The 72,089-nt window shown below is 41.3% G+C and overlaps 2 protein-coding genes and 1 long non-coding RNA gene across 4 annotated transcripts; 1 reads left to right on the top strand and 2 right to left on the bottom strand.

Annotated features, from left to right (window-relative positions):
• Positions 1-7,766: 7,766 nt before the first annotated feature.
• LOC108707397 (cell surface glycoprotein CD200 receptor 1-A) lies at positions 7,767-31,442 on the bottom strand. The gene is made up of 6 exons (XM_041581439.1): positions 31,368-31,442; positions 29,852-30,170; positions 16,573-16,890; positions 9,874-10,149; positions 9,517-9,612; positions 7,767-8,547 (listed from the first exon to the last, which is right to left on the bottom strand). Exons 2-6 carry the CDS (start codon positions 29,856-29,858, stop codon positions 8,477-8,479), a joined length of 768 nt encoding a protein of 255 aa, XP_041437373.1. The 5' UTR covers positions 29,859-30,170; positions 31,368-31,442; the 3' UTR covers positions 7,767-8,476.
• Positions 31,443-31,525: 83 nt separating this feature from the next.
• Positions 31,526-50,655, top strand: LOC108707835 (OX-2 membrane glycoprotein). 2 transcript variants are annotated; one of them, XM_018245860.2, is made up of 5 exons: positions 31,526-32,066; positions 34,965-35,324; positions 40,651-40,929; positions 41,686-41,813; positions 48,623-50,655. In XM_018245860.2, the coding sequence occupies exons 1-5, from the start codon at positions 31,874-31,876 to the stop codon at positions 48,656-48,658; spliced, it is 996 nt and encodes a 331-aa protein (XP_018101349.1). In that variant the 5' UTR covers positions 31,526-31,873; the 3' UTR covers positions 48,659-50,655. The 2 variants fall into 2 exon arrangements, with proteins under 2 accessions (XP_018101349.1, XP_018101348.1); XM_018245859.2 differs by having other exon boundaries at positions 31,530-32,066; positions 40,648-40,929.
• A 10,891-nt stretch (positions 50,656-61,546) lies between these two features.
• LOC121399627 lies at positions 61,547-70,077 on the bottom strand. Its single transcript, XR_005965223.1, has 3 exons — positions 69,888-70,077; positions 68,807-69,074; positions 61,547-61,996 (listed from the first exon to the last, which is right to left on the bottom strand). It is a non-coding gene; the product is annotated as an uncharacterized LOC121399627 (long non-coding RNA).
• Between the last annotated feature and the right edge of the window lie 2,012 nt (positions 70,078-72,089).

The following is a 72,089-nucleotide window of genomic DNA, read 5'->3' on the forward strand; positions in this document are numbered from 1 at the left end:
CTGGCACCTCTGCCCCTGGAATGTTGATGAGTTCCTGAAGTGACATCACCCTTAAAAGCATTGTACAACATGTTTTGCAGGCTGGTTTGTAAATGCCGCATCTTTTCGGACTTGTGGTATGTTGGTAACATTTCTGACACTTTATGCTTGTACCGAGGGTCTAGTAGCGTTGCGACCCAGTACAGGTCCTTCTCCTTAAGCCTCTTGATACGGGGGTCCTTCAACAGGCATGACAGCATGAAAGACCCCATTCTCACAAGGTTGGATGCAGAGCTAACCATCTCCGCTTCCTCATTATCAAGGACTGCATCATCCACGGTCTCCTCCCCCCAGCCACGTACAAGACCAGGGGTCCCCAAAAGGTCACCACTAGCCCCCTGGGAAGCCTGCTCCTGTTGGTCCTCCTCCTCCTCCTCCACAAAGCCACCTTCCTCCTCTGACTCCACTTCTGGCACCTCTCCCTGCGTTGCAGCAGGTGCCTGGGTTCGTTCTGGTGATTCCGACCAGAAATCGCGCGCTTCCAGCTCCTCGTCACGCTGGTCTACAGCCTCATCTGTCACTCGTCGCACGGCACGCTCCAGGAAGAAAGCGAAGGGTATTAGGTCGCTGATGGTGCCTTCGGTGCGACTGACCATATTTGTCACCTCTTCAAAAGGTCGCATGAGCCTGCAGGCATCGCGCATAAGCACCCAGTAACGGGGGAAAAAAATCCCCAGCTCTGCAGATCCAGTCCTACCACCCAGTTCAAAAAGGTACTCGTTGACGGCCCTTTGTTGTTGCAGCAGACGTTCCAACATAAGGAGCGTTGAATTCCAGCGAGTCTGGCTGTCAGAAATCAAACGCCTGACTGGCATGTTGTAGCGCTGCTGAATGTCAGCAAGGCGTGCCATGGCTGTGTAGGAACGTCTGAAATGGGCCGACACCTTTCTGGACTGGGTGAGAACGTCCTGGAATCCTGGGTACTTGGAGACAAAACGTTGGACTATTAAATTTAACACGTGCCATGCAGGGCACATGTGTTAAATTGCCCAGTCTCAACGCTGCCAACAGATTGCTTCCATTGTCACACACCACTTTTCCGATCTGCAGTTGGTGTGGGGTCAGCCACCGATCGGCCTGTGACTGCAGAGATGACAGGAGTACAGATCCGGTATGGTTTTTGCTTTCCAGGCACGTCATCCCCAAGACAGCGTGACAACGGCGTACCTGGCACGTCGAATAGCCTAGGGGGAGCTGGGGGTGCACAGGTGTGGAGGAGGAGAAGGAGGACCCAGCAGCAGAGTAAGAAGAAGAAGAGGAAGAAGACGAGGTAGAGAGCGATGGAGGAGTAGAGGTGGTGGCAGAACCGCGTGCAATCCGTGGCGGTGACACCAACTCCACTGTTGTTGTTGAGCTACCCATTCCCTGCTTCCCAGCCATTACCAAGTTCACCCAGTGGGCAGTGTAGGTGACATACCTGCCCTGACCATGCTTGGAGGACCATGCGTCAGTAGTCATATGGACCTTTGGCCCAACACTAAGTGACAGAGATGCGGTAACTTGGCTCTGCACATGTTGGTACAGGTGTGGTATTCCCTTTTTAGAAAAAAAATTGCGGCTGGGTACCTTCCACTGCGGTGTCCCAATTGCTACAAATTTGCGGAAGGCCTCAGAGTCCACCAGCTGGTATGGTAAAAGCTGGCGGGCTAAGAGTGCAGACAAGCCAGCTGTCAGACGCCGGGCAAGGGGGTGACAGTCAGACATTGGCTTCTTACGCTCAAACATGGCCTTCACAGAAACTTGGCTGGTGGCAGATGACTGGGAATGGGAACAGGTGGTCAAGGTGGAAGGCGGAGTGGAGGGTGGTTCAGACGGGTCAAGGAGAGCAGAGGTAGAGCAGTAAGATGCTGGACCAGAAGGAGTGTGGCTTTTAGTTTGCCTGTTGCCTTTGAGGTGTTGCTCCCAAAGTGCTTTGTGCTTGCCGCTCATGTGCCTTCGCATAGAAGTTGTACCTATGTGGCTGTTGGGCTTACCAAGGCTCAGTTTCTGACTGCACTCATTGCAAATTACAATGCTTTTGTCAGAGGCACACACATTAAAAAAATCCCACACTGCTGACTTTTTGGAAGTGTGCGATCTGGCGGTAACAGTAGAAGTTGGCGGCATTGGCGGCAATGGCGGGTGCGTTGGCCGGCTGAACACAGGTGCCGATACATGTTGTTGCCCTACTGATCCCTGCGGGCTGTCCTCCCTGCTTCTTCTAAGTCTTATTCTCCTACTGCCTCTCTGACTCTCCGTCTCTCCATCTGAACTACCCTCCTCTTGCTCTCTTCTACTAGGCACCCACAAAACATCAATCTCCTCATCATCATTCTCCTCAGATGCATCAATTTCTTCTGACACATCACAGAAGGAAGCAGCAGCGGGGACCTCCTCCTCATCACTCATTATGTCCATCTCTATCGTGTTCTCTGCCAGAATTAAATCTGGTGTAACGTCCTCATCTCCTTCATCTTCTTCTGGCAATAATGGTTGCGCATTACTCAGTTCAAGAAACTCATGGGAAAATAACTCCTCTGACTCCAGTGAAGAAGGGGCACCGGTGGTGGAGGAAGTGTTACGTGGGGTGGCCATAGCAGTGGAGGATGAGGAGGATGTTGTGGTAAAGTTAGAAACGGTAGAGGATGGGGTGTGCTGTGTAAGCCAGTCAACTACCTCTTCAGCATTTTGGGAGTTCAGGGTCATTGGCTTTTTAAAACTGGGCAATTTGCTAGGGCCACAGGATTGCATAGCAGCACGGCCCCTAGCACGGCCTGCCTTTGCCTGGCATTATTTTTAAAAAAACAACAACAACAAAAACTCAGTTGGTTTTTCTGGAAACGATAATACACACAGCTAGATGGCAGTTTGAAGAAAACAGTGTGCAAATAATGCCTACAAGATCAACGTATACACTACTACAGCGGTGGATACGGATTATGTAAAATATATGAATGCTGCTTGAAAAAAAGTAACTCAAGTGGTTTTTCTAGAGACGATAATATTATCAATATTTAGACAAAATGTGAACAAGCTCACACAGCTAGATGGCGGTTTGAAGAAAACACTGTGCAAATAATGCCTACAAGGTCAACGTATACACTACTACAGCGGTGGATACGGATTACGTAAAATATATGAATGCTGCTTGAAAAAAAGTAACTCAAGTGGTTTTTCTAGAGACGATAATATTATCAATATTTAGACAAAATGTGAACAAGCTCACACAGCTAGATGGCGGTTTGAAGAAAACACTGTGCAAATAATGCCTACAAGGTCAACGTATACACTACTACAGCGGTGGATACGGATTACGTAAAATATATGAATGCTGCTTGAAAAAAAGTAACTCAAGTGGTTTTTCTAGAGACGATAATATTATCAATATTTAGACAAAATGTGAACAAGCTCACACAGCTAGATGGCGGTTTGAAGAAAACACTGTGCAAATAATGCCTACAAGGTCAACGTATACACTACTACAGCGGTGGATACGGATTACGTAAAATATATGAATGCTGCTTGAAAAAAAGTAACTCAAGTGGTTTTTCTAGAGACGATAATATTATCAATATTTAGACAAAATGTGAACAAGCTCACACAGCTAGATGGCGGTTTGAAGAAAACACTGTGCAAATAATGCCTACAAGGTCAACGTATACACTACTACAGCGGTGGATACGGATTACGTAAAATATATGAATGCTGCTTGAAAAAAAGTAACTCAAGTGGTTTTTCTAGAGACGATAATATTATCAATATTTAGACAAAATGTGAACAAGCTCACACAGCTAGATGGCGGTTTGAAGAAAACACTGTGCAAATACTGCCCACAAGATCAACGTATACACTACTACAGCGGTGGATACGGATTACGTAAAATATATGAATGCTGCTTGAAAAAAGTCACTCCGGTGTTTTTTCTGGAGACGGTAATATTATGGATATTTAGACAGAATGTGAACAAGGTCACACAGCTAGATGGCAGTTGGTTGAATAACACACAGGGCAAAAAATGCCTACAGGGCAAATAATGCCTAAAAGGTCAATTTATACACTAATACAGCGATGGATACGGATTACGTAAAATATATTATGGCTGCTTGAAAAAAGTCACTCCGGTGTTTTTTCTGGAGACGGTAATATTATGGATATTTAGACAGAATGTGAACAAGGTCACACAGCTAGATGGCAGTTGGTTGAATAACACACTGGGCAAAAAATGCCTACAGGGCAAATAATGCCTAAAAGGTCAATTTATACACTAATACAGCGATGGATACGGATTACGTAAAATATATTATGGCTGCTTGAAAAAAGTCACTCCGGTGTTTTTTCTGGAGACGGTAATATTATGGATATTTAGACAGAATGTGAACAAGGTCACACAGCTAGATGGCAGTTGGTTGAATAACACACTGGGCAAAAAATGCCTACAGGGCAAATAATGCCTAAAAGGTCAATTTATACACTAATACAGCGATGGATACGGATTACGTAAAATATATTATGGCTGCTTGAAAAAAGTCACTCCGGTGTTTTTTCTGGAGACGGTAATATTATGGATATTTAGACAGAATGTGAACAAGGTCACACAGCTAGATGGCAGTTGGTTGAATAACACACTGGGCAAAAAATGCCTACAGGGCAAATAATGCCTAAAAGGTCAATTTATACACTAATACAGCGATGGATACGGATTACGTAAAATATATTATGGCTGCTTGAAAAAAGTCACTCCGGTGTTTTTTCTGGAGACGGTAATATTATGGATATTTAGACAGAATGTGAACAAGGTCACACAGCTAGATGGCAGTTGGTTGAATAACACACTGGGCAAAAAATGCCTACAGGGCAAATAATGCCTAAAAGGTCAATTTATACACTAATACAGCGATGGATACGGATTACGTAAAATATATTATGGCTGCTTGAAAAAAGTCACTCCGGTGTTTTTTCTGGAGACGGTAATATTATGGATATTTAGACAGAATGTGAACAAGGTCACACAGCTAGATGGCAGTTGGTTGAATAACACACTGGGCAAAAAATGCCTACAGGGCAAATAATGCCTAAAAGGTCAACTTATACACTACTACAGCGATGGATACGGATTACGTAAAATATATTATGGCTGTTTGAAAAAAGTCACTCCGGTGTTTTTTCTGGAGACGGTAATATTATGGATATTTAGACAGAATGTGAACAAGGTCACACAGCTAGATGGCAGTTGGTTGAATAACACACTGGGCAAAAAATGCCTACAGGGCAAATAATGCCTAAAAGGTCAACTTATACACTACTACAGCGGTAGTAAAATAAAAAAAAGTAAAATAAAAAAAAATGAATATTAAAAAAAAAAATTAAAGTTGGTGCTGCTGAACTACTAGGAGCAGCAGATTAGCACACCAGTCCCACTCCCCAACACTGCTAGACTAATAGCACTGGGCTCTTATAGTAGTAGTAGTAGTAGTAGTAAAACAACAAAAAAATAAATAAAAGCAGTCCTTACAAGGACTACTGTTATTGCAGCAGTCAGCAGATGAGATCAGAAGCAGGACAGCTGCCCACTGCAGCTACATACAGAGCACTGCAGTAGAAGGTAGATTACTAGCCAGCAAAGCTACCTAAGCTTAAATGTCCCTCAAACCCCTGCAGACTTCTGTCCCTCCAATAACAGAGCAGTATCAAAACGATTACTAGCCAGCAAACTTTCAACTGTCCCTGAAATCACTAACAGGCAGCAGCTCTCTCCCTACACTATCTCTTCAGCACACACAGGCAGAGTGAAAAAACGCTGCAGGGCTTCGGTTTTTATAGGGAAGGGGAGTGGTCCAGGGGAGAGCTTCCTGATTGGCTGCCATGTACCTGCTGGTCTGGGGTGAGAGGGCAAAAAAAAGCGCCAACAATGGCGAACCCAAAATGGCGAACGTCGCGCGACGTTCGCGAACTTCCGGCGAGCGCGAACACCCGATGTTCGCGCGAACAAGTTCGCCGGCGAACAGTTCGCGCCATCTCTAATGAATAGAAGGATGAGCAATAAAAAGTAGCAATAACAATATATATGTAGCCTTACAGAGCATTTTTTTTTTAGATGGGTCAGTGACCCCCCATTTGAAAGCTGGAAAGAATCAGAAGAAGAAGGCAAATAACTCAAAAGCTATAAAAAAATGAAGACCAATTGAAAAGTTGCTTAAAATTGGCCATTCTATAACATACTAAAAGTTAACTTAAAGGTAAACCACCCCTTTAAGATTTTTGACAAGAAAACCTACATAAAATAAGGCAAATTATAAATTACTTTTTCCGTAATGAATCGGACTGTAATAAAATGTTGTCGTTTTCTGGAGATTTAACAAAATTTGTTTTTTAAAGAATAAAGTATTTTATTTTATTTTTTTTAAAAAAGTGGAATAAAGTATTGTATTTTGTGTTTTTCTTACATTTACTGACAAAAGTTTTACTGTTTCTAAAAGCGCTAATTATGCTGAATCCAACAATACCAGATATGTATTGGTACCCAGCCAAATAATAAAACAGCATTTTATACAATTTTACATTGAGACACAACAGATAATCTCCAGGGTAACGTGGCATATCTAATGATAGACATAAAATACCCCCATAAGTTAAATATTTTCAGAAAGCGCATACCTCTAGGTTATTAGCTGTGGTGTGGTTTTTGCTCGTCCCCCTGATGACGGCCCTGATGTCACTGCATGTGGGAGACCATCGCAGATCTGTGTTAGAGGCAAGTATGCTTGTTGCCTAGGGGGTTCGGCTGCCTGGAGCCCCTCTCTGCACTTCAATTCCTAACATTTCAAAGCCAACGGACGCAGCCTCTCAACTAGAAACTTGTCTTTTCTGGATGGAGATCAGTTTTATTTACCATAAAGTCAGAAGCATAAAAGCCCATCCAGCTCCCACCTCTTAAAAGGGAATAATGAGGATGTGAATAGTGATGGGCGAATAAATTTGCCAGGTGTGAATTTGCAGCGAATTTTGGTGTTTCGCCTCCGTTCTGCCGCACATCGGAAAATGTCACTCACATCAAAACATTATTCGGACACCCATTAACTTTAACGCCAGCGGCAAAATTGACGTGGGCATCAAAATTCACATTTTACAAATTTTTCGTTGTTTCTCGAATTTTGGGAATTTTTCAGCGAGACGGGACAAATTCACCCATCACTAGATGTGAAATTGTCCACAAAAAAAAGATTTGACTCTGATTGAAATGTACATCTCTTCTCCTCAGCTTCAAAGGAAAATGTTATTCTGCGAGTAGAATTAATCTGATTCAGGTATAAGACCTGTTATCCAGAATGCTTGGGGCCCGGGGATTTCCAGATAATCAATCATTCTAGAAAATCTACTAGAAAATCATATAAACATGAAATAAACCCAATAGGCTGGTTTTGCTTCCAATAAGGATTAATTATATCTTAGTTGGGATCGAGTACAAGTTAAGCTGGCCATAGATGTTGAGATTTTTAAAAGATCAGAGATCGTTCGAATCCCACTAACCGCACGATAATTTCGAAGGATTGGTCGGACTTCACTAAAATCGGTCGTTCGGCAAGAGAAATCTTTGCGTCTATGGGGACCTTTACTGTTTTATTACTACAGAGAAAAAGGAAATCATTTTTAATAATTCAGATTATTTGGATAAAATTGAGTCTATGGGAGATGGACTATCTGTAATACCTGTACAATCAATGCTCGAATAAAAAAAAAAATAATATTTAAAATATTTGACTGTTATACTTTTTTATTTTAGGTTCATGGTTTATTCTTCGCTGGCTAAAAAATGCCCAAACCTGGTGAGGGATTAATGTATTTCTGTGACATAGTAAAATGCAGATGGAGGATATATTCCTTGTGCCAATGAGCATGAAGTCTGATTCTGATCTGGAGAAGTCCATAGAGACAATTTGTTCCACTGTTTGGTCCATCCACCCAATATTTGAAGAATTGAGTGTCAAAAAGATCTGCCACACACATTTTGTGGCCACGCCCCTAGTAACCATCTCCATTTTACAAAATTTAGCAGGTTATGGAAAGTTTGAACACATTTCTGGGAGGTGTAGGGCCATGTTTTATGTGTTATTACAGTTTTGCTAATGGAGCTGAAATCGCCCTTTAACCTGCACATCATCACAGTTTCCCCAAGAGACCTGCTTATTTTATTAGTTACAATTGTATCTCTGCTTATCTTGAATTGTTACAAATTTATCTAAGTGCAGGCACAGAATATTCTGGTCTCTCTACCAAAAGCCAATTAAGTTAGAAACGTTGTATCTTTTTCTGGCTGTTCAGTGCAGGAAATCAAAGAGAAACTCAGGACATTTCAATAACAACCCTAGACTGAGGGCTGAGCTGTCAAAATTGGATTTTCCTGTGAAAAACAGGACAGTTTGGAGGTGTGTGTTTATCTAGAAGGGAATGATAAGACTCCTCAAAGAGCTGGAATCAATTCATTTGCAGGAATGCCAAGTGTTCTCCGTGTGCTCCACCTAGTGGCAGAATCTGTCAATAAATATAAATACGTATAAGTCTATGTTGTATTAAAAAAAAGTTACACATATATAAAAGTTACAAAGTAGTTTTTACAAATGTGAGAAATACAGTAGGAATGTGGTACATAGTTATGTCAGGGATATAAATGTTTATTTGACATGTGGATTCTCAATCAAGAGTCAGAACACTGAAGAAATGACAATTTAATGGGCACACATCTGTCTATGGAGATATTCTACATAGTTAATTTAGGTTTTATTATTATCATGTATTTATTAAGTGCCAACATATTCCACGGCACTGTACAATAAATAAGTAAATACATCGAAAACATAGATTTACATACAAAGCAATGAATAACTGGTACAAGAGATAAAGGAGGCTAAAAAAATATAAAGTTCAGCCCCTCCAAACAAACCCCAGTGCACATATATATCTATACTTATACAGGCCTATCTATACACTCACATATATAAAATATATTTACTGAATACGTCTGCAAACTGCTTTTTCAGCACCCAGAAAATTCTAACGAAACTGCATCAAAAATTCGACATGCAGCTCATTTGGCTTTGAGTGACAAAACAAAAAAGACATTCTACAAAAAAGAAGCGTGAAAAACGCATACGTCATTTTATCTTTCCATATCAACCAAAGGCATCTGAGCCATTATGTGAGATGTGAGAAAGGATTCTATTGTTTTCCCTAAGCAGAAGAACATCAGCCTCTTTCTTTCTCCTGACAACTTCCTTGACTACTTGCTGGTCAGACTGGTCAGAAACTGACCAGCAGGTGGCGCTGTTGGAACAAAACTCATTCATATTAACAGCACATGTATCCCTTAATATCTTGGATAAATAATGAATGTACATTGCAAAAGTGCTTAGAATAGCGTCCTCATCAATTTAACATTCATTTATATTTAAGGTTTACTTATCCTTTAAGACTACAATATTATAATAGAGTCATTGAACTTACAAGGTGCACAATAAGCCTTGAACAGTCTCCAAATAAGCAGCGAACCCACAATAATGACAATGATGGAGACTGTGAGTCTCACCAACACTGCATGGCCTAAATGAGAAGAGAATTTATATCAGACAGTTAATTTTTTCAGTCTCTGTAAAATATTTAGCCATAAAAAACGAAGCCCCTCCTTGAGATGCTCTTCAGGTTCAATGTATAAATACAGGCTATTTTTAAAGGAGGGGGTAACAATAGCAGCTGCTCCTGAAAAAATACAAGTGCGTGTTCCGAGCTGGTGGGGCCCATCAGATTTTTTCCTGGTGTCCTGCCAGCTCAGTCCGACCCCGTCTACAAAGAAAATTTACATACCCAAGCCGGCTGTACTGCTGGATATTCTGATGGATGAGACGTGAGGTTGTACAAATGTGGGATGAGACACAAGACAAGTGACTTGGGTGACATTGTTGCTGGTTACAGTGTATGTGCTGGTAACTGTCCAGCTCCTATCTGGCTGCATTGCTGTGTTTGTACTGATGGAACCAACTGCTTCTGGCGTCCACCACATATTTGCTGCTGGATTCCCCCCATGTGCCCGGCACTCAGGAACCCCAAGTTTGTTTAGCTCCAACGTCACTGAAGGTTGAACTGAAAATGACAACAAGAAGAATTTTTTTGAGTCTGAAAAAAGAAATACAATTCATGGACACGATAATACTCATAGGGGCAGATTTATCAAGGGTCTCCCTTGAATTCGACCCTCGAAGTAAAATCCTTCAAATTCGAACATTGAATCTGAAGGATTTAAGCGCAAAAGCGAATAAAAATCGTTAGAAGGATCGAAGGATTTTTACTCGACCAACAAAAACTTAGAAAAGTGCTGGGGAAGGTCCCCATAGGCTAACATTGAACCTCGGTAGGTTTAAAGTGGCGAAGTATGAAGTCAAAGTATTTTTTAAACAGACAGTACTTCGATTATCGAATGGTCAAGCGATTTTTGCTTTGAATCATTTGATTTGATTGAATTTGACCAATTCGATGGTCGAAGTACCCAAAAAATGTATTCAAAATTCTGATATTTTTTCATTCTAATTATTCACTCGAGCTTATTAAATCTGCCCCATAGTGTAGTGTCATTATAAAGATTGCAATGGTTTTTCAACAGGAATGTATTGCGCATTTCTACTAAAGCTCAATATAGCATATAGAGTCCAGGTTAAGGCCAGTCCCAGCTAACATACCTCCACCTGCATTTTAACCTGCAAAGCTGTGCATTTTGAGGGGCTTAAAGAATTGAGAAAACATAGGTGTGACCCTTTCTTCACACACTCATTTTACCTTAAGCACAGTTCCTCTGACAATAGGCAGCCTTGAACCCCTAGTAAGCACTGAGGAGAACACTTCAGGGAAATTCCACCAGGAGAAATAAACACACAGTTTAACAGTAACAAAGATAATCTTATATAATAAAAATAGGGATGCACCGAATCCAGGATTCGGTTCGGGATTCGGCCAGGATTTGGCCTTTTTCAGCAGGATTCGGATTCGGCCGAATCCTTCTGCCTGGCCGAACCGAATCCGAATCCTAATTTGCATATGCAAATTAGGGGCAGGGAGGGAAATCGCGTGACTTTTTGTAACAAAACAAGGAAGTAAAAAAATTTTTCCCCTTCCCACCCCTAATTTGCATATGCAAATTAGGGTTCGGATTTGGTTCGGTATTCGGCCGAATCTTTCGCGAAGGATTCGGGGGTTTGGCCGAATCCAAAATAGTGGATTCGGTGCATCCCTAAATAAAAAAGAAAAAAATAATAAATGTTAAAAGCCAGGATTTGGCCTTTTCCAGCAGCATTCGGATTCGGCCGAATCCTTCTGCCAGACCGAACCGAATCTAATTTGCATATTCAAATTAGGGATGGGAAGGGGGAAACATTTTTTACTTCCTTGTTTTGTTACAGATTTTGTGACAGATTTGTGACAATTTCCCTCCACACCCCTAATTTGCATATGCAAATTAGGATTTGGATTCAGTTCGGCCTGGCAGAAGGATTAGGCCGAATCCGAATCCTGCTGAAAAAGGCCGAATCCTGGCCGAATCCCGAACTGAATCCTGGATTCGGTGCATCCCTAATCATTATATACATGTATCCCACACAAGGAAGGGGTGCATTACACAAAAGAAATGTTACTTTCAGAACCCATTTTACATCAAAAATTATATTTCCTATTAGACTTTATGACATTGGTTTAGAAAACTGATTATTTCAGATTTGATGAGCAATGCTACATAAAAACACAGGGCGCAGCAATGGGGCAATGGAGCAATTCTCATGTCTGCACTGGAAAAAGAATGATTTTGGTAAATGGTAAAATAGTGTGTTATTATAGAGTCGTGGACGATGTGTTTATTATCTGGAATTCCACTGAAACTGACTGCATTTTTTTTTCAAATCTCTTTTATTTTAACATTTCAGTGAAATAGGTACAGTCAGGAGTCGCATAGTCTTGATATGATGGTACATATGCTTAAGATGACCATTTGACACTTTAACATTGCAATAAAACTAAAAAAAAAAAAAGGAAAGAAGACACCCGGTACATTTCTTTTATGCTTGAGCATTTAAAGGACAAGGAAAGGAAAAAAAATTAAAATCCCATTTTTACTTTCTTTAATGAAAAATAAACCTATCTCCAATATACTTTAATTAAAAAATGTGTACTGTTTTTATAAGAAACCTGACTGAATGCAGTGAAATTCTCTCTTCATTTACTGCTGTGGATAGGAATTGTCAGACGGTCCCTAACTGCTCTGCAGGGAAACAATCATACTTATGAACAGCAGGGGGAGCCCCCGCCTTACTTCCCAGCCAAGCAGAACTCAAGCAGCTTGACGATCCCTAAGCAGCCCAGACCACACTGAGCATGTGCAGGGTCAGAGTCAGGCCAAGATGTATAACAAAGTTACAAGATGGTGACCCCCTGTGGCCAACTTTGAAAGCATAAATCATTTGTTTGATTAGGCTTGTGGTGCAGTAAGTTCATGCTTATGTTTAGTATACAAAATACAGCATTTCTAGCCTTATTCTATTTTAGACTTTCCTTGTCCTTTAAATACAATACATTTTGTTTAGTGTTAATTCTTCCCTCTAACTCACGAGTCGCAATAAGGTTTTGTAGCCATTGTTTTGCTAGGTTAATCCTAGTTGCTACTAAGATCTGAGACAAGAGTTTATTGTGGAATGTATTTAGCCCCTTGGCAGGGAGTGTAAGAAAGGGTAAGTGAATATCTTTCTGTATTGGTTTCTGGAATAATGTTTGTATTAGTCTAAAAATATATTCACAGTATGCGACTGCCACTGGGCTTGTCCACCAAGTGTGTATAAAATTGCCTGTTTCGCCACATTGAAAGCACGTTAATTTTCTGCTTCCTTTCAGGAGTAATGTACCACCGTGTCAATACCTTGTAGGCTGATTCTTTTATGGCCGTATTGGGGGAGATCTTTGTAATGGAGTTCCATATTGAATTCCACACCTTTTGTGAGATCTCTTGTCCCAGATCTCTTTCCCAGTCCATCATATATTTTAGAGGGGTATCAGAATTTCTAAATAGAAGTAATATATATATAAAAGCGAAAGCGAACCCTTGAGTTTTCCTGCCCGTTGGGAGCAAGTTTCTAATAGGGAGAGGGGTCATTCCTGAAAGAGGGTTTATTGTTTTGATAAAGTGATGTAATTGGGTATATCTAAAGGTTTCTCTTTCTGGCATGTCCTGTGCAAACTGAATATGGGACACTAAGGGCAGATTTATCAAGGGTCGAATTTCGAGGGTTAAAAAACCCTCGAATTCGACCCTCGAAGTAAAATCCTTCAAATTCGAAGGATTTTAGCGCAAAAGCTTCGATTGTTCGATCGAATAAAAATCGTTCGATTGAACGATAAAACCCTTCGAATCGAACGATTCGAAGATTTTAAGCGATCAATCGAATGATTTTTATTCGATCAAAAAAAACATTGCACTTCAGTTTAATCTGGCGAAGGATGACGTTGTAATGACGAGTTTAGTAAATCTGCCCCTAAATCTGCCCCTAAGTAAACAAATTGAGAAGGTAGTCAGGAGACATTGGTCTGTCCTAGGGCAGGACCATACATTTGGTAAACTCTTCAAAAAAAACCCCACTCTTTTCTTATAAAATGAGTAAGAACATTTTTAATTATTTGGTCAAAACAGATATTTGCACACAAAAAAATACAACCAGATTTCGGAGCACCCCAAAACATGGCACCTTTCCCTGTCTCAATTGCAGTAGCTGTAATTCTATAATAAAATGTGAATAAATCACACCCCCCCCAGAGTGGTCTTAAGATCCCCATAAAAAATACTTCACCTGTAATTCAGATTGGCTATGTTATGCCTTGAAATGCCCATGTGGAATGGTTTATATTTGGAATGTGAGGATAAGAATTGGGGAACATAAAAGATCTGTTGGTGCCTTTAATCCCACTAAAAAAAAAAAGAAAACCCACACCCGTGTAGGGAGACATTTCCACTCATACTACAAACATAATATCACTAGTTTGAAATGGGAGGTCTTGGAACAGATACAGTAGAAAAGCCATTGCGAGGTGGAGACAGAAAGAAAATGTTATTGAAATGTGAAGCAAAGTGGATAGACAGGTTGAATTCTATAGAACCACAAGGGATGAGCGAGGTTTGGAGCATAAAATGTTTTTTTGTGAAATGTTAAAAAAGGTTCTGGTTAAAATCTAACAACATACATGTCTGTTACAGCATGAAAATGTGTTGCCCGTGTTAATGTAATTTGTCTTCTGGCCACTAGATGGAGCTGAGGAAACACTTGGGGCTGATGGGAGGATAATTGGTTTAAAAAGATCTCTGTAATCAGAGTGTTTGTAACTTGCACCTGAGGAAGGACCCCTGTGGTCTGAGACATGTAGAGCTTCAATAAACTACCAATGACGGTATTAAAATCTATGATACAAAGTGGAGGTGGCTTCTTCATTAACTATTGAAGAGCTTAAAAACCATAACAAACTTACAGATGAGTGGAAGATCAGAGATAATATCAAGTGGCTATTGTTGCTGTATAAAGCTGGCAGCTCAGTCATTTATGTTCACTCAGGGTGGACATTATTCTTCCAGGAACAGCTTAGCAATATATATACTGTATATATATATATATATGTAACACGTTTTTGTGCTATTTACAACAGCGGGGGTTAATCAGCAGCTAATCTAATAGAGCATGGGTTACACTGGACTCTATTGCACTTAAGGCAGGGCCTTCACAAAGTGGAAGAAATGAAGGTGCGGTGTAGTGCGACTACAACTCCCACAGGCTACTGTGCTTTAACTAATAAAGAAATGAGCACCAGGAGGTTCTTGGGAATCAAACAGAACAAAACAACTTTATTTGTGAGAGACAAATGACCCACAGGTGACTTAGATCAGTAAAGAGCCATTTGCAGAATATATAGGCACACGTGTCAGACAGTATATCACATATCTCCCAACATTTTGTAAATAAAAAGAGGGACAAAAAAAGCTGCTGCGCATAGCGTGGCGAAAATTGTTTGACCACGCCCATTTTTGTGGCCACATCCACTAATTACCTTGTTAATTTTACAAATTTGGACCTGTTATCTTATATTGTTACAATTACTTCTTTGCTTATCTGGATACATTTGAATTGTTACAAATGTATCTTATCTTCTGTTGTGGCTATTCTGGGCTCTCTGCTAAAAGCCAATTAAGTGAGAAACTTTGTTTCTTTTTCTGGCTGCTCAGTGCAGAGAAAAGAGGGACTTTCCAGTATAAATAAGGGACTGCAGGTTGAGCTGTTAAAAGAGGGACTGTTCCTCTAAAAACGGGACAGTTTGGAGGTATGATATCAGAGGTAGATGAAGGTGCATTCTCTGAGGATGTAGTCAAGGCAGTACAGCACCTCCAGGCAGAAATACTGCACACGTGGTCTGGATCTCACCCAGAGGAGTACAAGCTACTGTTTTATTATTACAGAGAAAAAGGAAATCATTTTTAAAAATGTGGATAAAATAAAGTCTATGGGGCAAATTCACTAAGGCGCGAAGCGCCGAACGCTAGCGTTAATTCGCTAGCGTTTGGCATTTTCGTTACTGCGCAAATTCACTAACGAACGCTGGCGTAGTTTCGCTAGTGTTACTTCGCAACCTTACGCCAGGCGAATTTTCGCTAGCGACGAAACTACGCAAATTCACTAACGCGCGCAGTGTACTGAAAGCTACCTTTTACACTAGACTTCCTTCGCCACCTCAGACCAGGCGAAGCGCAATAGAGTAGATAGGGATTGTTTCCAAAAAAGTCAAAAATTTTTCTAAGTCCCAAAAAACGCTGGCGTGTTTTCTACATGATGGCTGATAGGCTGAAAAAGATCGAAATTTTTTTTGGGGCTCCCCTCCTTCCCCCCTACATTTCCTGACTCATGGCAACTTACCTAGACAGTGGGCACATGTGTAGGGCAAAATAAAATTTTTATTTGCAGATTTGAAGGTTTTCTTGGCATTTGTAGTGCTGATACGTATTCCTCCATTGAAATTTGAATTTCGCGCCGTATGCAAATTAGCCTTCGCTAGCGTAACTTCGCTTTATATAGCGAATCAACGCTAGCGCAACTTCGCAACCTTACGCTACCCCTGTGCGCAACTTCGCATTTTAGTGAATTTGCGGAGCCCTGGCGCAACTTCGTATCTTAGTGAATTTGCCCCTATGGGAGACAGCCATTCTGTAATTTGGAACTTTCTGGATAATGGGTTTCCAGATAATGGATCCCATACCTGTATTCATTTTACCAGCATTTAACCGTTTGTTGCCTGAGTGCTATGGATAAGATGTAGTTCCAAGATGTAATATGGGCAACAGATGGTCTGCTCTCTGGTGGGGGGGTATTCTCTGACCATAGCAACAAGATTACAGGTCAGATGCACTAAGTACAGTGAAACACATGGGTTTGGATGGACAACAAAAAACCATGACATTGTGCTTTAAAATAAAGTCGAACTCTTCGACACACTTACCTAAGACCTTCAATTTAAAAAAGCTGTAGAATAAACCAGCTGCATTGACAATCTCACAGGAGTAGTTGCCTTGGTCTGTTACTGCCGTATTCTCTATCCTGAGGGACGTCAACTCCTGTCTCATCCTCTCACTGCAGTTGCTGCTGTTGGTTTGTTTCTCTATATGAAGTGACAGCAAACAGTGAGAATTATATAGTGGGTGCACCTTCCATGTGACCAACATTAAACTGTTCCCAGGATCATGGTGACACCTCAGTACTGTAGTATTGCCGGCCCAGACCCAAACTGACTTTGTCACTGATGCTGATTCTGGTGGATCTGTAAAACACAAAGGCACTATGATTATAAAGAGTGTTTACTCAACCCATATATAATAAAATGCACTCCACTTGCCCAGGGGGCACCAACTCCTGTAGCAAATGTTGCACCTGTTAGTACATAACCCCATTAGACCATTACAACCTTAAATGATAAGTTAACCTTTAAAATAAGTGAATGTAATATTGACAAGGGGGCTTTTCTAATCACCTTTGCAATGTGGATTCAATATTTATTATTATTCTATTCTAAGATATTAAGGGATACATGTACTGTTGATATGAATGAATTTTGTTACAACAGCGCCACCTGCTGGTCAGTTTCCCACCAGTCTGACCAGCAAGTAGTCAAGGAAGTTGTCAGGAGAAAGAAAGAGGCTGCTCTGATGTTCTTCTTCTTAGGAAAGATGTGAGAAAGGTTTCTAATTGTTTTTTCTAAGCAGAAGAACATCAGACTGGTGGGAAAATGACCAGCAGGTGGCGCTGTTGTCACAAAATTAATTTATATTAACAGCACATGTTTCCCTTAACACAGTGCTGTCCAACTTCAGTGTTAACAAGGGCCGAATTTTTTTCTGGCCTACATGGTGGAGGGCCAATAATGTAAGCCAGTGTTAGCCACTCCCTGGTTTTAAACCACACCCACTTTAAACCACACCCATGTTACCACAAGACCATATCCGCATTAATTGTACTAGCAAACCTGGGACATCATTTATCACTCATATGTGAAAAAAGTTGTCCTATTAAGAGGGGGGTCAGTTACTATCAGAGGGGGGTCAGCTGTTTGATGAAAACAAAATTAAAGAGCAGATTCTGAACTCATATTTTTCATCTGTCTACACAAATGAGGAACCAGTTAATGAAGGTTTCCTTCTTAATAGTCCCAATTCTAGTAATACAACTAATGATGCATGGTTCACACATGAGGAAATTCTAAAAAGACTAGAACATGTTAAGATTAACAAAGGTCCCAGGGTAATTAGCGAGCTTAGCTCTGTGATTGCCAAACCTCTTTACTTAATTTTTCAGGATTCATTGAGGTCTGGCATAGTGCCGAGAGACTGGCGAATTGCTAATGTGGTGCCTCTATTCAAATAAGGATCCCGTTCTCAGCCTCAAAACTATAGGCCAGTTAGTCTGACGTCAGTGGTAGGAAAGCTTTTTGAAGGGTTAATAAAGGATAAGATACTGGACTTCATAGCAAATCACAATACTATGCGTTTGTGCCAGCATGGTTTTATGCGTAATAGATCTTGCCAGACTAACTTAATTTCTTTTTATGAGAAGGTGAGCAGGGACCTAGATTCTGGGATGGCAGTGGATGTGATTTACTTAGACTTTGCTAAAGCATTTGATACAGTGTCACACAGAAGGTTACTGGTTAAATTAAGGAATGTTGGCCTGGAACATAGTATTTGTACCTGCATAGAGAACTGGCTAAAAGATAGACTACAAAGAGTGGTGGTAAATGGAACATTTTCTAATTGGACCAGTGTTGTTAGTGGAGTACCGCAGGGCTCTGTACTAGGTCCCTTGCTTTTCAACTTGTTTATTAATGACCTGGAGGTGGCCATTGAAAGTACTGTTTCTATTTTTGCAGATGATACTAAATTGTGCAGAACTATAGGTTCCATGCAGGATGCTGCCACTTTGCAAAGTGATTTGTCTAAACTGGAAAACTGGGCAGCAAACTGGAAAATGAGGTTCAATGTTGATAAATGCAGGTTATGCACTTTGGCAAAAATAATATAAATGCAAGTTATACACTAAATGGCAGTGTGTTGGGAGTTTCCTTAAATGAGAAGGATCTTGGGGTCTTTGTAGATAACACGTTGTCTAATTCTGGGCAGTGTCATTCTGTGGCTACTAAAGCAAATAAAGTTCTTGTATAAAAAAGGGCATTAACTCAAGGAATGAAAACATAATTATGTCTCTTTATAGGTCCCTGGTGAGGCCTCATCTGGAGTATGGGGGCAGTTTTGGACTCCAGTCCTTAAGAGGGATATAAATGAGCTGGAGAGAGTGCAGAGACTAAGTGCAACTAAACTGGTTAGAGGGAGGGAAGAGTTAAATTATGAGGGGAGACTGACAAGGTTGGGGTTGTTTTCTCTGGAAAAAAGGCGCTTGTGAGGGGACATGATTAGACTTTACAAGTACATTAGAGGACATTATAGACAAATAGCAGGGGACCTTTTTACCCATAAAGAGAATCACGTACCAGAGGCCTCCCCTTCAGACTAGAGGAAAAGAAGTTTCATTTAAAGGAACAGAGTAGGGGGTTCATCACAGTGAGGACAGTGAGGCTGTGGAATGCACTGCCGGGTGATGTTGTGATGCTGATTCAGTTAATGCCTTTAAAGGAATTGTTCAGTGTAAAAATAAAAACTGGGTAAATCAATAGGCTGCGCAAAATAAAAAATGTTTCTAATATAGTTAGTTAGCCAAAATGAATGTACGTAGCAAAAGTGCTTAGAATAGCCCCCTCATCAATTTTACATTCACATGTTTTAAAGGTCTACTTATCCTTTAAAACTTCAGCATACGAGTGAATGCAATGGGCACTATAGTGCTGTCTGCAGTAGCTGAGCCGAATATCCAGGTTAAAAAAAGGAAATTCAGCTATTAAAGTAACAAGAGGTGTTTTTTTGCCGCCCCTTGTAACTGGCCGTCGGAGGCAAAGTTCTCAGCTTGTCTCCTGGCAGGAGAGGCCCTGCTTGTAAGAAAATTGCTCAGAATGTAAGATAATAAATATGAGCCTGGGGCACATAACTCTGGCAGATGAGTAGGACTATCATTATGATATGTTCATGGATAATTTAATTGAATTATGCGGCTCTAGGGTTTTAATCTCTGTTTGTAACAGGTTCTGAATTTCATACACAAAGGCATTTTTAGTATATGCCTACAATGAACTTGCCTGTTGGTTCATGTTCTGTGAAAATCCACAGCTTTATTATTAATTGTTATCCCAAGTTCTTCCTTTATACTGAGCTTCAGACCAGTCTCTCTCTAAAACAAGCTATACCCTTCTATATTAAATATTGTACCCTTTCAGCAATACGGATATCATATTTGTCATTCAGTGCCATTATCTCAAGCTCACCCATTTAATGTGCCAAACTTCTTGTATTACAGACATACAATTATTATTGGGAGCAGATTGTACATTGATTATAAAACATTTCCTTTTCTCCTTATAAAATGTTCTAACTCCATTCACCTCTTTACCCCATTTCCTCCTACTATATCAGCGGTCCCCAACCTTTTTTGCCCCAGGGTCCAGTGTAGAGACAGAATATTTTGCAAGGACCAGTGGGGGCAACAACTGTGTGCGCCAGCATCAAATTCGGTGTATCCATAACAAATTTGGTGCATCCATGTCAAATGCGGCATCATCTTGGCGGCCCAGTTCAGGTATGTCTGTGGCCCGGTAGTGGCCCCTGTACTATATCATACCTTCCAACATTTGAATATCAGAAAGAGAGGAGTCCAAATGTGAGGTCCATTTACAAAGTTGCTGAAATCGGAATTTTAAAAAAGCATGATTTTTTCAGGATTTATTAAATGGATGGAAAAGTCAGAATCTGAAAATCCGGCATCTCAGACCTGTCGAGGTTGCATATAAGTCAACTGGAGAAGTCCCAGTGATTTTTTGATGTGCGCTGGGTTTCCTGAAATACCCCAAAGTTTTCTGAGTTTTCAGGTGAAAATTCAGAAAAAATCGTGAAAATCATGAAAATTGGATAAAAAATCCTAAAAAATCGTGAAAATCTGTTTTTTTTTTCCTGCAAAGCAAATTTTCGGGAATATGTAATAATAAATAAGCATAAAAAACCAGAGTGGATTTGATCAGAGTTTGTAGCAGAAAATATTTAGATACATTCGGATTTTGATAAATAACCCCCCAAATGTCAGGCATGCAGCACCAGAACAGAAAGAGGGGAACCTGCAGTATCATAAGATTTCAGAAAAAATCAAATCCCTTTATTTATTGAGCTGCATCCTGTGAGACAGACGATTCATTTTACAGAAAGACATTCATAGGTTCAAGAATCTGCAATTCAATTATATGTATCACCTTTATGTTCTGAGGAAATGGGCTAAGAAAACTTTTCTTACAGTTTTAAAGGAGAACTAAAGCCTAACTAAAGAAGTAGCTAGAAAAGTTGTACATGATGTTTTGTGCTTCTGTACCAGCCCAAGGCAACCACAGCCCTTTAGCAGTAAAGATCTGCGTCTCCAAAGATGCCCCAGTAGCTCCCCATCTTCTTTTCTGCTGATTCACTGCACATGCTCTGTGCTGCTGTCACTTACTGAGCTTAGGGACCCACTCACAATATACAGTACACATAGAATAGAAATGTCACAATATAAGGCTGATTAGTAATTAATACACACAGGGGCGCTCCACCAATGAGGCGAGTTGAGACACTCGCCTCAGGCGGCAGCGCCCCCCTGGTTACCAGGGGCGGCAAAAATGCCGCTCCTGGTAACTAAGAGCCGAATTTCCGGTTTTCAACCCGGAAATTCGGCTCTTCTAGTGCAGAGAGCGCAATTGCGCTCTCTGCACTAGCGTCGTGCAGCGCCCCGACCCCCTCCTGCGCAGAAAATGTGAGCGCCGTGAGGAGGGGTCGGGGCGGCAATGGAAGGCCGCCTCAGGCGGCATAAAGGCGCGGATCGGCGCTGAATACACATAATTACTACATGGCAGCACAGAAACCAGTGCAATTAGCATCAGAATTGAATAATCAGCAAACCTGTAGCATCAGCTTATATTACAGCCAGGGAAGCTCATTTTCTGCTGGATAATTAGTGACGAGCCCTAAGCTTAGCTTCTCAACAGCCAATCAGAGCCCACTGAGCATGTGAGTGTCACAGACACTTTCCAAGATGGTGACCCCCTGTGACAAGTTTGAAGTCCTGGATCATTGCTGCTATTGACAAGCTGAAACTTTAGGCTGGTACAATAAGTTTAGTATATAAATATGGCATTTTTAGCCACATTAATTTTTAGGGTTTATTCTCCTTTAAGCAACACATGGAATGAAATTATACAGTTAAACTTCGTGTAAGGTCCCTATCACATCCATACACACTAAGGTTAGTTATATAAACAGCCAATTAACCTGCCTGTATGATTTTTGGGGTGTGGGAGGAAACCAGAAGAAACCCACACAGACACAGGGAGAGGATACAGACTTCTTGCAGATAGTGCCCAACTGGGGTGTAACTACAGAGGAAGCAGACCATGTGAATGCAGGGAGTCCCATGAGGTATAGGGGGGCCCCATGAGGCCCTAAATAACAAGCAACTTCAACATATATTGATTTGTTGAGGGGCTCAGTAACATCTGGTTATACCACTGGTGCCCAGGCCAGAATCTTTATTTTGAAATTCTCTTGATTGAATTTTTAATAATCCAGCATCAAAGTTTCAAACAAGTGCCAAGATTCTATGTGAACCATGCAAATAAATTAATTTAACATTTATTAACAACCAAGTGCCAGGCCAGAATCCAACTCAGAACACCAGAACTGCTCCCAACTTGCCCCTGTGCTGCCTACCAATAAGCTCACAAACATGTCTGGAGTTGATCATTATTACCCTAATGGCACTTGATTAATCATTGTCTACATACAGTAAGTCTATAGAATAATAACTAATTTCATATAAAATAGGATAGTTTTTACAAAGACATATTTAGAGGTAGTTGCTGGATAAACTCAAACTTAAATGCAAGTACAGATACAGGATCAGTTACCCGAAAACCTATTATCCAGAAAGTTTCGATGGAGGAAAGGCTGCCTTCCATAGACTCCATTTTATCCAAATAATCCAAATTTTTAAAATGTTTTCCTTTTTCTGTGTTATAATAAAACAGTACCTTGTACTTGATCCAAACTAAGATATATTAATGTTTAAATGATTTTCTTGTAGATTTAAGGTGGCTCTACGTGTAGAGATCCGCTCATTTGGCCCTAGAGCCCAACGATCAGATCATAATGCTGCCAATATGGACGGTAAGATCGCGTGACTGCATCTACGAACAGATGTGTCCGCGATCCGACGGGATTTTTTACCCTGCCCAATCGACATCTGGCCGACTTTTGGCTAGATATCAATCGGGGAAGCCCGTTGGTCTGTCGGCAGCTTTTATCGGCTCGTGTATAGCCACCATTAAGGTATGAGGATCCAAATTACGGAAAGATCAGTTAGCCGGAAAACTCCAGGTCCCGCGCATTCTGGATAACAGGTCACATAACTGTTTATATCTATTTTCCCTTGATGGTGGTTCTTGGTCTTTATCAATGTATCCAGTTTATATACTTACTCACCAAATAATCAAGAGTGGTAGAAAATAAATCAAATTTTTGTTGTAGAAAATAAATCTAATTGAACCAGCACAACACGCAATACAATTATTTGCAGCTCAGGACATGAGAATCAGTTTATACCTCCCTCCAACTTCACTTTGCAGCTTTCACATTCACTTTGAAGTTTCTAGCCTAGCTTTCTGATCAGGTCATATATACATATATAATGATTTAAATGGTGCAAATATATTTCTTACCAGTATTCACATGTACAATGGCCAAATAGATCAGAGCAGGTATGTGTGTCCTCATCATGAGAATAAAGTTATAAATGATGAATATTAAGGTGCTCGATTGTTCTTCACTTCCTCAGCACAATGACACAGTGACTACTGATATAATGGAAATATTTGCTGACCACTTCCCCACCAGTGACTTGATCTTTACTAACAAATATCTGGGCTGCTTCTTTTTGCTTTAAAAGATCTTTTTGCAGTAGATTCTGCAATGAGCACACTGAAACGGGAACAGTTATTAATATTGGGCAAATGTATCAAACTTGGGATTAGGAAATATTTGGTTATATTTATTTATCATATAGTGACTGTTTCACCATCTTCATTCATCATGATCTTGAGTTTATTTGCTTGACTTCAGCTCCACATTCTTAAAGGAGAAGGAAAGGTTAAAACTAAGTAAGCCTTATCAGAAAGGTCCATCTAAATATACCAGTAAATCCCCAAAATAATGTTGCTCTGAGTCCCCTGTCAAAAGAAACACAGCATTTCTTTCCTTCTATTGTGTACACATGGGCTTCTGTATCAGACTTCCTGCCTTCAGCTTAAACCTCATTGCCCTGGGCAAGAGCATGCTCAGTTTGCTCCTCTGCCCCCACCCCTCCCTTTTCTACTGTAATCTGAGCCCAGAGCAGGGAGAGACTCAGGCAGGAAGTGATGTCACACCACATTAATACTGCAGCTCCTATTCTAAACAAACAGAGAGTTTCTAGATCTTTTTACTCAGGTATGGTAAAACATTCTACAGAATAAATATAGCATTCTAGCTTGCACTATTGGCAATAAAATGCCTCCGTAGCTTTCCTTCTCCTTTAAGTTCCTTTTTTAACCATATGGGAGATTCAATGTAAATTGAAACTATAGTTTTCTAGCAATGATTTGGATTTTGGATTCAAAGTAAAAATCGTTGAATATTCAACCATTTAGTAGTCGAAGTACTGTCTCTTTAAAAATCCTTCGATTTCAATAGTTCGCCAAATTAAAGCTACTGAATTGCTATATGGCCTATGGGGACCTTCCAGTGCATTTTTTAAAGTTTTTGGCAACAAATAAAAATCCTTCGATCGATTGCTAAAAATCGTTCGAATTGTTTGATTCTAAGGATTTAATCGTTCGATTGAATAATTTTAATTCGATCAATCGAATGATTTTAATTCGATCGATCGAATGCTATTTTAGTGCTAAATCCTTCTAATTCGATATTTGAATTTGAAGGATTTCAGTTCGATTGTCGAATTTCGAGGGTTTTAACCCCTCGAAATTCGACCCTTGATAAATCTGCCACATGAACTCTATTTGAATTGTAAACAAAATAAAACACTCTCGCTCTCAGATTAATTTCAATAAAGGGAGGATTTTATTAACTCATAGAATAAACTTTGAACAGAATCAAATAAAGTAATTTCATATCAGTGTTGGTTACAATGCTGAACATAAGGAGGCCATTTGTCTAGAATATTTTCTCTAATTGCAGCACATTTTCTTTTTCTGCATTCTACTTGTTGCCATTTTGTCTTTATGGTTTATTGTGAAAATCAAATAAAATATTTTAAACACATAAGAATACTTTCTAAGAGAGAGAGAAAGGTTTTTGGATCTTCAATTTAAAAACAGAATTTGATTTCTCATGTTACTATTAACAAATCCAATATGCTTAAATTTCTACCCATATATTTTGTGCGTTTTTGTCATTGTAACCATTTATGTTTATACAGGCCCGGATTTGTGGAAATCTGGGCCTGGGGCGTCAGGATTTAGGGGGGCGGCATGCTGCCCAACTACACTACATTGGTTCAAAAACACTGGGGATGCTCTGGACATACAATAATGTTTTAAATTTGCCATGCACCAATCCCTATTGCTCCAGTCCAGATGATGAAAATTTACATGAATAAAGGAGGGACAGGGGCAACGAACGGCAGTGGGCCTAGGGGCACCCACTATGTAAATCCAGCCCTGTGTTTATACTTTGTTCATTTAAATTATATTTGTGGTAGATGTTTACTGGTTCTTTGTATATTTTGATGTGGTTCTTTTAAGACATGTATGGGAGCTTTTAAAAAATCACCTGCAACTTCGGGCGACTTCGGAATACAAACGCCGCGTATGCCATGCCACAGGCGATTTTTTATTATAGCCGGCGAAGGCAGGAGGAAGCCGTTCGGGAGATTAGTCGCCCCAAAGAAGAGGCGATTAGTCGCCAGGCGACTAAATCTCCAGGTGTGTCCTTAAGCTAATAGGGAGGCAGTTTGGGCCTGGGGCTTAATCAATCTGTGGACTAATTAAAAGACCCAACAATCTAGATTTCTCTAGCTATCTGTGACTGACAGAGAAGGGCACTCTCCTCTGTGACAATCTCTTTACAAACAGTGAATAGTAATTGTTGTTTATTTGCATAAGCTGTGTTAAGTTTTATCAAGTTAATTAGCTAGTCTCTGTGTGTGTGTGAAAGAAAGATGGTGAACTGATAACAGCCTGTCTGCATTACTGAGGGTAACAATTTATCTGGATGACATACTCATTCATGCACAGTCTCTGGAGGAACACAATGCAATCCTCGATCAGGTATTACTGAGATATAACAGTCAGGCCCGGATTTGTGGAAAGGCCACCTAGGCCTGGGCCTAGGGCGGCAGGATTTTAGGGGGACGGCATGATGCCCAACCACACCCACATTGGTTGAAAAATACTGGGGATGTGCTGGAGATACAATAATTTTTTAAATTTCCCATGCGCCAATCCCCATTGATGATCAAAATTTGCACAATAAAGGGGAGGGAACAGGGGCGACAAACAGCAGTGGGCCTAGGGGCGCCCACTATGTAAATCTGGCCCTGCTTACAATACATGAGTGATACTCAGACTTCCCTGTATAACTCAGCCTGCAGCCTTGTGTCTTTATATGGTCACAGAACAACCCCTCAGTGACTTCTAATATCCTTATCATTTATAGTAGGGGGTACATTATCCCTTATAATACATGAGTGATACTCAGAGTTCCCTGTATAACTCAGCCTGCAGCCTTGTGTCTTTATATGGTCACAGAACAACCCCTCAGTGACTTCTTATATCCTTACCATTTACAGTAGGGGGTACATTATCCCTTATAATACATGAGTGATACTCAGAGTTCCCTGTATAACTCAGCCTGCAGCCTTGTGCCTTTATAGGGTCACAGAACAACCCCTCAGTGACTTCTAATATCCTTATCATTTACAGTAGGGGGTACATTATCCCTTATAATACATGAGTGATACTCAGAGTTTCCTGTATAACTCAGTCTGCAGCCTTGTGCCTTTATATGGTCACAGAACCCCTCAGTGACTTCTAATATCCTTATTTACAGTAGGGGGTACATTATCCCTTATAATACATGAGTGATACTCAGAGTTCCCTGTATAACTCAGCCTGCAGCCTTGTGCCTTTATATGGTCACAGAACCCCTCAGTGATTTCTAATATCCTTATCATTTACAGTAGGGGGTACATTATCCCTTATAATACATGAGTGATACTCAGAGTTCCCTGTATAACTCAGCCTGCAGCCTTGTGCCTTTATATGGTCACAGAACAACCCCTCAGTGACTTCTAATATCCTTATCATTTACAGTAGGGGGTACATTATCCCTTATAATACATGAGTGATACTCAGAGTTCCCTGTATAACTCAGCCTGCAGCCTTGTGCCTTTATATGGTCACAGAACAACCCCTCAGTGACTTCTAATATCCTTATAATTTACAGTAGGGGGTACATTATCCCTTATAATACATGAGTGATACTCAGAGTTCCCTGTATAAATCATCCTGCAGCCTTGTGCCTTTATATGGTCACAGAACAACCCCTCAGTGACTTCTAATATCCTTATCATTTACAGTAGGGGGTACATTATCCCTTATAATACATGAGTGATACTCAGAGTTTCCTGTATAACTAAACCTGCAGCCTTGTGTCTTTATATGGTCACAGAACAACCCCTCAGTGACTTCTAATATCCTTATCATTTACAGTAGGGGGTACATTATCCCTTATAATACATGAGTGATACTCAGAGTTCCCTGTATAAATCAGCCTGCAAACAATGTTACACCATGCATCCAATACGAGGAATCTATACGTTTTTCTATAAGCTCTATCTGTTCAGTTCATCACACATTTCCCATGTTTTCAGTTAGCTCACCGTTCTAATGTAGTGGTTCGGGTGCAATATGCCCCGAACCCTGCTCTTATTGGTGCCCCAAACAAAAGGGGAGAAAAAGACCTTATGTCCACAATATTTCTTGTATGTAAAGTTATACAGATAAGCTTACCCTTTCGGTAATGTGACCCGGGTGCTGCCGCCCCGAGTCCGTCGCTAAGGAAACAATCAGCCGTGTAGAATCCCAAGGTATGGGAGCGCACTTCCAGGGTCACAGATTGGTCGCTTCAACTTTTCAGTAAAAAATTACTTTTATTTAAACATTGGTTAAAAAAGAATTACATCAGTTTATGGTCTGACGCGTTTCGTATAGACATACTTCATCGGAGACCTCATTGGAACCACAGAACCCCTCAGTGATTTCTAATATCCTTATCATTTACAGTAGGGGGTACATTATCCCTTATAATACATGAGTGATACTCAGAGTTCCCTGTATAACTCAGCCTGCAGCCTTGTGTCTTTATATGGTCACAGAACAACCCCTCAGTGACTTCTAATATCCTTATCATTTACAGTAGGGGGTACATTATCCCTTATAATACATGAGTGATACTCAGAGTTCCCTGTATAACTCAGCTTGCAGCCTTGTGTCTTTATATGGTCACAGAACAACCCCTCAGTGACTTCTAATATCCTTATCATTTACAGTAGGGGGTACATTATCCCTTATAATACATGAGTGATACTCAGAGTTCCCTGTATAACTCAGCCTGCAGCCTTGTGCCTTTATATGGTCACAGAACAACCCCTCAGTGACTTCTGATATCCTTATCATTTACAGTAGGGGGTACATTATCCCTTATAATACATGAGTGATACTCAGAGTTCCCTGTATAACTCAGCCTGCAGCCTTGTGTCTTTATATGGTCACAGAACAACCCCTCAGTGACTTCTAATATCCTTATCATTTACAGTAGGGGGTACATTATCCCTTATAATACATGAGTGATACTCAGAGTTCCCTGTATAACTCAGCTTGCAGCCTTGTGTCTTTATATGGTCACAGAACAACCCCTCAGTGACTTCTAATATCCTTATCATTTACAGTAGGGGGTACATTATCCCTTATAATACATGAGTGATACTCAGAGTTCCCTGTATAACTCAGCCTGCAGCCTTGTGTCTTTATATGGTCACAGAACAACAAATATCCTTATATTACAGTAAAGCAACATTAGCACTATAGTGTAATTTCATGGAATTAAATGAAATGTCTCAAGGCCCGCCTCACAAAACACAAAAATAAACTGAGACTTTATCCAGGAGGAGCCATTATTTCCAATGCTATTAAAGGGGTGGTTCACCTTTAAGGTAACTTTCATTATGTTATAGAATGACTAATTCTAAGCAACTTTTTCAATTGTTTTTCATTATTTATTTTTTATAAATTTATAGTTATTTGTCTTTTTCTTCTGATTCTTTAGTTTTCAAATGGGTGTCGCTGACCCCTTCTAAAAAAACAAATACTCTGTAAGGCTACAAATGTATTGTTATCGCTACTTTTTATTGCTAATCCTTCTATTCAGACTCTCTCCTATTCATATTCCAGTATCTTATTCAAATCAATGCATGGTTGCTAGGGGAATCTGGACCCTAGTTACCAGATTGCTTAAAATGCAAATTGAAGAGCTGCTGAATAAAAAGCTAAATAACTCAAAAACCACAAATAATAAAAAATGAAAACCAATTGGAAATTGCTTCAGAATATCGCTTTCTACAGCATACGAAGTTATCGCAAAGGTGAACAACCCCTTTAAAAGTGTTGATATGCTATTATAAACTCTGCATGCAAGTGCGTATTTGTGCGTATTTGTTTCTCACTCATTGTACCTCATTAGGAGATTTGCCACTTGTCCTACCCATAACTTCACCTCAGATGGGCCCCAGGACAGTCTCAGTTAATATGGGACTCGGTAAAGACCCTGTAATTTTCAGTAAGAGTAAGTAAGAGTAAGTAAGTCATGGGAAAGTCTAGCAGAGAAAACTGCAGGCTTCTGTCAGGGCCTTTCTCCTTGGCCTTTTCACCTCCAGTAACTCTCCCCGAACTCAGTGTGGCACATTCCACCCCAGCTGACTCTCACGTGCCCAGGGGAACATCATGCCAGTAGCTATTATTCCCTCACCTAGGCCCCACATAGCTTGTTGCTCACCCTCCATCCTGGCCGTTGCTTCTGCTTTAGGGAGTTACTTGGCTTGTGTCTTGGGTGAAGGGGACAGTCCCCAGTAGGATCAGCCGGAAAGAGGGCCTTGCTGTGCAGTCAGTAAAAGCCTGAGCTAAGCAGCATGTTACCCCAAGGGGCATGTGCATAGAGTGCCAGGGGCCATGAGGAACAATTTGATGGGATAGGAGGCAACAGGAGTGGGGCAGGCAGCAGACAGTGTGGTACATTATATATATAATGAGTGAAGCCACATGTATGTGCTCCATTCTGGCTTTTGGAAACCAAGAAGCTCGACACTCTGCCAGCTCTGGAAGAAAGGTGGAGTAGGGTTACATGAAAATCTTTTAATATATTCAATATAAAGATACAGTGAACACAGTATAGTACATTAAATAAATAACGGTTAGCATGGAATTTACAAAATTGTGTCTCCATAAATAAGAAAACTTATTAAAAATTTTAAATAGAACAGATTCTCTCTTAAAGTCCCCAGGGGGAGTGGGCCAGGCAGCACACAGTGGGGTACATTATATATAATAAGTGAAGCCCCAGTTTTCCTGCGCACTGTTTGTATCCTGGGCTGAGCTAGAAGATTATAGGTGTCGTGTGAGCCGCTAGAAGGGCACTGAGCAGTGGTGTAAAGAAGCCACCTGGTGACTCTGCAATGCGGAGGTGGTCTTGGGCATTGGACTGGACTTCCCCCCCTTCAGGACTGGACTGCCCCCCCTTCAGGACTGGACTGCCCCCCCTACAGGACAGGCCTGCCCCCCCTACAGGACTTGACTGCCCCCCCTTCAGGACTGGACTGCCCCCCCTACAGGACAGGCCTGCCCCCCCTACAGGACTTGACTGCCCCCTCTTCAGGACTGGACTGCCCCCCCTACAGGACTGGCCTGCCACCCCTACAGGACTGGACTGCCCCCCCTTCATGACTGGACTGCCCCCCCTACAGGACTGGCCTGCCACCCCTACAGGACTAGACTGCCCCCCCTTCAGGACTGGACTGCCACCCCCTTCAGGACTGGACTGCCCCCCCTACAGGACTGGACTGCCCCCCTTCAGGACTGGACTGCCCCCCTTCAGGACTGGACTGCCCCCCCTACAGGACTGGACTGCCCCCCTTCAGGACTGGACTGCCCCCCTACAGGACTGGACTGCCCCCCCTTCAGGACTGGACTGCCCCCCCTACAGGACTGGACTGCCCCCCCTACAGGACCGGCAGCGCCGGATTTCATTAATGGGCGCCCCTAGGCCACGCGGTCCGACCAGGCGGCCGCCCGGTCCTAGCGTCCACCTCACCTCCCCTTCCCAGCGCGCCGGCGAAAAAACGCCGGCGCAGCTGCTGTTATTGAATGGGGACACACACGTCCCGATAATGCGGCTGGGCGGCATGCCGCCCCTATTTTTTTGCCGCCCTAGGCCCGGGCCTATGCGGCCTTGCCGCAAATCTGGGCCTGAGGACCGGACTGGACTGCCCCCACCCCAATGCAGGGCCCTTGATTACCTCACTGTGTACAACAGTGTACTCCATGCTGAGCTGGGACATTCACACAGCAGGCAGCAGCAGCGCGAGAGCCGAGGAGAGGAGTGGGAGGGGCAGAGCCAGGATGGGAGATAGGACAGAGGAGCGGTCCTAGAGCCCGTCGGATTTACTGAAAAAACTTCAGAGGCAATCACCACTTATTTCAGGTGAGAAGCGGCCCACTTAAACAAAATATTGCCAGTCCGGGCCTGGTGTGTCCGCAGTCCAACTTCCAACTGAGCCAGCCCAGCACAGCCGTCAGCCGCACACACTCGGCTCTCCAGTCCCCCTGCAGAGTCTGCGAGCTGACACCACCCACACATTTTGTCACTACACGCTGAGGAATTTGGAGCAGCAGGGAGGGAGGAGGGAGCAGTGAAGCAGGCAGCCAGCAGCTGAAAAGTAAGTGGCTTTTCCTCCCTGCCCACTGCGCTGCACACTGGCTAGGCCGGTAAAATTCCGGCTGGGTGGCAACACATGCGCCACACATGCGCAGTAGCGAATTCCATGGACACGGACTGGACGCTGAGACACTTCAACTTTATTATATAGGATATACCAGTGCAGCACAGTCTCTTTCTGTAACGTGCTACACTCCCTGCCGGCTCACTGCTATAACTCCCTGCAACATGAATCTACTGAATCTCTTCCTACTCTGCTCTCTCACCTGGAACCTGACAGGTAAGGTCTGACATGAACTCATAGTAGTTCTGAGGCTAATCCTAATCCCTTTCTTATTGTGTTATATGTGTCTGTAAGATTCTCACTTATTTTACACATGCCTATAAATCAATACCTACGCATCATAGATGAGAGCAGACACCAACAACTCATTTCTGGCTATTACATTACAATGAAATAATTCTATGCAGCTGGTAAGTTAAAAAAACATCCCTGAATATTGAGGCAATCAGAGTTCATGTATTATATATTCATATACAAAAATGTTTAGTGATAAATCTGGTTCCGTTCACTTAAAATTAACAAAATACTGCTAATTTAAGCACCAAAAAATCTTATACAAAAGCCTTTGCTATATGGTGCCTACTGCATCTCTAGTGGACAATTTAAAAAATTCGCATTAAGACAGCTCAACCGAAAATGGTGGTGACCCGGGTGTATAAACCCCGGGTCCCGCTCTTGGGTTCTTGAAACAGTATCAAGGGTAATTTGCAAGAAGGGACTCACCATATCTGGTGAGATATGGTGGCCCGGAGGCATTGCCCCAAGCCGTAGCTATAGGTGAGTCACTCAGTAGAAAATTTGACGAGCACTCCATTCACCCGTTGAATTAAAAGAAGTAAATGTTTATTTCCAACATATTAAAAGCATCCGTTCCCTGACACGTTTCGTATCCACCAATACCTATGATTACGTATCAGTGGATACGAAGCATGTCAGGGAACGGATGCTTTTAATATGTTGGAAATAAACATTTACTTCTTTTAATTCAACAGGTGAATGGAGTGCTCGTCAAATTTTTCTACTTCATGTATTATAAAGTAAATCAAATAACAAGTAATTGGGAAATAAAAAGTGAAGTGGATGTGTAGGGTTGCCTGAGGGGCAGTGTATTTAGCTCATAAAAGATAAAATCTATTGAATTCTGGAATCTGTATGGGACAGAAGGGACTCACAGCAACTGCTAGTGGCGCTGGTTTTATATAGAATAAAAATATGGCAGAGGAAAAAGGTAAGAATCAGAGTTCCCTTGACAAGGGCTTCTTACTGAAACATTGGGGTAATTCTTTCATTCAGAGTATTTGCTTTCATACTTGTATTCTGTTTATTCCTGGGTGGTATGTATCTTTATGGACCTGATGATTATTGTAAAGTTGTGCAGGGGTAACATGGGATGGGGGATTAGGATAAAGGATCCAATGTTGCAAAGCTGGTGAATAGTAAGGTAAACTTACCAATACAGACAGGGGGTCCAGGTGCTCAAGCCCCAGACCTTCAGCTTGGGGAGGTAATATCAGACACGTAGAATTCAATGGTAAGCTGGCACAAAGACTGGACTTCACTCCAAAATAGATGCAAATAAAAGTTTTATTACGCAAAAAGGAACATCTCAGAGGGTGGCCTTATGCGTTTCGCGTCACCCTCTGAGATGTTCCATTGAATTCTACGTGTCTGATGATTATTGTCAATGTGTGTTGACTTGTGTGTATTGTAATGTTTGTTACATATACATCGTTGATAAAGAACGTTTAATTGCAGTACCACCTGTTTGTTTGTGTTTGATTTGTGTGCAAGATCATTCACTGGGGCAAATTCACTAAAGGACAATTTTTACCTGTGAAGGCTTCGCCACACTTCACTGCACTTTGCCAGTTGTTAATTCACTACCACTGCGCTAATTCACTAAAATATGAAGTTGTTTCTCTGCAGCCAAACACGGGTGAAGTTTCACTAGCGTAAATTCATCAGCGCACACATTTCATAGTGAACTTCCGCTGTTTTGCCAAGCGCAACTTCATTAGTACTCTTACGCTTAGGTCAATTTGAATAGGGTGAGTACATATAGATCATATAATACACAAAAGCCATGAATATCTTGTAAATTATATCCTTATAAACGGTGACTAGTGATGTCATCAGTTATAAACGGTGAGTAGTGATGTAATTTCTGTCACATGAATCACTGAAATTTGTGTATTATAATAAATAAAGTACCCCCAGTTGTAAAATATGAGGATATTAGAAGTTACCTCGGAGTTCCATGACCTGTATAAAAACACTCGGCCTTCGGCCTCGTACTTTTATATGGTCATGAAACTCCTCGGTAACTTATAATATCCTTATATTTTACAAGAGGGGGTACTTTATTCACTATATATACGTCTTTATTATTGATGTTGGTGCAAATGCTTGAAGTGCCACTTATTACAAATGTCCAAGGAAGCAAAATAAAGACAAAAGAGATCCTCTAATGAGACATGAGCCCACCCAAAAATAAATTCTTCAAATGGTTGGGAAAAAAATTCAATACAAAAATCTTTAATAGTTAGGACTTTTGAAGGCAATCCTGCTTTAAACTATGAAAAAACGCCAGCATGGCGAAGGAAACTTTGGTGAAAGAGGTAACGTTCTATAAAATTCACACATTCACGATCGTTCACCTGAGCGAAAATGCGCCTGGCGATAGGGCGTGAAACTTTGTTAGTGATGAACTCTTTCCCTAGCGAATTGTCCTCTACACGTGTTGGTAAATGTCAATGTCCCTGCTGATGGCGATGGCCACTCCACCGTTTAGTAAATCTGCCTTTGTGTGTATTAGAGGAAGGAGGACAGACAGATAGTAGAGAACACATTATGCAGCAGAACAGGATGACATGTGAGTTTTATATGTAAAATTGCCATCTACTGAAGTTAATAATAGCCAATATATAAGATCCCATCATGCTCAGCCAGAAATACTTAGACATTGTAGTTGAACAGCACATGTTATGTAGATATAAAACAACTACTGATAGAAATGATTTCCTTTTTTTCTATTGGTTAAGAAAGAATTCTGGGGCTGTAATTAACCGATTTAACTTATTTATTTCCCACGACTATTTACTTTATCCCCTGCAGCCGGCAGCCAAGTCATGTGCTCTGTGGATAAGAGAACTGTGCCAGTAGGGGGCAGTGTAACCATGCGGTGTAAACTGAACTTAAACATCAATTCACCTGATTCATCAGACGTCCTGCAGGTGACCTGGAGCAAACAATCGGGGGACTTTGCCGGTACCATCGCCACCTCCAGCCGGACTCATGGGCAGAGGTTCCTGGGTCCCTATTCTAATAGGAAGGTCCAATTCTCAGAAGTAACACAAGATCTTTCAGCCATCACTATCAGCTCAGTGACCCCGGGGGATCAGGGCTGTTTCCAGTGTATATTCAGTGTGTACCCACTGGGCTCCATCATGGGCAGCATCTGCTTGAATGTCACAGGTGAGTGTTATAGGCAGTGCTTGTGATACAGGGTTTCAGTGACAGGTTAATGCTTTTCATATGAAACATATAAAGTTGATACTATTATTGGCAAACTAAGATGAGAATCCCAGCAAGCTTTCAGCACATTTCAGTTGCTTTATCATAGCTGGTTACAAAGTCGCTATGAATCTGAATTTATGAATCTATATATCAGAGTCCACATAGCTTTTTGTAATTTGTAATCAAAGCAACACATTCTGCTTGCCCTGGTCATTGTTTCCTGAGGCCTTGCTAGCTTATAACAACAAACGTATATCTATTATATAATATATATATATATATACACATATGTGTGTAGCGCTATAGTAAACTGCTTTATGGGAAGACAGTTTTAGCTACTTTCCTTTGTGGGCTGAGACCACAGATAAGCTCTCTTTCTCAGGGGTAAGCCCTCGCAGCGGGGTGGAGGCAGGGTGTAGTGTAACTGTAACTGTGTGCAATGCACAAGAGATTGGGCGCCAGTAGTTTTATTTGCTTAAACAATAAACGGAGTTTATTAACCAAAACCAGAGTTCATCATGGAGCTAGAGTAAAACAGAGATCAATCAAGGTAACACAATATACTCACTGTATGAATATAAAACAACTCTCTGAGGAGTAAGGAGTACATGTAGAGAACAATGCAGCTTGTTGGAAGGTATTTCCCCAATCTTCAGGATTACGTTAAGTGGAACTCAAAAACTCTTACTTCCCTGAGTTTAACACTTAGGCCCTACTATGGGGTCAGTAATACCTGGGATCTTAATCCCACTAATCTCCTCGGCGGAGCTTTGAGCTGCTCAACTAAATACCCTATCTATCACTTCTAGAGTGATCTATTAAAGGGTATAACTATCACTTCACTAAACTCAGGATGAGTTCCACCACCCCTAACCTCTGTGGCCTAACAAAGGAAATGTTCAGCAGCAATGGCCTCTCCCTCATGGCTTTCAAGCCCTTTTATATTATACCACAGTGCCTCTAGCATCCACTGTGAGAACTGCAGGGATGACATAAGCACAAGGTCCCCATAAGGACCCACTGAGGTGTCCATATTACTAGAGATGTGCCTGTCTGTAATGGGTAAGGGTGTCTAAGATGTTCACATTCCTACATTTATATATATATATATATATATATATATATATATATATATATATATATATATATATATATATATATATATATATATATATATATATATATATATATATATATATATATATATATATCTGCCCAGAGAGGTGATATGACAACTTCCTGCCACACTGCTATATAGTGTGAGTGTAAGGAGTGGCCTCTTCCTCTTTGGCCTCTGGATGCTGATCCAGCTGGGTGTGCTCAGGGGAGCCTGGGTCCAGCAAGGCCCAGAAAGTCATGTGTCCAAGTCAGGGACCAGGCAACCCCGTGAATGAGGAATAGAAAGTGACAGGTGAGCTCCCAGTACTAGTTCACTCTAGGAGTGTAAGATAGTAAGGTTTGAGCTAAATAAGAGCAGTTCTGAGCTCCAACATAGGAGTGATAGATTGAAGGTAGCTCTCCCAGGCCATATTGCCTGTAGTATAGGGATCCCAGCAGAGAGGGAATCAGGAGATATGATTTGCCCTGAGGTTGATCCAGAGACCACTATGGGAATATGTTGCAGAGGTGAAGGGGGATACCTGCCAAGTCTGTCGTAAGGTCAACATGTGTAAAGCTGCATGAGATGTGACTTTTCCTCTGATCCACTGGATGTGAGTAAACCTGTGGTCACTTGCCTCGTGCATAGTAAATAAACCGTTTCCTGTTTGTACCATAAGAACCTCCTGGCACCCATTCTTTTGTATATTGTATGCACAGTAGCCTGAGGGATGTAGTTGCACTACACCATAGAGGGAACATTTCCACATGGCGAAGGCCCTGACCCTGTTGTGTAAGTTGCAGTGTAACCCATGCTTCTGCCACTAGCTGGACATTTTTAACTATCTGGGGTGTGTAAAGTCAAGTAAGTGTTACATATATATATATATATATATATATATATATATATATAGAAATGCTTTTGGTGTCCACACTCGATCTCAAGTAGAGTAGAGGTGCACAATCAATATTCATAATATATAGTAGTAATGGATCAGTACACTCATTGTAGAAGTGAATAAAGTAACACAGCAATGTTGTCCGACGTTTCGGTCCCACCTGGGGACTTTTCTCAAGGATGGTGTGTACAAAATGCATCAAACTTTAAATACCCACCCCCACCAGTGAATTTTGGCGCCAACATGATGTCATCAGTCCATATACAGATGTGTGTTTTTTTTTTAAACAAGTCTCTTTAGTTGCATGTGTAGAGTGTACTTCAAATTTTCGACATTAGGTGTCAGCCTTGTGCCTCTGTGAGTTTTATTTTTATGTGTATATAAATAGGGATGTAGCGAACTGCCGATTTGGTGTTCGTGAACGCCGTTCGCGAACACCGGCAAAAAATGCGAACGTTCGCGAACTTCGAACACCCGCTAAAATCGTTCGATTCGAACGATCGAAGGATTTTAATCGTTCGATCGAAGGATTTTCATTCGAATTGAACGATCGAAGCATTCGATCGAATGCTTTTCATTCGATCGAATGCTTACAATCGTTCGAACAAATGGAAATCGTTCGATTTTTAGCAGTCGAAGGAATTCGAATGGTCGAATGGTCGAACGATTTGTATTCGAATCGAACGCGAACTCAAAATGCGAACGTTCCCAAACGTTCGCGAACATTCGGCGGACGCGAACAGTCGAAGTTCGCGCAAACAAGTTCGCCGGCGAACAGTTCGCTACATCCCTATATATAAAAAAAAAAGTTACTTTGTTCCTTCACTGCAACAATGTAACATTAAAAATACTACTTACAGATCTCGGAGAATAATCACATTGAAATCTGATACTTTGTATATGCTTTTCCTGTATAGTGAAAGAGATACAGTGAGACCTTTGCTTTCATTTAGCTAAAACCTCAAGTAAGAAAACAGGTTAGTTGTAGTTGTCCATTTAATCCCTTGGGTGCAACACAGTCAAGTTCGTGTATCGAAAATGCTTCACGTTTTAATAACAAATTATCGATATCACCACCTCTTGGTGGTTTTGGTATGTAATCAATTGGCAGACACTTGAACGCTGACGGGTCCTGCCTTGCCTCCTTCCAGTGTTTCGCCACAGGTTGCTGTGCGATATCTTGTTTGTTTATATCAATCTTTCTATCCGTGTCTAGTGCTGCCCTGATACTGGCTCTATGCATGTTAATTCTCTCCTTCAATTGCCTGATGGTTTTTCCACAATAAATCAAACCACATGGACATTTTTTTTTTTTTTTTTCAAATTGTTTTTATTGAAAGTCAAACATGTATAAACATGAAAACATGGTAATGAGTGGATTAACAAATAGATACATGTATGTGTGTCATAAAAGTCAATAATGAAACAAAGTGACAAACCAAAAGAAAAGAAAAACAAAAACATGAGGGGAGTTTATGCTCTGACAGAGAAAGGTAAATAAGAAAAAAGAAAATTTGTGGACGTGCATGTTAAGCTATGTTTGATAGCATATTTTCAGCCAGTTCTCGGGTGCCTGAACTCCTTCCTTAGTATCAAAGTATTGCATACAACACAACCTGTGCATTTGTACACACCTGGGCGACATGTCAAAAAATGTTGTGCCTTGGGTTGCGTGTATTCTGCCACTGGGTCAGAGGGGCTTAAAGGAACAGTAACGTCAATGTATCTACTAACTATATTAGATACATTTTTTATTTTGCACAACCTATCTATTTACACAGTTTTTATTTTCACACTGAACTATTCCTTTACGGCATTATTGTTCAATAGGCAGTGGAAAATCTTAATGGAGGAGTTGCTGTTTGGGGGATCATAGGTACTTTTGGGTTTAAGGGTCAACTCATGTAGATCCCCAGTATCCCCGTTGGCCTGATTATTAACCCTTTCTGTCCCAGCATCTATATCCGCCATTTCCCCATTGCCCCCACCAAACCTCTCTCTTAGTCTTAGTTGGTGTGTAAATTTAAAATTGTCAACTACATGTTCAAAGGGGTGATTACTTACCATTGGGACGAAGCTCAGTCCTTTATGTAGCAGGGACCTTTCCGATTCGGTAAACTGATATGATGAGAGGTTGAAGATCATGTCCGCTTGCTCAGTTGCCTGCCCTGCCTCTGTGATCTTGTTTGCGCCAGAGTGCTTCTGCCCGCCCCTACAGGTGGCTTTCCTGGGTCTTTGGCGGTCGGAGCCCCTTCTAAAAAAGCTGAAGATGAAGGCGTCGATGTTGCGAGTGTTGTGTCTGTTGTGCCTATTCCCCCTGCTGCGCCGATCTCGTGGTCACTGTCAGATCCTTCGCTGCTGGACAGATATCCCACTGGTCTTTGCAGTCGATGTGGCACTCCTCCCTTTCTGAAGGGAACAGCTCCTTGCAGCCAGCGGTAGACTCTGTTCTACTTATAGTCCTGGATCACTGAGTTTTTAAACGCAAGTATGTCAGATTTATACTTGGCTATCTGTTTGTGCAATCTGCCCAGCCAATCTGTATTATTGTCTGCGGTTATCGCTGGTGTGTGTCCGGCCTCAAAGGCCTCCAAATCGCTCCTCAGCTGCTTTAGCTCATGGCCGACTTCCTCTGTCACCAATAGGATCAAGTCCAGGGAGCAACGATCCAATATTTGACACCAACGTTTGCAGAATGGTTGGTGTATTGTTTATGCGGAATCCCCTTGGTATTTTCTGCTCTCGGTCATAGTCTGATAGGGAGATGCCGTGTAGGTGTAGTTCCACCTATTTCTTTTTTAGCCGTAATAGCTCAAAATATGCCTCTTTGGCTCCAAGGTTCCCAAAGGTATCTGCAAAGGTCTCTTTGAAAAGTATCTGTTGTATTTCTTCCGATGTAAAATTCTCTTTTCTGTCAGCCTGTATTGGGGCTTGACTGCGGCTTTCCATGTCCACAATATGTGGGTAGGTCTATTCCACAGTGAATATTCGATTCAGGGGTGCTCAACACCAAATTGTAGAGTATAGAAATGCTTTGGGTGTCCGCACTCGATCTCAAGTAGAGTAGAGGTGCATGATCAATATTCATAATATGCAGTAGTAATGGATCATAGTAATGCTGATCCATTACTACTATATATATATATATATATAGATGCACAATTTGATTACACATTCAAGAAAATTGGATTCTCTGGTGTATATTTGGGGGTATGGGGAGGTTTCTCTAATAGTCATTTTGGAAACTGTTCAGTAAATGTGATCTTTGTATTTTTTCTATATAGAAGTCAGGATCTCAGATCCCAAGTTGTACATAAACAAATCAGAGGAATATCACATTATCAGCTGCTCAGCGACGGGGAAACCTGCCCCCACAATCACATGGAACCTAACAGAGACCCCCGAACAGAACCCTCAGAACTACAGTATCAATCACCCTGACCAGACAGTCACAGTTATTAGCAACTTCACCCACAGAACCTTGGGAAGAATCCATGTGACCTGTGTTGTACATCACCCCTCTCTCAGCAGCGACATTGTCCTCTCCAAGTCTATTGAGGATTCAGGTCAGTAAGATGCAAGATTGTAAATCTATCAGTTATTTCTGAGGCGCTTCCAGTTGTGTTTTATATTCTTTAAATGCTGTAGATTAAAATCAACCCCGTGTCCCTGGTTCTTATTGGTGGAGTAGAATGTAGTTACCATTCCCAATACAATGAACTCCTCCTTATCTGTAAGGCCTATGGCACACTTGGTATTTTGACTGATGCTGGTGGTAATAGGGCAGTCAAAACTCTCTTGATCACCTGACACCTCTTTCCAAAAAAAATAAAATAATAGGAAACACTTCCTACAGCAAGTTCTGGTGGTCCCGCCGAGCATAAGGAACATAGAGGTGAATACACCTTACATTCCTAGTGTTTGCCGTAGGCAGAGTTTCCTAATCATCTGTTTGGGAAGTGAGTTCAGATACAGAAGTTTCAGGGGTAGAATCCTCCCTTAGAGAGGTCCATATGTCTAGTGTGCCTCAACCCTACCCCTGAGACTCAGGCAACAACTAAGGGAGAGGTAGCAAGTAAGTATTTAAACTGTTTATCAAATGTCATATTAATACTGCCATGGAGTTGTTTGCTTTTCCTTGCTTAGCTTTCTTAGCTCAGTTACCTACAAATTCACCCTGCAAAGTGATCCAATTCCTGGAGGGGCAGTAGATCCAATTCCTGGGAAGGCTGGGCAGCCGTCGGAGGCTTTTATTGTGTTGTCATTATATTTCTATAACCCTCAAGACTAACTGCATTGTTGTTATATTACATTCACCGCAGGTGTTGACACTTCTGGGAAGAAAAATAAGTTTGTTATTAAAGTGTCTGCAGTAATAATTGTGGTCACTTTGCTCTGTTGTCTCTTGGCATTTATCTATCCAAGGTGGAAAAGGCACAAAAAGTACCAGGTCTGTATCCTACAAATGTTATTAAAAAAAAAACTAAACATTTTGCGCTAGGATTTGTTATTTGTTTTTTCCATAGCCTGTGACTCTGATCTATAATTTTATCTTGATTTTATCTTGATTTGGGGATCCAAACTCTGCTGCACTGCTTAACTATACCAGCAGTGTAACAACCCTGAGCTAGGCCCCTCAGCAAAAAATCTCTAAAGAGGCCCAACGTGGACTGCAGCCTCCCACCGACCCCCGACCCTGTGCTCTGCCTGTTTGAGCAAGTGCAATTCATCAGTTCCTGCTGAATTGTGCTTAATATAGCGAATACCTTTGTTGTCATAGTTTTATTGTTATAGTTTTACAGACAATGAGCAAACTTAGGGGCTGTTCCTGCTTAATTGTGCTTAGTACAGGGAATACCTATGCTGCCATAGTTTTATGGGATCTCTCTGTACAGACTATGAGCAAACTTAGGGACTGTTCCTGCTGAATTTTGCTTAGTACAGGGGATACCTATGTTGCCATAGTTTTATGGGATCTCTCTGTACAGACTATGAGCAAACTTAGGGACTGTTCCTGCTGAATTTTGCTTAGTACAGGGAATACCTATGTTGCCATAGTTTTATGTGATCTCTCTGTACAGACTATGAGCAAACTTAGGGACTGTTCCTGCTGAATTTTGCTTAGTACAGGGGATACCTATGTTGCCATAGTTTTATGTGATCTCTCTGTACAGACTATGAGCAAACTTAGGGACTGTTCCTGCTGAATTTTGCTTAGTACAGGGGATACCTATGTTGCCATAGTTTTATGTGATCTCTCTGTACAGACTATGAGCAAACTTAGGGACTGTTCCTGCTGAATTTTGCTTAGTACAGGGGATACCTATGTTGCCATAGTTTTATGGGATCTCTCTGTACAGACTATGAGCAAACTTAGGGACTGTTCCTGCTGAATTGTGCTTAGTACAGGGGAATACCTATGCTGTATAGTTTTATGGAATCTCCATGTACAGACTATGAGCAAACTTAGGGGGCTGTTCCTGCTGAATTGTGCTTAGTACAGGGGATACCTATGCTGTATAGTTTTATGGAATCTCCATGTACAGACTATGAGCAAACTTAGGGACTGTTCCTGCTGAATTGTGCTTAGTACAGGGGATACCTATGCTGTATAGTTTTATGGAATCTCCATGTACAGACTATGAGCAAACTTAGGGGGCTGTTCCTGCTGAATTGTGCTTAGTACAGGGAATACCTATGCTGCCATAGTTTTATGGGATCTCTCTGTACAGACTATGAGCAAACTTAGGGGACTGTTCCTGCTGAATTGTGCTTAGTACAGGGGAATACCTATGCTGCCATAGTTTTATGGGATCCCTCTGTACAGGCTATGAGCAAACTTAGGGGACTGTTCCTGCTGAATTGTGCTTAGTACAGGGAATACCTATGCTGTATAGTTTTATGGAATCTCCATGTACAGACTATGAGCAAACTTAGGGACTGTTCCTGCTGAATTGTGCTTAGTACAGGGGATACCTATGCTGTATAGTTTTATGGAATCTCCATGTACAGACTATGAGCAAACTTAGGGGGCTGTTCCTGCTGAATTGTGCTTAGTACAGGGAATACCTATGCTGCCATAGTTTTATGTGATCTCTCTGTACAGACTATGAGCAAACTTAGGGACTGTTCCTGCTGAATTTTGCTTAGTACAGGGGATACCTATGTTGCCATAGTTTTATGGGATCTCTCTGTACAGACTATGAGCAAACTTACTGACTGTTCCTGCTGAATTGTGCTTAGTACAGGGAATACCTATGTTGCCATAGTTTTATGTGATCTCTCTGTACAGACTATGAGCAAACTTAGGGACTGTTCCTGCTGAATTTTGCTTAGTACAGGGGATACCTATGTTGCCATAGTTTTATGTGATCTCTCTGTACAGACTATGAGCAAACTTAGGGACTGTTCCTGCTGAATTGTGCTTAGTACAGGGGATACCTATGCTGTATAGTTTTATGGAATCTCCATGTACAGACTATGAGCAAACTTAGGGGGCTGTTCCTGCTGAATTGTGCTTAGTACAGGGGATACCTATGCTGTATAGTTTTATGGAATCTCCATGTACAGACTATGAGTAAACTTAGGGACTGTTCATGCTGAATTGTGCTTAGTACAGGGAATACCTATGCTGCCATAGTTTTATGGGATCTCTCTGTACAGACTATGAGCAAACTTAGGGGACTGTTCCTGCTGAATTGTGCTTAGTACAGGGGATACCTATGCTGTATAGTTTTATGGAATCTCCATGTACAGACTATGAGCAAACTTAGGGACTGTTCCTGCTGAATTGTGCTTAGTACAGGGGATACCTATGCTGTATAGTTTTATGGAATCTCCATGTACAGACTATGAGCAAACTTAGGGGGCTGTTCCTGCTGAATTGTGCTTAGTACAGGGAATACCTATGCTGCCATAGTTTTATGTGATCTCTCTGTACAGACTATGAGCAAACTTAGGGACTGTTCCTGCTGAATTTTGCTTAGTACAGGGGATACCTATGTTGCCATAGTTTTATGGGATCTCTCTGTACAGACTATGAGCAAACTTACTGACTGTTCCTGCTGAATTGTGCTTAGTACAGGGAATACCTATGTTGCCATAGTTTTATGTGATCTCTCTGTACAGACTATGAGCAAACTTAGGGACTGTTCCTGCTGAATTTTGCTTAGTACAGGGGATACCTATGTTGCCATAGTTTTATGTGATCTCTCTGTACAGACTATGAGCAAACTTAGGGACTGTTCCTGCTGAATTGTGCTTAGTACAGGGGATACCTATGCTGTATAGTTTTATGGAATCTCCATGTACAGACTATGAGCAAACTTAGGGGGCTGTTCCTGCTGAATTGTGCTTAGTACAGGGGATACCTATGCTGTATAGTTTTATGGAATCTCCATGTACAGACTATGAGTAAACTTAGGGACTGTTCATGCTGAATTGTGCTTAGTACAGGGAATACCTATGCTGCCATAGTTTTATGGGATCTCTCTGTACAGACTATGAGCAAACTTAGGGGACTGTTCCTGCTGAATTGTGCTTAGTACAGGGGATACCTATGCTGTATAGTTTTATGGAATCTCCATGTACAGACTATGAGCAAACTTAGGGGGCTGTTCCTGCTGAATTGTGCTTAGTACAGGGAATACCTATGCTGCCATAGTTTTATGGGATCTCTCTGTACAGACTATGAGCAAACTTAGGGGACTGTTCCTGCTGAATTGTGCTTAGTACAGGGGATACCTATGCTGTATAGTTTTATGGAATCTCCATGTACAGACTATGAGTAAACTTAGGGACTGTTCATGCTGAATTGTGCTTAGTACAGGGAATACCTATGCTGCCATAGTTTTATGGGATCTCTCTGTACAGACTATGAGCAAACTTAGGGGACTGTTCCTGCTGAATTGTGCTTAGTACAGGGGAATACCTATGCTGCCATAGTTTTATGGGATCCCTCTGTACAGGCTATGAGCAAACTTAGGGGACTGTTCCTGCTGAATTGTGCTTAGTACAGGGAATACCTATGCTGTATAGTTTTATGGAATCTCCATGTACAGACTATGAGCAAACTTAGGGGACTGTTCCTGCTGAATTGTGCTTAGTACAGGGGATACCTATGCTGTATAGTTTTATGGAATCTCCATGTACAGACTATGAGCAAACTTAGGGGGCTGTTCCTGCTGAATTGTGCTTAGTACAGGGAATACCTATGCTGCCATAGTTTTATGTGATCTCTCTGTACAGACTATGAGCAAACTTAGGGACTGTTCCTGCTGAATTTTGCTTAGTACAGGGGATACCTATGTTGCCATAGTTTTATGGGATCTCTCTGTACAGACTATGAGCAAACTTACTGACTGTTCCTGCTGAATTGTGCTTAGTACAGGGAATACCTATGTTGCCATAGTTTTATGTGATCTCTCTGTACAGACTATGAGCAAACTTAGGGACTGTTCCTGCTGAATTTTGCTTAGTACAGGGGATACCTATGTTGCCATAGTTTTATGTGATCTCTCTGTACAGACTATGAGCAAACTTAGGGACTGTTCCTGCTGAATTGTGCTTAGTACAGGGGATACCTATGCTGTATAGTTTTATGGAATCTCCATGTACAGACTATGAGCAAACTTAGGGGGCTGTTCCTGCTGAATTGTGCTTAGTACAGGGGATACCTATGCTGTATAGTTTTATGGAATCTCCATGTACAGACTATGAGCAAACTTAGGGGACTGTTCCTGCTGAATTGTGCTTAGTACAGGGGAATACCTATGCTGCCATAGTTTTATGGGATCCCTCTGTACAGGCTATGAGCAAACTTAGGGACTGTTCCTGCTGAATTGTGCTTAGTACAGGGGATACCTATGCTGTATAGTTTTATGGAATCTCCATGTACAGACTATGAGCAAACTTAGGGGGCTGTTCCTGCTGAATTGTGCTTAGTACAGGGAATACCTATGCTGCCATAGTTTTATGGGATCTCTCTGTACAGACTATGAGCAAACTTAGGGGACTGTTCCTGCTGAATTGTGCTTAGTACAGGGGATACCTATGCTGTATAGTTTTATGGAATCTCCATGTACAGACTATGAGTAAACTTAGGGACTGTTCATGCTGAATTGTGCTTAGTACAGGGAATACCTATGCTGCCATAGTTTTATGGGATCTCTCTGTACAGACTATGAGCAAACTTAGGGGACTGTTCCTGCTGAATTGTGCTTAGTACAGGGGAATACCTATGCTGCCATAGTTTTATGGGATCCCTCTGTACAGGCTATGAGCAAACTTAGGGGACTGTTCCTGCTGAATTGTGCTTAGTACAGGGAATACCTATGCTGTATAGTTTTATGGAATCTCCATGTACAGACTATGAGCAAACTTAGGGGACTGTTCCTGCTGAATTGTGCTTAGTACAGGGGATACCTATGCTGTATAGTTTTATGGAATCTCCATGTACAGACTATGAGCAAACTTAGGGGCTGTTCCTGCTGAATTGTGCTTAGTACAGGGAATACCTATGCTGCCATAGTTTATGTGATCTCTCTGTACAGACTATGAGCAAACTTAGGGACTGTTCCTGCTGAATTTTGCTTAGTACAGGGGATACCTATGTTGCCATAGTTTTATGGGATCTCTCTGTACAGACTATGAGCAAACTTACTGACTGTTCCTGCTGAATTGTGCTTAGTACAGGGAATACCTATGTTGCCATAGTTTTATGTGATCTCTCTGTACAGACTATGAGCAAACTTAGGGACTGTTCCTGCTGAATTTTGCTTAGTACAGGGGATACCTATGTTGCCATAGTTTTATGTGATCTCTCTGTACAGACTATGAGCAAACTTAGGGACTGTTCCTGCTGAATTGTGCTTAGTACAGGGGATACCTATGCTGTATAGTTTTATGGAATCTCCATGTACAGACTATGAGCAAACTTAGGGGCTGTTCCTGCTGAATTGTGCTTAGTACAGGGGATACCTATGCTGTATAGTTTTATGGAATCTCCATGTACAGACTATGAGCAAACTTAGGGGACTGTTCCTGCTGAATTGTGCTTAGTACAGGGGAATACCTATGCTGCCATAGTTTTATGGGATCCCTCTGTACAGGCTATGAGCAAACTTAGGGACTGTTCCTGCTGAATTGTGCTTAGTACAGGGGATACCTATGCTGTATAGTTTTATGGAATCTCCATGTACAGACTATGAGCAAACTTAGGGGGCTGTTCCTGCTGAATTGTGCTTAGTACAGGGAATACCTATGCTGCCATAGTTTTATGGGATCTCTCTGTACAGACTATGAGCAAACTTAGGGGACTGTTCCTGCTGAATTGTGCTTAGTACAGGGGATACCTATGCTGTATAGTTTTATGGAATCTCCATGTACAGACTATGAGTAAACTTAGGGACTGTTCATGCTGAATTGTGCTTAGTACAGGGAATACCTATGCTGCCATAGTTTTATGGGATCTCTCTGTACAGACTATGAGCAAACTTAGGGGACTGTTCCTGCTGAATTGTGCTTAGTACAGGGGATACCTATGCTGTATAGTTTTATGGAATCTCCATGTACAGACTATGAGCAAACTTAGGGACTGTTCCTGCTGAATTGTGCTTAGTACAGGGGATACCTATGCTGTATAGTTTTATGGAATCTCCATGTACAGACTATGAGCAAACTTAGGGGGCTGTTCCTGCTGAATTGTGCTTAGTACAGGGAATACCTATGCTGCCATAGTTTTATGGGATCTCTCTGTACAGACTATGAGCAAACTTAGGGACTGTTCCTGCTGAATTGTGCTTAGTACAGGGGATACCTATGCTGTATAGTTTTATGGAATCTCCATGTACAGACTATGAGCAAACTTAGGGACTGTTCCTGCTGAATTGTGCTTAGTACAGGGGATACCTATGCTGTATAGTTTTATGGAATCTCCATGTACAGACTATGAGCAAACTTAGGGGGCTGTTCCTGCTGAATTGTGCTTAGTACAGGGAATACCTATGCTGCCATAGTTTTATGGGATCTCTCTGTACAGACTATGAGCAAACTTAGGGACTGTTCCTGCTGAATTGTGCTTAGTACACGGAATACCTATGCTGCCATAGTTTTATGGGATCTCTCTGTACAGACTATGAGCAAACTTAGGGGCTGTTCCTGCTTAATTGTGGTCAGTAAAGGGGAGCTCTGGGCAACCTTTTACCACAGTATTTCTTGTCCAGTGCAGAATGATTAATGTATGTCCGTCTCTCTTTTTAGGGCTATGGATTTGACACTGAAACCTCCCAAGAATGAAGTTGTATCTAATAAACATCACAAAGACATGATATAAGCTATAGCAGGACTGGAGTCCCATAGGCTGGATATTGCCCGCAGTCTGTTCAACAGCTTCATAGAGTTAGACTTTTTCTCATGGCATCATCATATCAGTTTAATCTGGAATGAGATCTAATCCTCCCACTGCATTTAAACAGCCTGGAAGCTCTGGGATATGGACAGATATACATTCGCCAAGATGGACTCCAGCAGATAAAAGCAGCTCAATGAATATCTCCACCAATAAGAGGTAATCGTTGTTGTGCAACAGATCCTTCTCCTCTTCCTCATAATATAATCGTGATCATAGGACTCATATATAACAGTGACACGGGTACTGCCTGCAGATCTGCTTCTCTGTGTTCTTCAGAGTATCAGGCACTGGCCTTTATCTTTTGCACTTTCTACACAAACGTACTGTACAGCTAACGGGTCATTTTATTTTATTAATAGACATCTAGTGATGCAGTAATATAGGAACTATATCTGCATAAATGTGGCAGCACTTTATAAATACCAGATAATGAAATAAGTCTCTGAATTAGGTGATCAGCTATTGTACATTGTAAATCCAGTTTATTGTAGGATTATGTATTAAACTGTTGGCGTTACTGTTCCTTTATATATATATATATCGGGTGGTGAGTGGACGCCAGCCTGTTACTAGGAGTGCGATGGCCCCTATACTCTGTGGGCGCTTGGTGACTGATAGCTGCAAACCGGTTGATAATAGCAAGTGGCAGATGCAGCCATGGCCCCTTCTAGCCGTGTAGGTGGTAGTGGGAGCACACTATAAATATTTTTTGCTTAAAACTGTGACAATTTTTCATAGACATTTTGCCTTATCACATCCTGAGCTCTAACGCCTTGATAAAAGGAACTTGCACACATGAACTATAACTAGAAACTTCATCGATTAATGCTGCATGAGGGAATGTAGCAGATTTGAACTCACATAGGAACTGTGCATAATATGCAATCGATTTTTTACTTTTGTCTTTCCCATTTTCTGCTTTTTCACTTTATTATTTTTTTTACATATTTTTTCTGTCTATGCATTTGTCATTGACTGGTGACAGCACTTTAGTGTTTATTTAAATCAAATAGCATTTATACAATTAAGGGTAAATTAAGCCCTTTTTTGTTATCGGCGTGATACATAATTTATTGTATGGGTAGTTTACTTTGAAGTGATAAGTGGGGAATTTTAATTTATTTATTTTGACATATTTATTAACAGTTTGATTCCTTTTAGGACACGTAGCGACTGGAATACACATCAGAACATATAACCTTTTATTATTTATTATTTATATATATTTATGACACATTTTAGTGGGTTTCACAATAGTAGATGGGCGTAGAGACTCGGGTAATCACCTGTGCATAGTTTAAAAGTTCTGAGGTATATAGAAATGTGTGCTTCTATGTAGTGTGAGCTAACAAACATGTGAGTTCATTAAACTAGTGTTATATAGAGTCAATGAGAGGGACATTCACATTATTTATTATAATGGGATATGAAAAATATACTTAGTTTTATGGAGTTAAGATATAATATGGCCCAGTGATAGAACGAGTTGTCCATGTCTTATTAGATCCTCATGTATTATACACAGTAGCAACATTTTGATTGTTACAATTTTACTATAATAATTTCAACAAGTAACATTGCCACACTGTGGTTTGTTTTTAACTTTGTTTTAAACTGTTATTTAAAATTAGCCTTTTGGTTCCATATAATGGGGTTTAGATAAATTAACCATTTAAGCAACACAGATGTGCAGCAATGAAAGTAAGTTTGATTGGCAGTCGCAAAATGCTGACGATTACATAATGTCAATCAGACTGTTGCTTTCCCACCTTATCATGTGTATAAAATGCATTTTCAATATTGAATTGTTATTTTGAGAAAGGCCTGGTACCAGGCCGAAACATCACTCTGTAACTTCTACAATAAAAAAAATTTTTTGTCCTGAGAGTGCGGACCTTATTGCATTTTGGATTTTATACAATGAATAGAAGATCAGCACACTCTATAATATTTAGGTGAAAACAAGTGTTGATTTATTCACATATCGACCAAAACGTCGGATAAGATGTGTGAATAAATCAACACTTGTTTTCACCTAAACATTACAGAGTGTGCGGATCTTCTATTCATTATTACTACAAACTTGATTGTGCACCTCTGGCTTCGTCTTTGACTGAGTGCAGGCACTGTCTGATACTATCTATCTATCTATCTATATATATATATATATATATATATATAGTAAAGGTTTGGGTAGCTGGGATCAGTTTTCCTGGGGTAACACAGCTCACGGCACAAGCACAACTCATGAGAGTATAGTCTCTTTTTGTCAGTTTATTGTCTCTTGCAGAAAAAATAAACAAAACAAACAACTCAAAATAAAATCCTTGCTACTTAATGGGCTTCTAACTAATACAGGTCAATTTTCCTAACTAACCAGATGAAGGCCTACCGCCTGTCTTCCCAAAACAAAGAACATACAGGAATATATAAAATCCTAAACCTTTTGGTGATTTCAATCCCTCTCACACAGGCAGCTTTCCCGTGTATTTTCCCTAGCCAGGAACTCTCCACTCTGGCTTGAGCTGCCTCTTTAATTAACCACCTGAAATACCTCAGTCAGGGGCGTAACTATAGAGGAAGCAGACCCTGCGGCTGCAGGGGGGCCCAGGAGGTATAGGGGCCCCATGGGCCCTAATTCATATAAAATTTCAATAAATATTGGAGAAACAAGTCAACCCCAAAACATTTTGGGGGCCTGAAAAATTATTTGCTGTGGGGCCCAGTAATATCTAGTTACGCCACTGACCTCAGTACAATTCAAAACACCCGGGCTGGACTAGCAGTCCCGGAACTACTCTGTTAGGAATCAATGAGCTCTGTCCTGGACTTTCCCAGTTATCCTAGTAGTGACCTCACCACATAACCCCCCTCCTTGTTTCAACCCAATGGTTGGAACAACTGAGGCCCAACAGGAATGAACCCGGGACAGGGCATCAACATTGCCCATTTCTGACCCGGGCCTATGTTTCACTGTGAAACAGTAGTCCTGCAGCGTGAGAAACCAATGATTCACTCGTCTATTGGTCTCCTTCTTTTGGGCCATCCATTTTAGAGGTGCATGGTCAGTAATAAGGTCAAATTTTCTGCCTAAGAGGTAATACCTTAAGGCGTCTAAGGCCCACTTTATGGCCAAACACTCCTTTTCAATCGTGGCATACTTCCTCTCACAGTCATTGAGCTTCCTGCTTAAGTACACCACTGGATGCTCTTCCCCGTTATAAAGCTGGGATAATACTGCCCCTAATCCCACATCTGATGCATCTGTCTGGACCACAAAGTCCTTTGAAAAATCTGGGGGATACAAGACTGGTTGTGCACATAACGCAGCTTTGAGGGCCTGAAAAGATTTTTCTGCCTCAGGGGACCACTTGACCATGACAGAGTTTTTTCCCTTTGTTAAGTCTGTTAAGGGAGCAGCCAGGGTGGCAAAATGAGGAGTAAACCTCCTGTAGTAGCCAGTGATACCCAGAAAAGCTCTAACCTGCTTCTTATTAAGAGGGTGTGGCCACTGTTGAATGGCTGCTGTTTTATTTACCTGGGGTTTTAACACACCTCTGCCAATGGTGTAACCTAAATACTTGGCCTCCTCCAAACCAATGGCAAATTTCTTGGGGTTGGCAGTAAGGCCTGCTTTATGGAGGGAATCCAACACAGCCTGAACTCTGTGCAGGTGAGACTCCCAATCTGTACTGTGTATCACAACATCATCTAAATATGCAGCCGCATACTGTTGGTGAGGTCCTAATATTCTATCCATAGCCCTTTGAAACGTGGCAGGGGCATTTTGTAGGCCAAAGTACTTTACTTTGTACTGGAAAGAACCGCCTGGAGTGACAAAAGTAGTTTTTTTTCCTTGGCCTGTTCCGATAATGGTATCTGCCAATACCCTTTTGTTAAAACCAATGTTGTCAGATAATGAGCAGTACCCAGCATGTCTATGAGCTCGTCTACCCTAGGCATTGGGTAAGCGTCAAACTTGGATACCGAATTAAGCTTGCGAAAATCATTACAGAACTGCCAGCTACCATCTGGCTTAGGAACAAGAACAATCGGGCTAGACCAGTCACTATTGGACTCTTCAATTACCCCTAACTCAAGCAGTTTTGCTCCTTCATCAGCCACAGCTTTTTATCTAGCTTCGGGAATTCTATAGGGTTTGAGTTTAACACAAACCCCTGGCTCAGTGACAATATCATGCTCAATAACGCGAGTCTTTCCTGGGAGGACAGAGAAAGTATCCCTATTCCTCATTAAGAATTCTTTTACCTCCTGTTTTTGGGAGGTGGACAAAGTTTCTGCAATGGTAACCTCAGGGACCAGAGGGGTCTCGTGAGTGTCCTTAGAAACAGCATAGGCTGGTACTGCAATCAATGATGTCCTGTCTTTCCAGGGTTTAAGTAAATTAACGTGATAAATTTGTTCTGGCTTCCTCTTGCCAGGTGGGTGTACCTTGTAATTTACCTCCCCAACTCACTCAATTATTTCAAAGGGTCCCTGCCATTTTGCAAGGAACTTACTCTCCACCGTGGGGACCAAAACTAGTACTCTGTCTCCAGGTGAAAAGACACGTATTTTAGCATTACGGTTGTACAGATGCAGCCACTTTGGTTTGTCTGTTTGACACAGAATAACTAAACACAGATATCCCATTTATCTCATTTAACACAGAAAACTGTGCCACAACATCCCATCTAATTAAAGCATTCACCATTGTGAACAATGGTGCTTTGGTATGCTAATGAAAGGGTTAGATGCATTAAATGAGTTAAGATGACTTTAGATAACACAGTTTCTTCAATTAACCCTGAGTCATGACGCATTTAACTCACAAATCCAAGTGGCTTCATCTGTATATCCTTTGTTGGGCAGCCTGGGCTTGGGCCAGGTTTTCTCTTACAATGGGCATAATTGACGCAATTCTGTCTTGCATTTGTGATATTTGTTTGATTACACTCCTGTGGGGTGTCACTTCCCCTTCCCAGGTTTCCTTAGCTATGTCTAAGAGCCCCCTAGGATGTCTCCCATAGAGTAACTGAAATGGGGAATAACCTGTAGAGGATTGGGGAACTTCCCTAATAGCAAACATAAGATAGGGCAAAAGGCAGTCCCAGTCTTTCCCATCTTTGTTCACTACCTTTTTCAACATACTTTTTAGAGTCTTGTTAAACTGTTCCACAAGACCATCTGTCTGAGGGTGGTAGACAGAGGTTCACAGTTGTGAAATTTTTAACAATTTACAGAGTTCCTTAGTTACTCTGGACATAAAAGGGGTACCCTGATTGGTGAGAATTTCGTTAGGGTTCCCAACCCTACTGTACACATGAAGCAATTCTTTAGCAATGGTTTTAGCAGAAGTGTTGCACAGAGGAATAGCTTCCGGATAGCGAGTGGCATAGTCCATGATCACTAAGATATATTGGTGACCCCGGGCAGATTTTAACAAAGGGCCCACCCGATCCATGGCTATTCGCTCAAAGGGTATTTCAATAATTGGTAATGGGATTAAGGGACTACGAAAATGTGGCCTTGGAGTGGAAATCTGTCAAACAGGACAGGACTCACAGTAATCCTTTACCTGCTGATATACACCAGGCCAAAAAAATCTCTGCAAAACTCTTTCGGTAGTTTTTTTCACACCCAAATGTTCCCCATTACATGACCATGGGCAAGATCCAACACCATTTTTCTGTATGGTTTGGGTACCACTAATTGTTCAATCACCTCATTTGATTTTTTTGATACTTGGTACAGTATATCCCCTTTTAAAGCCATGTGAGGATAGGATAACCTGAGCCCTGGCTCAATAGGTTCCCCATCAATTATTTTCACATTTTCTCTAGCTTTTATAAGGATAGGGTCTTTTAACTGTTCTGTACCGAAATTCTCTTTGTGTACATTCAAATCAGAGAAATCCACAACATTGTCAATAATACCTGACTCACTGGTTTCCCCACTAGGGTTTTGACCATCTTCAGGGTCCTCCAAGTCCTCCTAATACAGAGAAAGGGAAAGCTGGGGTTTCCTGAGGAGAATCCTCTGAACCTGTTAGCTCTGAATTTTCTATGGGCACAGGTCCTTCAACCACTGCATCAGAGCAGGGAGAAACTGATTGATTCCAGAGATCCCAAAACTGGGGAAAATCCCTCCCAATTATTGCATCATGCAGAAGGTGTGGTCACTGTACCAAGGCCCGTTTTAAACTTTAGGGTTGCCACAGGATACTCCCATGTGTCACCATGAATACAAACCACACCAACCCTTTTTGACTGGAACTTAACAGGGCCTACTGAGTCTAACTTTACCAAAGTGACTAGACTACCGGAGTCTAGCAATGCAAGCAATTGTTTCCCATTCACACTCATTTTACACATTTGCTTTTCCTGAACCGGCACCGCAGTACAGGCAACCGTAGCAAACAGGGACTGGCGTCCATTCCTGGAAGAAAAATCCCATTGCATGGTATCATGAAGCAAAGGGCAATTTGCCGCAATATGACCAAAATCATGGCAACGGAAACATTTAACAGTCTCGGAATTTAACCTAAGAGTCACAGACTTTCCAGTTTTAGATGCCAGCCTCCCGGGTTTTTGCCAAAATTCTCTCCCTTTAAGGGTGATTTACTTTTACCACCACCCGTGTCCCCATGAACAGTCTTACCCGTTGCCAGGGTGTACCTCCCTTTCAGGTGTGGAGCCCGGAACGGTGCGGGAGGGGTGCCAAAGTTCTCAGCAGCAAAGTACCTTTCCACTAACTCCACAAGGTCATCTGCAGTTTTAGGGTCTCCATGGGTTACCCATTTGCGCAGGGCAACAGGAAGGGACCTCAGGTAGCGATCCAGCACCACCCTCTCAATAATCTCAGGTCCAGTCAAGGACCCTGGCTGCAACCATTTTTTCACCAGGTGGATCAGGTCAAACATCTGGGAGCGTGGAGGCTTGTCCGCGTGATAAGCCCAGCTGTATACACGTTGGGCACGAAGCGCTAGGGTGGGCCAGAATCTCTTTTTTTAGTGTCTCATAATCCTTGGCAGTAACAGAGTCAAGATCAAAATATGCTTTTTGCAATTCACCAGTTAGCAGGGGTGCCAAAAGACCAGCCCACTGCTCTTTAAACCAACCCTCTCTTTCGGCGGTCCGCTCAAATGTAGTGAGATATGCCTCCGGATCATCCTCTGATGTCATCTTTTGGAGGAAGTGGCATACATTTATTTTGGGTACATTGCTATGTACTACTGCAGGTGGCTCCTGGGGTCTCTGTGCCAACTGTTGGACCAATCCTGCAAGTACCTGCCGGTCTTCCTCTGCATCTTCTTCCAGCTTTTTAAACATGGCCATCATCTGCTGTTGCTGTACCACTGTCTGTTGCTGCAACTGTAGGACCTGCCCCTTATGGCAGGCTTCCGCTTGCTGCTGTGCCTGTTGCTGGGTGGCATTAGAAAGCATTAACTGTTTCACAATCTCCTTCATGCTGCACAGTTATTATGGGATAACTACCCCTTTAATTCACAGTCTCTGCAATATTATACTTTCTTTTGTTGCTTTATTTTGTGCCAGAGCACCCTCCACCATATGTAAGGGTTTGGGTAGCTGGGATCAGTTTTCCTGGGGTAACACAGCTCACGGCACAAGCACCACTCATGAGAGTATAGTCTCTTTTTGGCAGTTTATTGTCTCTTGCAGAAAAAATAAACAAAACAAACAATTCAAAATAAAATCCTTGCCACTTAATGCGCTTCTAACTAATACAGGTCAGTTTTCCTAACTAACCAGGAGAAGGCCTACTGCCTGTCTCCCCAAAACAAAGAACATACAGGAATATATAAAATCCCAAACCTTTTGGTGATTTCAATCCCTCTCACACAGGCAGCTTTCCCGTGTATTTTCCCTAGCCAGGAACTCTCCACTCTGCCCAGATAGTACCTGCACTCTTGCCTTTGTTTTTCTTTGTGGGTGCTTTGGTCAAAATAATGTGTTTCCAGAATGGACCAGCACACCAGGTTTCCAAGTGTTCAAATTTTCTTTATTGCCATAACACTCGTGCATCGAAAATTTGAACACTTGGAAACCTGGTGTGCTGGTCCATTCTGAAGGATATAATTTATTATAATTAATTAAAATAACTTGATAAGGTTCTAGATGGGAAAGGAAACATTGATCTGTTCTTTTAATTTATTACAATAAAAGTAATGTTTTTAAGTCCCAGTGTGCATCTATGTTATATACGAATTTTTATATAACAAAGGCAATTAGATAGCACCTGGGCCATTTATCTAATGGAACATGGGAGTGCTTGGCCAATTCGAATATATATAAATATATGTACACATAGAACTTGCACCAGCAAGCAATACAAACGGAAAGCAAATACAAATACAGGTATGGAAGCTTTTATGCAGAATGCTCAGGACATTTCTGTATAATAGATCTTTCTATAATTTGGTTCTTCTAGGAAATCATGTAAATATTAAATAAACCGAATAGGCTGGTTTTGCTTCCAATAAGGATTAATTATATCTTAGTTGGGATCAAATACAAGATACTGTTTTATTATTACAGAGAAAAAGGAAATCATTTAAAAAAAATCTAAATTTTCCCATAATTTGGAGATTTCTGCATAACGGGGTTGCAGATAATCTATCCCGTACCTTTATTTTTGATTCCCATTTACAAGAAAAGGTTCACAACATTTCCGGATTGGAAAAAAATCTCTTTATCTTTTAGATTTATGGATGCAATGACTGTATTGGGTTTTTTTTAATTGGATTCAGCTGAAACCTCCCAAAAGGATTTGGCTAATACTGAACCAGCTGTTACTTCCTGACTGTCTCTGTGTGTCTCGCAAGAGTGTGTTGTGATGTCACGACACGCACGATACTAAATCCTTATCATCGCAGAATTTCTTGGCACACTGCCTGGGCTGTAAGAAAGTGTGTCTGACTGAGTCTGCGCCATTTTCACACCACGCACAATGGATGGAGACGTACCAGCCAGGTATCTGTATTGAGTGACGTGTTCAGACAGAGAGACTCAATAATATATAGACATAATGGAGAAATATATTTATGTTTTACAGTAGGGGTACATTATCCTTATAATACATAAGTGATACTCGGAGTTCCCTGTATAACTCAGCCTGCAGCCTTGTGCCTTTATATGGTCACAGAACAACCCCTCAGTGACTTCTGATATCCTTATCATTTACAGTAGGGGGTACATTATCCTTATAATACATAAGTGATACTCGGAGTTCCCTGTATAACTCAGCCTGCAGCCTTATGCCTTTATATGGTCACAGAACAACCCCTCAGTGACTTCTAATATCCTTATCATTTACAGTAGGGGGTACTTGTCCCTTATAATACATGAGTGATACTCAGAGTTCCCTGTATAACTCAGCCTGCAGCCTTGTGCCTTTATATGGTCACAGACCAACCCCTCAGTGACTTCTAATATCCTTATCATTTACAGTAGGGGGTACATTATCCATTATAATACATGAGTGATACTCAGAGTTCCCTGTATAACTCAGCCTGCAGCCTTGTGCCTTTATATGGTCACAGACCAACCCCTCAGTGACTTCTAATATCCTTATCATTTACAGTAGGGGGTACATTATCCATTATAATACATGAGTGATACTCAGAGTTCCCTGTATAACTCAGCCTGCAGCCTTGTGCCTTTATATGGTCACAGAACAACCCCTCACTGACTTCTAATATCCTTATCATTTACAGTAGGGGGTACATTATTCCTTATAATACATGAGTGATACTCAGAGTTCCCTGTATAACTCAGCCTGCAGCCTTGTGTCTTTATATGGTCACAGAACAACCCCTCAGTGACTTCTAATATCCTTATCATTTACAGTAGGGGGTACATTATCCCTTATAATACATGAGTGATACTCAGAGTTCCCTGTATAACTCAGCCTGCAGCCTTGTGTCTTTATATGGTCACAGAACAACCCCTCAGTGACTTCTAATATCCTTATCATTTACAGTAGGGGGTACATTATCCCTTATAATACATGAGTGATGCTCAGAGTTCCCTGTATAACTTAGCCTGCAGCCTTGTGCCTTTATATGGTCACAGAACAACCCCTCAGTGACTTCTAATATCCTTATCATTTACAGTAGGGGGTACATTATCCCTTATAATACATGAGTGATACTCAGCGAGTTTCCTATAACTCCTGCAGCCTTGTGCCTTTATATGGTCACAGAACCCCAACTAATACCTTATAATTTATAGTGAGGGTACACCTTGCTGGCCTGGCCTAGGAAGGGACCTGCCTAGTCATAACCTCCCTGCCAAACTCTCTCCAGCCTTCCTGCTGTGTGTGATGATTGTACAGACAAAGTGCTGTGCTTAATAAATGTGCTTCTCTCTGTGCTCCTCCAGTCCAAAGTCCAGCCTGCTAACCTGCACCTGACTGCCTCTGCTCCTGAGTCCCTCGTCTGCCCCTGACCTGAGGAATTGACATTCACAGTGGTGCACCTCTTCACTTCTACTTATCTCTAACTCCAGTCCTAGTGCTGAATAATATTATGTGAGTCATTTTTCACCAGTGCTTTAGTAGTCTGTCTACTCATAGTAGTCAGAAAAGAAAGCTAAAATGTGCTTCACTTTTTTATTTCACACACACATGACATAGAAAAAGTCAGAAGTAGACATACTATGTCACCCGCCCTGTACTCCTAGTATCTACACAGGCATCTCTCTACACAAGAACTGCTGTGTTATATTATTCATCATATAGTTAGCCAAAAGCTAACAACATGTCATTGACAATGCCAAGTAATATCAGAAAGAAAATTAAAGAGGGTGTTAATGGATTATTCCTCAAAAAGAAAATCAGATGTCTGGAAAAATTATGGCGTCATTTTTACTGATAAAAATGTGCAAATAAATGGATATGTGGCATGTAAAGAGTGCCAGAAAGTCATGGTCTATGATAGTCACAAAACTCGCACAACATCTTTAATAAAGCATTCCTGTACCCTTTCCCTCCCTAGGAGAGCTACAATAAATAATTTCTTTCCAAAGAAAAAATAAATTATGTCTGCGAAGATATAAGGTCATTTGAAACTATTAATGGTGATGGCTTTTATGAGTTAGCTCAAGGATTGGTTGATATCTGTGCTCGTGTGAGACGCGTTGATGTGAGAACACTGCTGCCTGATCCAACTACTCTTTCCCACAATACAAATAAATATGCTGATTAAGTTAACTTGAAGCATTTACTGATTAATGATCTTGTACCATCTGAATCAGCACCAAATGAAGAGATTGTGAAGCTGTTAATAAAGATTTATCATTTGTCTTTAAAGAACCGCTGGTGCCCAAGTTATTTGTGAAATCAAGTTCTGAGTGTGGTTTACCTCCAATAATACAGTGAGTCCATGTAACACATGTTCTACTGGGAGTTGCTACTGGGAAAAATGATACAGGTATAAGGTACGAGTAACAACATGTCACACAACCTGTTGCAGTAGCAAAATGTAACTTGTAGGGGTGTAAAGAGAGACTGTAGTTTGCCTGTGTTTTTTTAACAGTTATTGCAGTTTTTATTAAACAACAATATTAGAGATGTAACATTTATTTATAAATATAGATCAGCCATTAACTAAATATATATCTATATATATATCTATATATATATATATATATATATATATATATATATATATATATATATATATATATATATATATATTAACTATAGATATAACAATAGCCTTGTGAATAGCCTTGTAAATCATTCAAGCCCCTCTGAAAGGTGTTAATATGTGTTAATAAGCCCTTCCCACTTTGGCATATATAAGAAAAAAAGAGAATATGACACCAGGGAGCTTAAGGCTTGTCACCTCATTGAGGTACCATGGGGATAGATAGGTTAGATCGTTATAGGTTAGAGTCATAGGGGGTTATGCAATAAAAGGCACTAAGGAGCAGTAACTAATAGCAACCAATCAGCAGGTAGCATTTACTGGTCAGACATCTCATTGGTTGCTATGGAATTCTGCTCCTGGGTAAACTTAGTGCCTTTTATTTAATTATGGGGGATAGAGTTCACTTTAGTTGATGAGAGGTAGGGGTAGGCCAGTTAGTTAAGCAGTTGAAGCTTCAACAAGGAGTAAGGGGTCAGTGATCTGGTACCTCATCAGAGAGGGAGCCAGAGGGAAAGAGGCAGGACCCTGGGTAGGCAACAGCTGTGCCTGGTGGGCTGGAAACCCCATAAACAATGTTCCTGTATTTATCTGCAAGACCATATGTACCTCAAGTTTATTCTCCACTGAGTGTACAACTACAAGTCCCCTTTGTGTTGTGATAACTGTGCATACTTTAAAGAGTTAATTCAGCCAATTACCAAAAATATTAAGGAACCCGGTTACAAGCCCATTCCTCTGTCACCATCTTTTCTGTTCAGTCAGTAACTAACACTTACAGCCCCTTCTCCAGTGTGTATAATTACTGCTGTGAGAGGCCCAGGGCACTTATTCCTACTGCTCCTTTATTCTGCTTGCTCTGGTTCTTATACCAGGCTGCCAATATCTGTGCCCATTCATTTCACCGGGTTTGGTATCTGGGACCCCAACCCTAATCATTCTTTGCTTAATGCTGCACAGACTGGTTGCCTCTTGCAATGGATACAGGAGGTAAAGAGGGCCCTGAGCTTAAAATCATTTACCTTTTAATTTACTTTAATATAATACAGACAGTTTGCAATTAGTCTTCCTATCCTATTTCTTGTGTTCTTTTCACTATTTAACATTTTATTCAGCAACTCTCCAGTGTGCAATTTTGGTTGCTAAGGTTCATTTTACCCTAGCAAACAAACAGATATACAAAGACTGCATTGTGCATTCAGGTTGGAGAGGAGAAGGCGTTTAATGGGCGATTATGACAGAGAATACCTGTAACTCCCCCTGGTTCCCCAGATATTGTCTGGTATTGAACCACCCTTCTGCATTCCAATCATTATATGCCATTCCCCTGGTTTTCTTACTTCCTCCACCTTTATTTTGCAAAGGCTGTAAGGTTATAGGGATTGGCACTTGGAACATTTTTTTGCCACAAGCAGCAATTCTCATTACACAGAGTGAAAATGAAGTGCCCTAATGGCAGATCACTGGCGGAGAATTGTCTGAGACCTGATCCTGCCCGTGCCTCCTGCCATTCACTCTTCAATTGCGTCTGCCAGTCACTGTGCACAACATCCTGGAAGGGAAATGAAAAATGAAATGAAAAATGACAGCCAAAAAAATGATTTTACCTTTGCTGAAATCCAAATGTAAGCAGCAGAACCTGGTGAAATCTTTGTGCCCATCACTTTGCCTCCACACCGGGGATTCATTGTTAAATGTAAAATAAATAGCCAATCCAGACCCAAACCCAAAGTGCCCGATAGAAGGGCTTATTGTGCTAAGTTTGTGGATGTGTTTTATTTGTTTGATATTCTGATTAAAAACTCCTCGCCTGTTCTTAAATATTACCAATTACTGCAGTGGTGTTGCTTCCACTGACCAGACCCAGGTGCATAAAGTGCACACAGGCCCCTCTATGTAGTGCGCTCAATCTCCTCCAGACAAGCATACATGTGCCTATTTGACTGCAATGAGAAGCCATTGAGTCCCCAAGGGGGTGCAGGTCCTGGTGCAATTACACCCCCTCCCCCTTGCGCACCCTCAGTAGTTGTGCCACTGGATTGCTGCCTGCCTAGACCTGTGCCTGATATTCGGCTTCTGATACTAAATACCATTGGAGTTTCCCTGTTCCTAATTCCCCACTACACTATTTCCTCCTATGCCCTGGTCCTGATGTCTCTGACACCAAACTCTTCAATATATGTCAAATTTATTGCATAAAAACAGGATGAAAGAAAGTACTTTACTGATGCAATTCTGAAAGACACAAAATTACATTTATAAGTACAAAAATGGTGCCATGGACAACCAAATGCTACATTTTTGTAACATTTTTTTAACATTTTTTTGTCTTCAACAATATTATGTGCATTAGCATTATATTTTTATGGAGGATTCATTACTCGGCCAAATCGAAGAATCTGTTCTCTTCTCTCAGAGCCACCACTTGGTCCCACCATCCACTACTACTGCTGTTTCTCCTTACATTGGCATCCTTAGTTGGGAGGGGGGCCAGTGGGGACTTTTGGCTAAAGGGGGGGTTAAGCTCTCCTTAAAGTGAGCCTTGTGTTATTCTGTTAACCATACAACTATGGCAGCATACACATTCCTTTATACTAAGCACAATTCAGCAGGAACAGCCCCTAAGTTTGCTCATAGTCTGTACAGTGAGATCCCATAAAACTATGGCAGCATAGGTATTCCCTGTACTAAGCACAATTCAGCAGGAACAGTCCCCTAAGTTTGCTCATAGTCTGTACAGAGAGATCCCATAAAACTATGGCAGCATAGGTATTCCCTGTACTAAGCACAATTCAGCAGGAACAGTCCCTAAGTTTGCTCATAGTCTGTACAGTGAGATCCCATAAAACTATGGCAGCATAGGTATTCCCTGTACTAAGCACAATTCAGCAGGAACAGTCCCCTAAGTTTGCTCATAGTCTGTACAGAGAGATCCCATAAAACTATGGCAGCATAGGTATTCCCTGTACTAAGCACAATTCAGCAGGAACAGTCCCTAAGTTTGCTCATAGTCTGTACAGTGAGATCCCATAAAACTATGGCAGCATAGGTATCCTCTGCACTAAGCACAATTCAGCAGGAACAGTCCCCTAAGTTTGTTCATAGTCTTTACAGAGAGATCCCATAAAACTATGGCAGCATAGGTATTCCTCTGTACTAAGCACAATTCAGCAGGAACAGTCCCCTAAGTTTGTTCATATTCTTTACAGAGAGATCCCATAAAACTATGGCAGCATAAGTATTCCTCTGTACTAAGCACAATTCAGCAGGAACAGTCCCAGTGGCTTAACTTCAGATACTTTTCAGGGCCCCCTCTGCACAAAATAGTGAGAGAATTTCATGTATAATATCCCCAGAACTATAGAACGATAGCAGAGTGTCAATTTCACATATATCTCTGTAAAGGCTATGAGCAAAAGTATGAGCTGTTACTGCAGGAGTTAGACCATGCCCACTTTGAATATAGAGATAGCTAAGCATCTATTTTAGCTCTTCTACTAAACCTCTTCCTATAAATCTCATTGTTCTGAAAAAAAGCCACTGATGCAATTTCATTTATAATGCCCATAAAACACTTGGCAGAAGGAATGCAGTGGCAATTTCATGTAAAATACCCCCAGAACTCATAGAACAATCAAGGTAGCACTGTGGTGGATTCATAGATAATAACCTCAGCACATATATTAAAATAAATATCAAATTTCCATGGGTTAAAAATTAAAATGGCTAAAGACAGCAATAAAATAGTTCAAGTCCAAGTCCTTACCAGGTATCTTCCTGTGCTGAGACGGAAGGAGGGGGTATCAGTGAGCCACCAATTTGCCTTTTAGCAAGTCCATAGCCCAACTTACAGAGCCAGTGTGGATGGGAAATTCAAATCAGTCAGGGCAGCGAGTCTGTCACTGTTTGGCTCTTCTGCTGCTCTTGTTCCTGCCCCCCCCCCTCGACTCCAGTGGTGTAACTAGAAACCGATGGGCCCTGGTGAGAAAATTTTACAACTGGGCCCCCCCAGACTGGACCACAACTGTGGCTGACAAAGCTGGCCATGATTTGTTTTTGAATCATACAGTTTTTTGTTCAGCAGTTCTTGATAATTTTTTGGTTGCAGTTGGCTAGGGTCCTATTTACCCCAATAAGCAGACAGTGGGTTAAAAGATAAGTGAAAGATAACTGATAAATATTAACAGTGTAGCCTCAAAGAGAAAATTGCTTTGAGCATTGTGGGATTTGTAGTCCACCAGCACCCTGACACTGCTCCTCCAACAAACATTGGAGCACCAGAAGTTCAAAGCAGGAGACACTGAGTGAAGATGCGGATCTCAGTGTCAGACTAGAATCATAAATCACTGTGTGTGCTCTTAAAAAACAACTTTGTGCAGCGTGTGACTTGAGGTAATGCATCTTCAGTCAGAGTCTCCTGTTTTTGAAGTTCCGGTGTGGGGGGAGGAAGTGGAACAATTACTCACACTCTCACAGCTTGTCCTGGCACGGGGCCCAATTGGAGGAAATCTGCCTAAGGCCGGCACTGCCTGCAGAGGTGCTGATTGCCAGCGCAAATTTCCCGCAAATGTGTGCATACTACTAAGGAAAGAGGCCCTGCCGGGCCCCCTGTACCCCTGCCCCCCCCCCCCTGCTTGACTGCGGGGTCTGCTTCCTTCGTAGTTACACAACTGAACAGACCCTAAATTTGCTCATAGTCTGTACAGAGAGATCCCATAAAACTATGGCAGCATAGGTATTCCTCTGTACTAAGCACAATTCAGCAGGAACAGTCCCTAAGTTTGCTCATAGTCTGTACAGAGAGATCCCATAAAACTATGGCAGCATAGGTATTCCCTGTACTAAGCACAATTCAGCAGGAACAGTCCCTAAATTTGCTCATAGTCTGTACAGAGAGATCCCATAAAACTATGGCAGCATAGGTATTCCCTGTACTAAGCACAATTCAGCAGGAACAGTCCCCTAAATTTGCTCATAGTCTGTACAGAGAGATCCCATAAAACTATGGCAGCATAGGTATTCCCCTGTACTAAGCACAATTCAGCAGGAACAGCCCCTAAGTTTGTTCATAGTCTGTACAGAGAGATCCCATAAAACTATGGCAGCATAGGTATTCCCTGTACTAAGCACAATTCAGCAGGAACAGTCCCTAAGTTTGTTCATAGTCTGTACAGAGAGATCCCATAAAACTATGGCAGCATAGGTATTCCCCTGTACTAAGCACAATTCAGCAGGAACAGCCCCTAAGTTTGTTCATAGTCTGTACAGAGAGATCCCATAAAACTATGGCAGCATAGGTATTCCCTGTACTAAGCACAATTCAGCAGGAACAGTCCCCGAAGTTTGCTCATAGTCTGTACAGAGAGATCCCATAAAACTATACCAGTGTAGAACAACAGGTATAGATATAGGTATAGAATTACAGTAAGAGGAAAAAAGCAAAGTCATTATCAACAAGAGGCAGGAATACAACTCCGGACACATGACAAAAGAGTCATTTCCACCAAGAACAAAAGAGTAAAACACAGGCGTAAAAGCAAAAGTTATTTCAACATTTATCCCACATACCTAATATGTTTTGTTCTTTTTCCATCTTTGGTAGACAATTACCATACCTCCCAACTGTCCCTTTTTCAGAGTTTGACAGCTCAACCCACAGTCCCTCATTTGTACTGGAAAGTCCCTCTTTTCTCTGCACTGAAAAGCCAGAAAAAGAAACAAAGTTTCTCACTAAATTGGCTTTTAGCAGAGAGCCCAGAACAGCTAACAGGTGCAAATAAGATACTTTGTAACAATTTTGAGACACAAAAAAACAGTTCAGATGAGAATAAATTTTTTCAAATCTTCTTAACCTGCCAAATTTTGTAAAATGAAAATGGGAATTAGGGGGTGTGGCCACAGAAAGGGCGTGGTCAAAAATGTTGCTGCGCTACGTGCAAAAAAATCTTTTGTCCCTCTTTTTACTTCCAAAATGTTGGAAGGTATGAATTACCAGCATATGAGAACATGTGATTATCAGCACAATCAGTACAGTTATCACCGCAGCCTCTTTCATACTGGACTGACCTTCCTTTTTATCTGCAGTAAATATCAGTCACTGATTATTGAAAGATGGCAGACAAGGGGTACTGACAGACGGGTGCTGCATGGGAACACCCATTTATACATTCCTGATGGGTGCTTCTTTGGGAGAGTCAGCATTTACCAATTACTATGAGCAAAGAGCTCCCTGTCCTTTACACTGAAATAAATGGCAGTTTTCCTGACGTGATTATACCTTAGAGCCTAACAAGAGTCAAAATACCAAGGGGCAGATTTATTATGGGTAGAAACTGCTGCATACACCAGTCTGTAACCTTAATACACAAGGTTGTAGTTTATTGCTGTGACACCTTCATATAAGGTAGACAGATGCACAACCTTTTCTCCTCACCTCTCCCTAACAAAGACTGCTGTCCCTTCACTGAATGGCCACCATATTTCCTGTTCCTGTTTGCTTTATTCACTCTTCTGTACCAACAACTTTCACAGTTCAACTTAGGACTCGCTGCCACCTAGAGGCCAAACTAATTATACATTAACCATTACTTAACAATTCATATTTCACCCCCCTTGTGCCTAGAGAAACTTTTATATTGAGCCCCATGACCAACACATTTACTATTCAATGATTGGGAAGTGTTATTTGTGGGGAAATGTCTCTGGAGTCAGGGGCAATGTGCCAATGAGACAAGTTGAAAACTCACCTCAGACGTCAGTGCAGAACAGGGTACCAGGGGCAGCAAAAAAAGCCACTCCCGGTACCTTCAAGACATAAATTTCAATTTTTTTAAAACCGGAAATTCTACATTCCTCGTGCAAAAGAGCACAGTTGCGGCCCCACCTGGAGCTCCTACGGCACAGTAAAAGCTCTCGGGATGATGAGCACGCACCTCAGACGGCTCCTTAGAAAGAATCTCATACCTCCCAACATTATAAAAATAGAAAGAGGGACAAAAAAATTTGCCTCACGTAGCATGGTGAATTATTTTGGCCACCCCCATTTTCTGGGCACACCCCCTAATCACCATCTTCCTTTTACAAAATTTGGCAGGTTATTAAAGTTTGAACACATTTCTGTGTTTTTTATGTATTACAGTTTTGTTAAAGGGATACTGTCATGGGGAAAAAAATGTTTTTTTCAAAACGCATTAGTTAATAGTGCTGCTCCAGCAGAAATCTGCACTGAAATTTGTTTCTCAAAAGAGCAAATAGATTTGTTTATATTTAATTTTGAAATTTGACATGGGGCTAGACATATTGTCAGTTTCCCAACTGCCCCCAGTCCTGTGACTTTTGCTCTGATAAACTTTAGTCACTCTTTACTGCTGTACTGCAATTTGGAGTGATATCACCCCCTCCCTTCGCCCCCCCCAGCAGCCCATCAGCAGAAAAATGGTAAGGTAACCAGATAACTTCTCCCTGGTAGAATAGGAGAAACAACAGCCTTCCAGAAAGCAGTTCCATCCTAAAGTGCTGTCTCTTTCTGAAATCACATGACCAGGCAAAATGACCTGAGATGCACCTACACACCAATATTACAACTAGGGATGAATCCACTATTTTGGATTCGGCCGAACCCCTGAATCCTTCAAGAAGGATTCGGCTGAATACTGAACCGAATCCGAATCCTAATTTGCATATGCAAAATTAGGGATGGGAAGGGGGAAATATTTTTTACTTCCTTGTTTTGTGACAAAAAGTCATGCGATTTCCCTCTCTGACCCTTATTTGCATATGCAAATTAGGATTCAGATTTGGTTCCGCCAGACAGAAGGATTCGGATGAATCTGAATTCTGCTGAAAAAGGCTGAATTCTGGCTGAATCCCGAACCGCATCCTGGATTCGGTGCATCCCTAATTACAACTAAAAAAATACACTTGCTGGGTCAGAAATTAAACTTTATATTGTAGAGTCAATTATTTGCAGTGTAAACAGTGTAATATAGAAATAAAAAAATACATCATAAAACTCATGACAGAATCCCTTTAATGAAGGCGAATTGCCCTTTAAGCTGCAAGACACAGTTTCCCCAAGAGACCTGCTTATCTTAAATTGTTACAATCGCTTCTTTGCTTATCTTAAATTGTTACAAATGTATCATTTGCCACGTATTCTGGGCTCTCTGCCTAAAGCCAATTAAACGTTTTAGAAAATTACTTACATATATATATGATAAATGTATATACCTTATATATGATATATGTATTTATATATGATATGTATATGTTATATATATATGATAATATAATTCAGTTTCCCTTCACAGAGAAAATTATTATACTTTATAGAATTCTATAGAATCCTGCATGTCTCACTTACGTGGATCCGCTACAGCCTTGGAGAGGACAATGTCGCTGCTGAGAGAGGGGTGATGTACAACACAGGTCACATGGATCCTCCCTCCTGGGCTGTGGGTGAAGTTGCTAATGACTGTGACTGTCTGGTCAGGGTGATTGATACTGTAGTTCTGAGCTTTCTGTTCGGGGGTCTCTGTTAGGTTCCATGTGATTGTGGGGGCAGGTTTCCCCCGTCACTGAGCAGCAGATAATGTGATATTCCTCTGATTAGTTTATGTCCAGCTTGGGATCTGAGATTTGGGTTTTTATAAGGAAAATACAAAAATCACAATATCTTAGCAGTGTATTGAAGAAACCATGTTCCCCTCAAACGTGCACAGAGAGCCCACAAATGTCATATTACTTTACAGAGCCTAAATGTTGTCCTCAATGCAGAGCAGGATTCACATTTTATCAGGTCACAGGCTCCAATCCGAAGCCACGCCCACACAAAGCCACACCCACACTGGCCACGCCCATGCCTCACCTCTTTCTATGCACAGCACCCTATCTCTATCCTGGTTATATACCCACCCTTTAACAGGTATCCGCTGTATAATAATGTCACAGTTAATAAAAGTCACTTTTGCCATATTTTCTCCCAGGCGCCCCTTGGGCAGGTCCCTACAATATTAATCCAGCCCTGTCTCACACATACTGTCCAGAGGGTTTTCTTCTGCTGTAATCGATTGTATGTACTCAGATATTGTGAATAAAATACCCCCTATTGTAAAATATAAGGATATTATAAGTTACCAAGGAGTTTCATGGGAGCCCATGACTAAGCACCCTCTAAGGTGCGAAACGTGTAGGGTGGATGGAGATGCAGCTATATTTTTAATTTTTCTACTAATAAAAATATTTTTTTTTAACTGAAAATCTCTGGTCTTGAGGATCCGTTTGAGTGCCGGTCAGCTCTGCTTCCTTATCTCCTGCTGTACCGCTCCCTAAAGCTGGGGGTCTGGGGCTGGTGCACCTGGACCACTTTCACTGTTTGGTGAGTTACTTTACATTTAATTCTGGAGCACCTTGTCCTCCCCTAATCGTTGGCCTATAACACTCACCTGTGACATTCAAGCAGACGCTGCCCATGATGGAGCCCAGTGAGTACACACTGAATATACACTGGAAACAGCCCTGATCCCCCAGGGTCACTGAGCTGATAGTGATGGCTGAAAGATCTTCTGTTTACACCGCATGGTTACACTGCCCCCTACTGGCACAATACTCTTATCCACAGAGCACACGACTTGGCTGCCGGCTGCAGAGAGGAAAAAGTCAATATAAGTAGAGAAAAAAATGTCTCAGCAGTCAACTACAGCTCCCAGAATCCTTTGCTAGCCAATACGAAATAAGGAAATCATTACTGCCAGGAGCTTGTTTTTGCATTACATGTGCTGCTGAACTACAAAGTATTTCTGGCTGGGACATACAATTCTTAATGTGCTTAATCCTCTGCCTTTAGCAGTACACACAGCAATCTGATTCAGTTATGCTGAAAACTGTGTCACAGAAAAGCTAAAGTTAAGGGGAAGTAAACCCCAATGTTATTCTAAGCAACTTCCCAATATGCATTCCCTACAGACGAGCAAGGGTTTTAAAGTTATTTGTAGATGAAACTATTTAGGCACTGCCGGTTCTGACTTTTAATAATATAGCAGAAATCAGTTCCCTTCAGTCAAAACGTTCCCAATACTATTTATGTGCTTCTTCAGAGTCAGACTCACCAGGGAAGAAAATAACGAGGGACAGACAAATACTGCTTTAAATAGCAAATATATTTAGAAATGACTATTGGAGTTGATTTGAATGACGTTTTCTTCCATTGTTGGATTTACCTCCCCTGTAGGCACCTGCATATAAAAAAAATCCCCTTTTCAGTATTTTATTTATTTAAATGAAAGATATAATGCTTAAAAAAAAATTTCAGATGGTCATACCTCCCAACTGTCCCGTATTCAGCAGGACAGTCCTGCTTTTGGCAGCTCAACCCACTGTCCTGCATTTGTACTGAAAAGTCCAGACTTTCTCTGCACTGAACAGCCAGAAAAGAAACAAAGTTTCTAACTTAATTAGCTTTTGGCAGAGAGCCCAGAACAGCTAACAGGTGCCAATAAAATACTTTATAACCATTTTGAGATAAGCAAATAAGTAATTGTTCCCAAAGCAGGTCCCTTGGAAAAAGTTAGACTCACAGCTTAAAGGGGACCAGTTACCCAAAAAAATTATTCAAAATCCTATTTTATCACATTAGTGAAGCAAAATGAACTTTAATTACATTATATAAATTATTTGAATCTTGCTTCCTTCAGTCTGGGAAACCATAATTATAACAAGCAGGCAGCAGCCATTTTGTGGACACTGTTATAAAGACAAACCTTGTATCATCTCAGAATCTTGTTTGTGCATCAGAATGGGGGACCTGATGTCCATCCCCATGTCCTGGTTACACAAATAAATGGTAAAAAGAACGAGGGAATGTGGGGAGAGCAGTGACATGTAGGAAGTGCTGAATGGAAAGTGAAAGTAATTGCCTAAGGTATAGAGGAGGGGCAGACAATATTTGATTGACAGCTGAGATTTTTTAATGCCCTTACAACAGCTATGAATGCTTTAATAAAAAATAGAAATTGGATTTCATGTTTAATTTGAAAAGGACTTTTATTATACAGACTTTTGTGTCTGGGTGACAGGTCCACTTTAAAGGGCAATTCACCTTCATTAGCAAAACTGAAGAAAAAACAATATTTTCAAACTTTCATAAACTGATAAATTTTGTAAAATGAACATGGTAATTAGGGGGTGTGGTCACAACAATGGGTGTGGTCAAAAATGCCAGACTACGCGGACCACTGTTTTGTGTCCCTCTTTTTATTTCCAAAATGTTGGGAAGTATGGATGGTTTTCTGTTATGTTGGGTCCCAAAACTTGTTCTCCCTGATGGGGGCCTAATATCCCATGATTGTCCCCACTCTGTGCAGCAGCCCCTCCACTGCTCTATACAGGAGAAGACTGGAATTATCCAACTGCAGGGAGTTAAATTCCTGTTTCATAAGGGAAACATAGAAGCAGTGCATTGTGGGGGGTGCCTGGGTGTAGTTTCCTTTTAGTAGTAGTGGATTCTCTTAGTAACAATATCGTCATCGCTGATCAGATTCTATATGTTTGATTTTGAACAAAACAGTCCGATAAATAGATAATATATACATTTCATTATGTCTACACCATTGCAAAAGGGAGAATTGTTTTTATACTTACCGTAATTC

The sequence above is a fragment of the Xenopus laevis genome, chromosome 2L (genome assembly GCF_017654675.1).
Source record: "Xenopus laevis strain J_2021 chromosome 2L, Xenopus_laevis_v10.1, whole genome shotgun sequence".
Taxonomy (NCBI): Eukaryota; Metazoa; Chordata; class Amphibia; order Anura; family Pipidae; genus Xenopus; species Xenopus laevis.

What these genes read in the sequence shown, in the direction of transcription:
- LOC108707397 (XM_041581439.1), bottom strand. An exon ending in TTTTAAATTGAAGGTCTTAG is followed by an intron (nt 10,150 to 16,572) that starts GTAAGTGTGTCG and finishes TGTCATTTTCAG; the next exon opens with TTCAACCTTCAGTGACGTTG. An exon ending in CAGCAGTACAGCCGGCTTGG is followed by an intron (nt 9,613 to 9,873) that starts GTATGTAAATTT and finishes CTTCTCATTTAG; the next exon opens with GCCATGCAGTGTTGGTGAGA.
- LOC108707835 (XM_018245859.2), top strand. Translation starts at nt 31,874, where the DNA reads ATGCGCAGTAGCGAATTCCATGGACACGGACTGGACGCTGAGACACTT. An exon ending in CATCTGCTTGAATGTCACAG is followed by an intron (nt 35,325 to 40,647) that starts GTGAGTGTTATA and finishes TTTTCTATATAG; the next exon opens with AAGTCAGGATCTCAGATCCC. An exon ending in AAAGGCACAAAAAGTACCAG is followed by an intron (nt 41,814 to 48,622) that starts GTCTGTATCCTA and finishes CTCTCTTTTTAG; the next exon opens with GGCTATGGATTTGACACTGA.